General features: G+C 39.3%; 1 protein-coding gene across 1 annotated transcript; it reads right to left on the reverse strand.

Moving 5' to 3' along the window:
* Nucleotides 1–6,741: 6,741 nt before the first annotated feature.
* On the reverse strand, nucleotides 6,742–59,129 carry LOC128699231 (uncharacterized). The gene is made up of 13 exons (XM_070096526.1): nucleotides 58,784–59,129; nucleotides 58,059–58,257; nucleotides 57,455–57,647; nucleotides 37,595–37,981; nucleotides 30,784–30,985; nucleotides 28,359–28,455; nucleotides 23,231–23,360; nucleotides 21,710–21,802; nucleotides 19,905–20,084; nucleotides 16,593–16,731; nucleotides 16,223–16,338; nucleotides 10,072–10,097; nucleotides 6,742–6,877 (listed from the first exon to the last, which is right to left on the reverse strand). Exons 1-13 carry the CDS (start codon nucleotides 59,088–59,090, stop codon nucleotides 6,742–6,744), a joined length of 2,205 nt encoding a protein of 734 aa, XP_069952627.1. The 5' UTR covers nucleotides 59,091–59,129.
* Nucleotides 59,130–63,255: the final 4,126 nt, after the last annotated feature.

Consider the following 63,255-nt stretch of genomic DNA (forward strand, 5'->3'; position numbering starts at 1 on the left):
TGAACACAATAGTAGCGATGGTTGATTGGGGTTGCCTATACAACCTGGCCAGCTGGGAGACACGCACTACACTTTCATACTTAGCAATGATCTCTTTCTTCATCTCTATAGTAATTCTCACCCTTATTCCTGGGGTTGGCACTAGAAGCTTTCTTAGGGCCCATGGTCATATTTAGATAAAATCACCAAAAACACTGTAATAATACGATATGTTCAGGTGTATGCTTGGATATTTACGGAGGCTGGCTGGTAAACAATGCCACAGTAGGAACATGTGAGCTGGGTCAGGCAGCACATTAGACACGTCTCGGACGAATGGCCGTTGGCTGGTTTTTAGCGGTATGCGAGGAGCAAAATCTTAAGCGATAAAATGTATCGGTCATCACGGATTTAACGTTATGTGTTAACAGCGGTATCACGGTCCACTGTACATGCGGGGGTCCACTGGCAGTACCTCCTAACTCTCCATTTTAATATCTCCTCTCCTATTTGCTTAACTATCAAATTCATTTATTCTAGTCTTCCTCAACTTTTTAATCTCAAGCGTTTTAATTTTGAAACAAAAAATTTATTGATAACATCTCCACCCTCCTCATTGCTCTTTTACATTGCTTCACTACTATAACCTCTTTCTCTTCATTTACTTCTCCCTCCTTTACCTCTTTACTTTCTCTCCCTTACTACCTCTTTTGTACTAGAATTTCTAAATAAATAAAAATTCCACCAATTATCTTCTTCCTTCCCATGCACTTTCTGTAACCTGAAGCTTCTGCTGAACACACTAAACACATTTGTATATATATATCTTATTACTATCTATACTCTCACTAACCCATCTATCCTCCAATAGTTGTTTACATCTTACATAACTGCCCTCCTTTGGATTTATAAACCTTCATCTCTCATGTTGCACTCTTCTCATAAAAAGTGCTTTGTCATTACAGTAACACTGGTCAACAATTTTGAAAAATTGTATGCTTAAATGAGATTAGTTAATTCTTATGTATTTTCATATGCTTGAATCAAATTTCACAAAAATGCTTATTATTCTAGTTTAAAGATAAGAGACATGTAATATTTGACTACTTTATTATAACATACAATATGTCAGTATGTTTTAGAATTCTAATCTGTACCAACTCTCTGCTTTTTGCTTGACGCAGTAGGCTGAAGAATCATCTCTTGCCAGTGTCTGGCAATAATCTATAAGCATTCTTGTGCCCCATTGCCCTGGTACCATTTTTTCCATGGTTGAAATATCTTTTATAAACCTTTCACCTTGATCGTCACTAACCTTACAGTTCGCTGGAAGAAAGTCTAAATGCAAGTCAAAAGTGGATTTTAAGTGACATGTTACATCTCATGTTCTTCTAAGCGTGATGAGGTTTTCCACCAATTCTTCATAGCTACCTTCCCTTCTGTTTCCGAAAATCTCTTCACCACTAACTCAAGTGCTTCTCAAACAGCTCTCCTCCCCATGAAGGTCTGATTCAAAGTCACTATCTTTAAGAGCTCTCAAATCCTGAAGACGTTGAAACTCCTTCTCTTATCTTAGCGTTGCTCAGCGAGAAATTACGATGTTAAATACTTGAATCCTGACTGCATTGTCCATAGGTTTTACAAGTTTTCATGTTTAGTTTTAGTGGTGGGAGCAGAATTTTTGGCAGTTCCAATGAGAGGTGGATGTCGAACATTTTTCAACCTAGGCTCAACATTTAGTGGTGTGATCTCAGTACAAAAAATAAATTAATATATGCCTCACATGCTGAGCAAATATAAACTTACAGCACAACACTATGACTGCTGGAACAATAATGAAGGGACAGCGAGACCAGTGTGAGTAAGAAAAACACCTTCATAAGCCTGTGTTGGAACCTGTTGTTACACGTAGTGCAAAGTAGAGTAACAAAAATTTTAACCATGATATTCATTAGCAGTGACCTAAAATTATTTGGAAATTGCTACTCTGGTTTCTGAAACATTTTGGTTATTGACCAGTGAGTGTATTTCTATGCTAAATGCCTAATTATTATACTGTGATAAAGCACTTTAGCAAAGGAAGGCAACTTGGGCGAGTGATGGAAATTCATTTCCTCGCTTGGTCACGCAACGTGGAAAATGACTAACATGGAAAAAATAATATAGTATTTGCCATTACTCAAGGCAATACAAATTATACAATTTTGTTGAACAATGTTATGGTATATTTTATATCTTATCTTCACATATGACACTCAGACTCACTCTCTCTGATATTCTGTACTCTGAAAATAGTTTTTCCTCAGATATGGATAATTTACCAATACATACATCTTAGAAAAAATCTTTATTCTCAATTAAATAGGTATCTATAGCTTTCCATAGCATTATTAGAATAAAAAATACAAATGTTTCAGGTACATCTGGAGGTCTCAAATTTCTTGTGTTAAGGCATTTAAAGGTCAATGTGTGTGTGGAAAATTTGTTGTTTTCTAGCATTGTTCCATATGAAAGAAGCAAATATTCAGCAACATAAAGACTCAAAACACTTATTGAGGAAAATAGATACAATACAATAACTATGTATGTCAAGAGTATCTTAATGAAAATAGATCTCAGGAATTTTGAAATAGTATCTAAATTTACTTGTAACAAAAAATATGTACTAATTTGTAACTACGCCCAATGCACCTTGTTAATCCCTTGTAGGGCCTAGCTCTTAGGCATTTTTTGAGTATCATATATTCTTGTGCCCATTGCAAAGGATATTGGAGACACAAATAACAATTTGAGGAGCTGTCTATAAATTTAAATTGGGAAGGATGAAAATCTAGGCCTGCATGCTATAATTGTTACATAACTATGTACCCATTATTCTTCATACTAAAACTGTTCTGTAAGGAAAACTATTTAAGCACTGACAGTTAAAATATATGTAGTAAGCCACCCAGAAGTCAACTTATGAATAAGCCTCACATCAGGCGATTTTCCCTGAAAAAAATTAACAGTAAACTGGAATGATGAAAATTAAACTATTATCATGCAGGAACGCCCATTATTTAAATTTGTCCACTTTAAAAACTGATAAAATTCCAAGACATTAACTGATAATAGTTTGTCATCATTGCAATTATTTAAAGTAAAAACCTGGTACAGTATACTAAAGAAACTGGGCTCCCTTATACAGAGGAGTTTTATCACTGTATGCAGATACAACACAAAATTCACTAAATTTTGCTTAATATTTAATGAAATTAAGCTATAAAGAAAATACACATCTAAAATGATAAGGAACATAATCATAAAAACACTTAAGATAATTTTCTTATTAATTCAGAGTCACTACCTGACATTTTCTGCATTTTTGATAACTGCTTTGGTCCTGAGACTGGAAAACACAGCACAATCAAATAGACTTCAGAGAAGCGCATATAGGTGTGAATTATTGGTGGCATTACTTGCTGCATAGGGTGTTCAATTTCTTTCTCCATTTATTGTATAACCTGTAATTTCAACTTATATGATTCCCAACGAAAAAGCGCTTCTCGTTGTCTAAAGCACATACACCATACACTGTCCACAAGAGATAAGTGGCTTTGAAGCCAAATCTGGTGCTTCATGAACTCACCTCACTCAGATAAGATGTAACTGGTAAATTTAGGCCTACATATAGAGAAGGACTACCACTAGCACAATAGCTATGAGTTTGGTAGATTGGAACAATGGAATGGGCCAAAAATAGGGTGTAAAAATTAGGTGAAATCAGCAATGTGTAGATATGGCGTTGTATATTCTAACCTAACCACTCTGTAAACCAGCAAAATCACTAATCTGGCACCCTGCAGGTCCCAATGATGCTGGGTTAGTGATGGTCAACCTGTACTGTATTTAAAAAAATGGTTGAAAACATTTCTAAAGCTATGGCATGTGAAATTTCTTATTATTCTTGACTTCAAGATTCCACGTAGTCTGTGAACCTAACTTGCAATTTCCAGAATTCAATTGTATGCCCCAACTCTCTGGACAACTCTTATTGAACCTCAAGATTCTTCTTTTGTAATGCACTTACAGGAATTTCCTTCACTAATAAATATCCCAGCCTGTCAAGGAGTGTTTGGAGCATGGCACTCCATGATCTAAAAGAAGCCAATAAGCTAATCAGATCAAATGGCTATCCCATCAGGAATCCATGGTTTAACAGGATGATCTTGATTAATGGAAGGGAACCAAGTATACGAGCTGACTGTCACATCCACTTTGTAGAAGAATAAATGGAGATGCTGATGCATAGTACTATATCAAAAGACTTGTTTTATGTTTTTAATTTACAATACCTACATGTGTTTATTATATTCAAGTATTTACGGAAAAATTAAAATTTTTTGTTTCAGAGTATGTACCTAGATGCGATTGCTCAATGACAATCACACAGAGTATCATGTCTTAGCACTGCTTGGCCTTTCTGTTTTGTGACCATGTAAACAACATTTCCATTGAGTATATTACTTCTTACCTTACATTCATTTAAGTGTTTTATTATCTTTTAAGTGCAGAGGTTTTGGTGTTGTGCTTCAGTTCTAACAAGCTGATGAGTGCTGCAGGTCTTAATACCTGTCTAGAATTATCTAATTATAGCTAAAGGAGCGCATCCCAATATATACTAGGGTTATATCAAATGCCTTGAACATTGAAAAGAAATTTATATACAAAAAAAAAAGCTTCATTACCTTAAGAGATTTTCAGACTGATACCCCAGAACCAATTTACAAATCAGAGTTGCCCATCAAACATGTGTTACGTTTTGTTGCACTTTCGATCACTATATGGGTTTCTCAATTATTTGATGTGTCTCTGGCATATGTTTCTCTTGCATTCAAGGTGCTATATGTTCTTGTTGTGTTGAATTATTGAAAGAAAAGCACAAAATTAGAGGTTGGTCTACTTATTCAGTATAACCATTGTCAATAAAATATTTTAGTAAATTTTCTCCATGAAACAGATTCTTATCAGTTTATTGTTTAATCTCTTATTATTTTGCCTTTGTAGACAACTAAGTTTAACAGTCACATAACACTGACAACTTTATAATAAATGTCTTTTTAAGTGTCATATTATTTTAGACCAAGTCTCCCTTTGCTAGGCCAGACACTCATCAATAACCTATGACCAGTTTGTGGTGCTTTAACCCTTGTAGCCTGGCCTCAGGCCAGACTGCTGTAAGCCATGCTAGCTAACCCAAAAACATACTTTCTTTCTTTCAACAAATCGACCCATATCCCTCCGAGGCAGGGTGGCCCAAAAAAGAAAAACAAAGTAAATAAATACATACAGCATGCATTATATACACAGTATACAATAGCCCTAAGTTCACCATAACATTAAAATATGAAATCATATTTAGAGCCTTATCAGAATTTGGGGATTGAAAAGTTCCCATCTGAATCAAAATAAATCAGACCCAGAAAATTACTGGACTCTGCTGTAGAAGACCCTTAGGGTGCTATCCACTGTTATTAGTTGTCCTGGCACTCAAGACACTTAAAACAATAGGTGTAACTAGCAAGTCTCAAACCCTATGACTGAAGCTCACTATGGTGTGAACTAAAATGAACTTTATAGTACGTGCTTGGAATCTGGAGGTTCCTCTACCCATTGGGAATTAGGTAAAAGATGGATCAAAAGCTGTGGTGATCCTCAGTCCACCCAGAATCAAATAGTTTTCCAGTCTCATTCTTTTTATTAAATTCACGGGGAAGTGCTAAACCTGCAAGTCATACAGTGCCATGGAAGGGGAAGGAGTAGCACCAGTTCTGAATCCTTTACTGGCATCAATGTGGCAGTGGTCAGATGATGAGTCAATACCCTTCTACTGACATTTAAAATGATTAGTCTTGGATATTCAAAGGAAACAACTTCCAAATGTGGGCATTATTGCCCAGTTGTTCAAAAAACACATATGCACCAAGTCTAAATGTAAACCATAAGATATAAGTTTAGAGATATAAAGTGTGTCATGAATGGCTTTATGTATGTACTGTATACAAATACATACCAAAATGAGTATTTTTGGTACAGTACATGTACAGTCCAGGACATTGGCACAGTGTATGTCAATATACAGTATACTCTGATACATACATAATACTATGACAGACCTCGGGTGAACCCGTGTTGGAGCTCCTTTCATCATTTTATATCCTTGCTGAGTAACTCAGTCAACTTGGTTCAAGTTAATTGTGTATATAATAATCATGACTGCATTATAAAATAATCTTCACATCAAAACTCACTTTTGCTAATACAGCCATAAATATGAGGCGATTCTTATTGTATATATGATATGATTGGAAAAAATAAGACAAAGGAGTGGTAGTTTCTACTTTCTTCGAACAAGTGCAAGCTGAAAAAAAGTAAACATCACTCAAAGAGTTTATTCTTTAAACTGGTACGAACTTCCTGGATTAGCTTTCAAATACAGTAGAATCCCATTAAGCTAAAAATTCACTATAACAAAACTTTTGCCTGCTGCACAGGCAAAGTTTTAACAATAGCGAGTGCCGTTCTCGGCCCCAGAGTTTGTGATATGGGATTCAAATGTAACATTTACGAGCAAAGTTTAGGGCGTTAGGTGTGGAACACTAACATGTTTCTCCCCTTCATTACTTCCACCAAATAATTCTTTGCTTCACCACTGCAATAATTCGAATTAGTGCTGAAGAGTCAGGAACAATGCTGCCTCTTATGGATCTTTTCCAGATTCCATTACACTTTAAGGAGCTGCCACTGACTGTTGGCCCTGAAGGTAAATGGCTCTGCTTCTCTAAGTAGCTGTGCTTCCACTTCCAGCCTTTGCAAATCTTCGGACTGATGCCTGATTCTTTCATCTCCACTCATTGTTCTGTAAAAATGATACATATAGTCACTAACAAAATAGTTTACAGGTAACAACTAGTACCCCCTCCTCTGTACAAGTAATGAAGGCATACAATATGCAACTGGAAACCACAATATGAACACTAGGACATTTTATTGAGAAGGTTTCTTTGTATAAAAAGAGGTTTGCTTGTAAGTAATAGTTATTTTAAGAAAAGAGGATAAATAAGTACATGAGATATGATTTAGAATAAAAACAGTGGTATGTTAGACTATGTATTAGTATATAAAGATCACTGGTAGATTTGTGGATATGTATGTTTTTAGAGGGTATCAGATACATTAGATCATTATTTAGTTGTAGCTACAGTGAGAGTAAGAGGTCACACATGGGTTCAAGGAGAATGTCATCAATGAGTAAGAGAGAAGTGAAGAAGTTTATATATTTAAGGAGGAAGCAGGGGTAAGATATAAGCAACCATTGAGAGAAAAATGAGCTAGAGTATATGTAAATACAATGAATGTTCATATTACCTGGAACTCATCATTTCTTGCATTTCAGTAATGATTGAAGGTATTCATTAAAATCCATCACTAAGTACAGTTATGCCTGGATAGTACTCTGTATCATGGCTACTGAGGTTTTGTGGGACACAGATCACTTCCACCTACAACAAACAAAGCTTTATGAGCTTTCCAATACATTCTTTCACACTGAATAGAATGTCCACCCTATTACTGGAGGCCCAAGTCAGATGAAGTACATCAAAAGACATTAATGCTATGAACAGTTTTTACCACATAAGCCCTCTCCCACCAAGGTATGACCCACAAAATAAAACATTTACCATCATTCATTGGATAGCTGTCACAACGAAGTGCATGGACATCACAATTCAAAATAAGGTTCTGAAGTGTAACATTCCTTCCCATCATGAGTGTAGACACTGTAGCACCAGCTTCAACACTCACTGAATCATTAAATGCTACATTACTCCTTCTCCCAACAAAACATCAAATCTTCAAACCCACTTAAACTCTGACTTCATATATTTCAGCCTTTGTCAAAAATCTCTGAAACCTTTAGCTTTTCTTAGATCAAGGCTTAAATATAACTTCTTTCATTCATTCTGAATTATTAACATTTAGTTTTACTAGCAAGGGGCTAGTAACCCCTTCTCCTGTATAAATTACTAAATTTAAAGAAACTTTTGTTTTTCTTTTGGGCTACCCTGCCTACGATTGGGATACGACCGGTTTGTTGAAAGAAGAAGAAGAGTTTTAATTTTCTGTAAAATGCGATCAAAGCAATCACCCATCTTAAAGGTTTATACACCATGAGGTACACCATATCTCTCCCGACGTGTACAGTAAGCCCGCTTATGAAGAAACACATCAATGTGATTTTTATATATACACCTACCATCAGACTTACGACCTGCTCGACTTACGACCACTCGACTTACGACCGTGTTTTTTTATGCCAAATTTCTGGGAAATGAGCAACTATTTGTGCTGTACAGTGTTTATCCTAAACCTTACAGTATAAAATACAGTACTAACAACATAAAAAGTAAAGTAAAACATGAAATACTAAAATAAAACAATAAAATAAAGTCATTACAAAAATGTTTTGTTGATATTCAGTAGTAAAGTTCGACTTACGACCATTTTGACTTATGACCGGTTTCTCGGAACCGAACTCGGTCGTAAGTCGGATGGTAGGTGTATATATATATTTTTTTTTCAAAGCGTCGGCCATCTTCCACCTAGGCAGGGTGAAGACCCAAGAAAAGAAAAAAACACTTTTACCATCATTCACATGTAATCACTGTTTTTGCAGATATGCCCTGATATGACAGTTCAGATGTCAGTCCAAACAGCTAATATCCCCAACATCTCCTTTAAAGTGCAGGCATTGTACTTCCCACCTCCAGGATTCAACTCCAGCTAACCAGTTTCCATGAATCCCTTCACACAATATTACCCTGGTCACACTCCAACAGCTCATCAAGTCTCAAAAAAACCATTCGTATCCATTCACTATCTAACACGCGCACGTGCCTGCTGTATGTCCAAGCCCCTTGCACACAAACCTCTTTCACCCCCTCCCTCCATCCTTTTCTAGAATGACCCCTACCCCTCGTCCTCCTCCACTACAGATTTATACAACCTCCAAGTCATACTATTTTGCTCCATTCTCTCTAAATGACCAAACCACCTCAACAAACCCTTCTCAGCCATCTGAATAATACTTTTAGTAACTCCACACCTCCTCCTAATTTCCACACAATGAATTCTCTGAATAAAATTTGCACCATATGTTGCCCTCAGACACGACATTATTGCCTCCAGCCTCCTCCTTTCTACGGCATTTGCAACCCATGCTACACACACAAACACACACACACACACACACACACACACACACACACACACACACACACACACACACACACACACACACACACACACACACACACACACACACACACACACACACACACACAGTGCTGGTACCACTATACTCTCACACATACCCTTGTTTGCCTCCATGGGTAATGTACTTTGTCCCCACAGATATCTCAATCCACCATCCACCCTTTTTCCTTCATAAACCCATCTGCTGACAAGTCTAATCTCAAATATGTGAACACATTCACTCCAACCATACTCCCTCCCTCCAATGTGATATCCAGTTTTTTTCTTTACCTAACTTGTTTGATATCCTCATCATCTTACTATGTTCTCTTTCAGCTTTCTTCCTTTACACACCCTCCCATACTCTTCCACCAACCTTTGTAACCTCTCTTTAGCATCTTCCAAAAGCACAGTATCATCAGCAAAAAGTAACTATGTCAATCCCCATTTTGTATCTGATTCCCCATAATTTAATCCCACCCCTCTCCTACACACCCTAACCTGAGTCTCACTATCCTCATAAAAACTTTATAGCATTTAGTAACTTAGTACCTATTCCATATATTTACAACACATACCCTACCCATTTAAAGCCTCCTTGTTCATCTGCGATCATGCTCTCTGTCTTACCTCTAATTCTTTCAATAATAACCCTACCATACATTTTACCTGGTATACTCAGTAAACTTCTTTCAACAAACCGGTCGTATCCCACTGAGGCACGACAGCCCAAAAGGAAAAATGAAAGCTTTTCCTTTTGGTTACTAGGCCCTTGCTAGCAGAAGTAGCAAGACATACCTGCATCTTTGCATGTTTATGAGATCCTACCATTACGTAAAACAAGTTACAGGCTTTCGTTTTACACTCACTTGGCAGGATGGTAATACCTTCCTTGGCAGTTGCTGTCTACCAACCTGCTACCAAGGATCTTGCATGTTTACGAGACAAAAAAGACACCAGCAATCCTACCATCACATAAAACAACAATTGCAGGTTTTCGTTTTACACTTGCTTGGCAGGATGGTAGTACAGCAGGGCCTCGCTTTACGGCATTCCACTAATATGGACATTTCAAATTATGACCAAAACTCTCTATACGGCTCCCCCACTTGACTTTTTAATACAGTCACTGTGCACCACCTGGTTTGTTTACAATCTCTGTGAGCACAGTGTCTCTCCATTATGCTTGGAAATTACAAAATTTCAAGGGTTTTTAAGTTATGTCATGTATTATGTATTTTTTAATTAACACATCAGCCATTTCCCACCAAATCAGACAAAAAAAAAAAAAACTTTGATCATTAACCCTTTCAGGGTCCGTCCCGTAGATCTACGGCTTCACGTTGAGTGTCCAAACCGTAGATCTACGCCAAAATTCTAGCGCCGTCAAATTTAGCGCGAAAACGCTCATAGGCCTACATGTGAGAGAACGGGTCTGCGTGGTGGGTGTGCGCCATAAACAAAAAATCTAGGCGCCCGCATGGCATTGTGGGAACGCCGGCTCAGTTACCCTTGTTCACCATGCCTCGTCGCAAGTCAGCTCTCACTCCCCGGAAAATTGGGACTCTCCTCTTCCTATCTGATAGTTCTGACACTGATGGAAGTGGAAATGAAGACGAATTCTACGGCTTTGATCAGTTAGTGACCGAAAAGAATGACCAGGATATCGATAATAGTGCAGAAAACCCTGACGATCCTCAACCTTCTACCTCTGGTGTGGGCACTCGTGACTCACGGTCGGTTGTTCCTCAATGCAAGAGAAAACTAATATTTTCGCGTGGCCAGGCCTCTGACTTCAGTAATGATGATGATAGTGACGTGGATTGTGATTTTATTGCGCTCGACGATCATTCGAGTAGTGATAGTGAGGAATCATATTCACCAGTGAAGCGTCGGTATGTTTGCCGTCGCATGCGCTAGGGTAGTGTACCCTATGCTGTGCCCAGGGGACGGAGTACATCCCGGAGTACATCCCGTGGCCCAACACCAGTTTTAGGTAGTGATAGTGAGGATGATGTGGCTACACTTGGCATGGATAGACCACAGGCATCAGTGGATGGTGTTAGTGGTGATGGTAGTGGCACCGCCATGCGTGACTCACCAGGTCACGCTGGGACCCACGCTGCTGACTCGTCAGTTCAAAGACAAAGCGGAGCGCCAGCCACCAGCCCACCACAACCACAACCACCCACACAACCAGCCCATGATGTGCAGTATCCACCAGAAAACCGTATGTGGGATTGGCAGCAAAATCCCAATTTTGTTCCCAAGCCTCACCACTTTGATGACTCTCAAAGTGGAATTCTACCCACTTGTCCCCTTGGAACCACGGCCAATGAACTGGAATTCTTTGAATTATTCTTTGACCAGCCATTGATGGAAATTATTGTCAGGGAAAGTAATAAGTATTTTGAGTACACCATGGCAAATACGATCTTATCACCACAGTCAAAACTACACAGGTGGAAAGAGACGACTGTTGCAGAAATGTATTTGCTTTTTGCAACAATAATGCTTATGCCTCACGTCTATAAGCATAATATAAAAGCATACTGGTCCACAGATTGGCTAATTTCTACCCCGGTCTTCAGTGAAATCATACCAGTGAACAGGTTTATCTTACTCTTACGTATGTTGCACTTCTCTGACAAAACCAGGCCTGACAGAAGTGACAGGTTATACAAGATTAGAAATGTTTTCATGTATCTCAAACAAAAGTTCAGCATATACTTTTATCCATTCAAGAATCTTGTAATTGACGAGTCTTTGATTTTGTTCAAAGGTAGACTGCCATTCAAGCAGTATATACCGAGCAAGAGGAAACGCTTTGGTATAAAACTGTTTGTACTCTGTGATTGTGACAGTGGCCTGGTGTTGGATATTGTTGTATACACGGGTAGTAAAACATTGAAAGATACCAAGATGTTATTGGGTATCTCAGGTGACGTAGTGAGAAACATGATGGCACCTTATCTTGGTAAGGGGCATACATTATATACCGATAACTGGTACACAAGCCCATTACTCAGTGATTTCATGCGAGTGAACAAGACAGATGTGTGTGGCACAGTGCGTTCTAATCGTAAACATATGCCCAGGCTCAACGCAGGTGCTCATGGTGATGACGTGCAGGTGTTTACTGCCAATGACATCATGGCATTACGGTGGCATGACAAACGAGATGTCACATTGTTGACAACCATTCACCGTAATGAAATGCAAGACAGTGGCAAAGTTGATCGAGTGACTAATGAACGTATTCGAAAACCAGTGACAGTGATTGATTATACACAAAACATGCGCTTGGTTGACAAATTGGACATGCAGATTGGTTTTGTTGACTGTGTTAGTAAGAGTTACAAGTGGTACATGAAACTTTTCTTCCATCTCATGGACATGTCAATGCTCAATGCATATAATATGTACCAAATAAAGACTGGCAACAGACCACCGTATGGTGAATTTTGTTTGTCTGTTGTCAGACAAATCATAATGAAGTACCAGGTAAGAACACCTGCTATACAACACAACCTCGAATTCCTCAGGATATACCCAAGCGTTTGAGGAGGGAAGGTGATCATTTCATAATACAACTTCCTTCAACTCAGAAGAAATTTGCTCAGAAGAGATGCATCGTCTGTGCACAAACAAAACGACGGCAACAAAGACGCAAAGACACTCGGTTTATGTGTGAGGAATGTAAGGTGCCTCTGTGCATGGTGCCTTGTTTCAAGGAGTTCCACAAGCTCCAGCAGTTCTAAAACCATGTCCAGTGATTGTAAATATGTAAATATATGATAGAACATTAGTATTATACAAGATTTGTGCATGTTTATTGTAATAAACAACAGTGGTAAACAATAATATGATAATAACTTTAGTGCGGTTATTGTGTTCAATACAGTGAGTTTATATATATACATTATATACAGTATTGGTCTCTCAGGCCCCAAATGTTAGTAGGAATAGAAAAAAATTGGAAAAGAAAAGAGAAAACAATAAAAACCGCAAAATAATGTAATGCGCGTATGTGGAATTCGTCGATGTTGCCGCCACCACATCATTTTTGACAAACTTCTTGGCACTGTATCTCGGTAAGTACTGATCAGAATTTTTTTTTTTTGTCTTATTACCTTCACAATTTTTTTTTTTTTTTCAACAAGTCGGCCGTCTCCCACCGAGGCAGGGTGACCCAAAAAAGAAAGAAAATCCCCAAAAAGAAAATACTTTCATCATCATTCAACACTTTCACCACACTCGCACATTATCACTGTTTTTTGCAGAGGTGCTCAGAATACAACAGTCTAGAAGCATACACATATAAAGATACACAACATATCCCTCCAAACTGCCAATATGCTCTTTAATTCAGTAAGAAATTTTTTTTTTTTTTTTTCAAAATTTCTTGGACACTGGAGCACCAGTTCAGATTTTGGCCTTGGACCCTGAAGGGGTTAATCAACACTTTCACCATCATTCATACATAATCATTGTCTTTGCAGAGGCACCCAGATACGACAGGTCAGATGTCCCTCCAAACTGCCAATATAACAAACCCCTCCTTTAAAGTGCATGCACTGTACTTCCCATTTCCAGGACTCAAGTCTGGCTAACTGGTTTCCCTGAATCCCTTCACAAAATATTACCCTGCTCACACTCCAACAGCTCATCAGGTCCCAAAAACCATTCGTCTTCATTCACTCCTATCTAACATGCTCATGAATGCTGCTGGAAGTCCAAGCCCCTCACCCACAAAACCTCCTTAACCAACCCCTCCAACCTTTTCAGGGCCAACCCCTACCCTGCCTTCCTTCCTTCCCCTACAGATTTATATGCTCTCCAAGTCATTCTTTGTTCCATTCTCTCTAAATGACCAACCATCTCAACAACATCCCATCAGCGCTCTGATTAATACTTTTAGTAACTCCACACCTCCTCCTAATTTCCACACTGAATTCTCTGCATATTTATACCACACATTGCCCTTAGACAGAACATTTCCACTGCCTGCAGCCACATCCTTGCTGCTGCATTTACAACCCATGCTTCACACCCATACAAGAGTGTTGGTCCCACTATACTCTCATACATTCCCTTCTTTGCCTCCATGGATAACGTTTTTTTTTTTGTCTCCGCAGATATCACCTTTTTTCCCCTAATCAATTCTATGGTTAACCTCATCCTTCATAAATCCATCTACTGACAAGTCAACTCCCAAACATCTGAAAAAATTTGCTTCTTCCATACTCCCTCTCTCCAATGTGATATCCAATTTTTCTTTATCTAAATTGTTTGATGCCCTCATTACCTTACTCTTATCTATGTTCACTTTCAACTTTCTACCTTTACACACCCTCCCAAACTAATCCACTAACTTTAGAATCCCCCAAAAGCACAGTACTATCAGCAAAAAGTAATAGTGTCAACTCCAATATTGTATTTGATTCCCCATAATTTAATCTCATTCCTCTCCCCAACCCCCTAGCATTTACTTCTTTTACAACCCCATCTATAAATATGTTAAACAACGATGGTGACATTACACATCCCTGTCTATAATTATATTTATAATTATCCCAGTAGAATGAAAGGGGGTAAAGCAGCTGGAACCGACTGGATCATGACAGAAATGTTAAAAGCAGGGGAGGATATAGTGTTGGAGTGGTTGGTATTTTTGTTTAATAAATGTATGAAAGAGGGGAAGGTACCTAGGGATTAGCAGAGAGCATGTATAGTTCCTTTATATAAAGGAAGTGTGAGTGGGAGTTCGAGCAGGGTAATATTTAGTGAAGGGATTCAGGGAAACCAGTTGTTTTTATATACCTGGACTTGAGTACTGGAAATGGAAAGTACAATGCCTGCACTTTAAAGGAGGGGTTTGGGATATTGGCAGTTTGGATGGATATGTTATATATCTTTATACTATATGCTTCTAAATTGTTGTAACTGGGCACCTCTGCAAAAACAGTGATTATGTATGAGTGAGGTGAAAGTGTTGAATGATGATGAAAGTATTTTCTTTTTTGGGATTTTCTTTCTTTTTGGGTCACCCTGCCTTGGTGAGAGATGGCAGACTTGTTCAAAAAAAAAAAAAAAAAAAAAAAAAAAAAAAATTCAATAAGGAGGCACATTCAATATCGCACATTACTTTAATATAAACATTTTCATTAACCCATCTATGATATTTTTCAAAATTATATGATAAACATGCTACGTAACATATAAACACGATAAATACACCACAGTAGGATAAATTAACAAATATGAGATATTAGGTGTAGATGAACGTGTATGAACCAAAACCAGAGGCGTTCATCTGCTTCTTTGCATCCTCTGCGTGTCTCTAATCTCTCATTTACTCATTCTCTCTCTCTCATTTTAACTCGTTTACTCACATCTCACCCTAAATTAAGACTACAAATATTTTAAGGTAAGTAATGGGTGTACTGTATATGCATTTTATCACTCTGTTGCGCTCTAAATTTCGTAGTATATTACGTGTGGGTGGGCTGGCCTGGCTGGTTACCATACCGCCCCCACCTGACTTCCTACAAATAAATACTACTCGCCTCTCACTCTACATTAAGACCACAAATATTTTAAGGTAAGTAACGAGTGTACTGTACGTGTATTTTACTTTTTACTGTTTTTAATGCCTAGTTCTACTGCTAACTTAATATGTTAGTGTAAACTTGTTATCTGGCATTTATATGCATTTATAAGTGGAAAAAAATGGTGTTCTGCTCTCTGGGGGTAGCCTGGACTCTAATCTGCCATATAAGTGGGGCACTATACCTCCCTGGGTGGTTGCTGTCTACCAACCTACTATTTAGGATAGTGGAAATGTTAAAATATTTGTCTGTGTATTGTAACATCTACAGAATTAAGTACAACTGTCTGCCACATCTAAAATTACTTGCCAAAACTGAAGAAATTTTTTTTTTTTTACCTTTGGTGGCCGTATATCATGTTGAAGACATCCTGCTGGAGTGATGGTAACCTGAGTATTGGTTGTAGAGGTGACTAAGCAGATGTCTACTGGGCCACCTTCACTGCCCTCCTGAAATTAAGTTAAATGACATTAAACAATGGAAGAAAGCTAACTCTACTACTCCGTATAACTTGCTATTTATTTAATTAGGGAGGCATGAAGTCCAGTGGTTGCACTCTGAGGGATGGGTAAGTAAGCTGAATTTTGGATGATGACAAATTCTGTCTTGTGTGCACTTTTGGCTAGGCACCTACTGAATGAATGATGGTGACTGTTTCCTTCTCTGGGTCATTCTACCTTGGTGAGAGAAGGGTTGTGCTCTAGCAACTCAAATCTATTTGAGAATTGTTTGCCATTGAATTTCTCGGCGTTAATAATTTGCTGCTTGTGCACGGGGAGAAAGTAAGTGGGTCCAAGTCATCAGCTCCTGGTTCCTCTTTATCACTTGCTTCTATCTCCAAATCTGCCTGGGTTGAGGATGGTGGATCATCAAAGGCTAGGAGTCAGTGGTTTTTTTCACTGATGCCCCAAAAATATAGTACAAAAATATATTTTAAAATTAAATTCCAGATACCACCTGTACAGTACACAATAAGATATATGAATGCCTATTATTTGAATCCACTTATTCTTTGGATTTAGCCAAAAATATCCTATTTAGAATATTCACCTAGTAAATGCATTCAGAACTTCCAGTCAGAAGACAAATGGTATCCTATAAGAGAAACTATGACTGTACCTACTAAAAATTGCCATTAACATATTGAAGATTGCTGAAGTTATGTGCATTAAATTGTGACATCTCATTCAGAATACAGGTAGTAGGTTGGTAGACAGCAACCACCCAGGGAGGTACTACCAACCTGCCAAGCGAGTGTAAAACGAAAGCCTGTAATTGTTTTACATGATGGTAGGATTGCTGGTGTCCATTTTTCTGTCTCATAAACATGCAAGGTTTCAGGTATGTCTTACTACTTCTACTTACACTTAGGTCACACTACACATACATGTACAAGCATATATATACACACCCCTCTTGGTTTTCTTCTATTTTCTTACTAGTTCATGTTCTTGTTTATTTTATCTTATCTCCATGGGAAAGTGGAACAGAATTCTTCCTCTGTAAGCTATGCGTGTTGTAAGAGGCGACTAAAATGCCAGGAGAAAGGGGGTAGTAACCCCTTCTCCTGTATAAATTACTAAATTTAAAAAGAGAAATTTTTGTTTTTCTTTTTGGGCCACCCTGCCTCAGTGGGATACTGCTGGTTTGTTGAAAGAAAGATCTCATTCAAAAGATGCTGCTGGAAAGCATTTCATCAAATGCAAGTACTGGTCTTATAATGGTCATCCTAGATTGTTACATTTATCGAATGTTCTCATCTAGTTGGGTTTACAGAGAGCGAGTCAAGTCCTAACCCTCAACTGTCAATGGCAAGCCTTTCCAATTCTTAGTCTTCATTGTAGTAATATACCTACTCTTTAAACTGTATATGGTGTTTGCCTGCATCTCTTCACAAGTTCATTTCAATTACTACCCTCAATACTCAAGGAGGATTGTAGGCATTAGAATTTGCATTGCCTCAGCCTCTGCTAAATTTTTTCATACAGGAAGTACTGATTATAGTTTATTATTTTGTATTTCTTGTGAACCCTTCTATTATGCACGCAAGTCTGTTGTTGAACTGTGCCAAGTCCCACGGTCTTCTGATACCATGCTGTTTACTTCACATATTGTTTAATCGGTTAGTTTTATTTCTTATAAAAAGTGGAAAGGAAGATAAGGTGGGAGACGGCCGAATTTTTTAAAAAAAAAAAAAAAAAAAAAAATATTAATAACAATATTTTATAACTGAACTTGCTCCCACCTACTACAAATGACAATAAAATATCACCATAAACAATGACACTGAGATATCCTGTCTTAAAACTGCAGGTTAACAGAACAGTATCCTTGAATTTACAAAAAAATATAAATAAATTATTAATGGCTAATGAGTTTGTAGAAGACAATACTGCATTCTATTATACATTTAATGTATTGTTTCTTTTACTCGGACACAATTACTGGAAATATTACCAGATCCTAAAGGCTTTTGACTATGCCCATGTCCCGAGTTATATACCCGAGGACAACTGGTGGCAGGCATATACAACAGACGACTAATGGCAGGTTGATATGAAAGACAATAAAGTGAGATACAATATAGCAGTTGTAGTAAGGGTTTACTAAACTACATCACAGAAAGTTAATGTGGAGATTTATGTCCAGAATATGATGGAATAAGGAGTATATTCCTAGGTAGAAGGTTGGTAGACAGCAACCGCCCAGGGAGGTGCTACCGTCCTGCCAAGTGAGTGTAAAATGGAAGCCTGTAATTGTTTTACATGATGGTAGGACTGCTTGTGTCTTTTTTCTGTCTCAAAAACTTGCAAGATTTCAGGTACATGTACTTCTTACTACTGCTCCTTACACTGAGGTCACACTATACATACACGTACAAGTATATATGCACATACCCCTCTGGGTTTTTGTCTATCTTACTAGTTCTTGTTCATTTCCTCTTATCTCGATGGGGAAGTGGAACAGAATTCTTCCTCCCCAAGCCATGCGTGTCATAAGAGGTGACTAAAATGCCAGGAGCAAGGGGCTAGTAACCCCTTCTCCCGTATAAATTACTAAATTTAAAAAGAGAAACTTTCATTTTTCTTTTTGGGCCACCCCGCCTCAGTGGGATACGGCCGGTGTGTTGAAACAAAGTATATTATTATATTCACCAGCAGCACTAATCATTTAAGTCATATAGTGCCTAGGGAATGGGAGGTAACTGAGTTTGCTCCAAATTGGATGAAGAACCCTTTACCAACATTAAGACATCTGTCAAGGGAGCTAAGGAGTACAGAACAGAATTAAAGATCATATGTAGATAGGGTTGCCTGAAGCTTTGTTGTAGTGGCCAGTCCTTGGAGTGAGGCTCTGGGATAAACAAGGCATACACTTGGTACACAGCAAACCCTTACTATAGATGAAATTTTGCTTTGGGCAGATCAATATCAACCACCACCCAGAGTGAAACATCACCTATAATAAAAGTTTGCTTTGCACCACATGTCTTACTATTATACTTGTTCACAGTACCTTCCATCCAAACAGCCTGACTTATCAGGCCTGATCTTAGACAGCCATGGGAGGCAGTGACTCCTAAATCATTAAGTAGTGATTAGATGGTTTTGGTCATTTAAGCGTGTACTAATACAGAAAAAAAAGGGTACAGGTGTCATCTGATAGGCTGCTCCATATTTCCAATTCTAAAATACACTTTTAATAACAACTTTTACATTTATCTTTCAGCTTTTTATTTTATCTATCTCCTCTCACTTGTATGTATATGTTGGAAGTAATCTCAAATTCTTCTTAAACTTTGTTTCCCAGTGAACATTGCTCTTCTCTTGTATAAAACCAAACCAGTATGCAGAATTCTTTACCAAAGGCTTCAGGTACTCCTTCAAGCTTACATGAAGATATCCTAAATGTCTTGGGAAGATTCTACACTTGACCACTCTCTCAAGGATGGAGTTGCCAGAGATAGGACAACATCCAAGACTGATAAATACAGAATATAAAACAAGCAAGAAATCATACCTTCGACCTAAAATTTAATAAAAATTCCAACTCTCTGTCTTGTTCACGGTTCACTGCTTCAAAGTGATCCAAATATGTCAACAATTGCACATCTGTAAATTCAGTCAAATCTCGACGGTTACCTGGAGAGTGATCTAGAAGGTCGTAGCTGCTTTGCAATTTCTCCAGATATTGCTTCACCTGTGGAAAAAAAAAGTAACTAAATATATTGTGCTTTATGATTTTTTTGTTTAACACATCGGCTGTTTCCCACCTAGGCAGGGTGACCCCAAAAAAAAAAAGAAAAACCCAAAAAGAAAAACCCAAAAAAGAAAGAAAAAACTTTCATCATTCAACACTTTCACCATCATTCATACATAATCACTGTCTTTGCAGAGGCACTCAGATATGACAGTTTAGATGTCCCTCCAAACTACCAATATCCCAAACCCCTCCTTTAAAGTGCAGGCGCTGTACTTCCCACCTTCAGGAATCAAGTCCAGCAAACCAGTTTCCCCGAATCCCTTCACAAAATATTACCCTGCGCACACTCCGACAGTTCGTCAGGTCCCAAAAACCACTCGTTTCTATTCACTCCTAACATGCTCATGAACGCTTGCTGGAAGCCCAAGCCCCTCACCCACAAAACCTTCTTTACCCCCTCCTTCCAACCTTTCCTAGGACGACCCCTACCCCATCTTCATTCTTCTACAGATTAATATACTCTCTAAGTCATTCTACTTTGCTTCATCCTTTCTAAATGACCAAACCACCTCAACAATCCCTCTTCAGCCCTCTGACTAATACTTTTAGTAACTCCACACCTCCTCCTAATTTCCACACCATGAATTCTCTGCATAATATTTACACCACACATTGCCCTTAGACAAGACATCTCCACTGCTTCCAGCCTCCTTGCTGCAGCATTTACAACCCATGCTTCACATCCATATAAGAATGTTGGTACCACTATACCGCATTTACAACCCATGCTTCACATCCATTTAAGAATGTTGGTACCACTATACCCTTTGCCTCCATAGACAACGTTTTTTGTCACCACGGATACTTCACGGCACCACTCGCCTTTTTTCCTTCATCAATTCTATGGTTAACCTCATCCTTCATAAACCCATCTGCTGACAAGTCAACTCCCAAATATTTGAACACATTCACTTCTTCTACACTCCCTCCCTCCAATGTGATATCCAGTTTTTCTTTATCTAAATCATTTGATACTGTCATTACCTTACTCTTATCTATGCTCACTTTCAACTGTCTACCTTTACATACCCTCCCAAACTTGTCCACTAATCTTTGCAATTTTTCTATAGAATCTCCCAAAAAAGCACAGTATCATCAGCAAAAGGTAACTATGTCAACTCCCATTTTGTATTTGATTCCCCATAATTTAATCCCACCCCTCTTCCCAACACCCTAGCATTTACTTCCTTCACAACCCCATGTATAAATATGTTAAACAACCATGGTGACATTACACATCACTGTTTAAGGCCTACTTTTACTGGGAAGTAATCTCCCTCTATCCTATACACCCTAATCTGAGCCTCACTATCCTCATAAAAACTCTTTACAGCATTTAGTAACTTTACTACCTATTCTATACACTTGCAACATCTGTCCCATTGCTCAAATATCCACTATCATTTATTCACAGATTCTGAACCTAAGGATCATAAGCTATCAATACAGTAAATGGGGAGATGGGGAAGGGGTGGAAGGGAAGATAAAGCTTAAAATAGGTTATGATGACCAATGTGGTGATGGTGCCAATATATGAATGAAATATAAGTTTACACACTTACACAAGGAGCAGATCCCCATGCTTCAACTCCTAGTTTGAGGTATGTCTGCATGGCACTGCTGTGTAGTGTTTCACTGAAGCTCGTATTTTGATTCTAGAAGTAAAAATACTCCAATTATGTTTATAAGAAAAATGCATTAAAAACACAATTTTTCCATGCAAAATATATGCTGAAGAGAGAAGGTTCATGGTTAACAAGCCGACTCACAAAATCGTAATGACAGAAATGTCAGTCTGGAGTTTTATGACTAACTGTGGGCTCAAGCCCCGTCTGTGGTATGGTTTGACAAGCTGGTTAAAACAGATGCAAATGTGGAACAAATTTTGTATTGAGATGACATTTTGCCTGAGTAACACTTTTCAGTTCAATACACAATTCTGAGCAAAAAACACATTTGTGCAAGCTTAATTAAGTCAGTGAAAGCAGGAACAGTCAGTGAGTGGCCAGGAAGCACTGCAGGAGGCCTACTTTCAGCTCCTTGATTCTGCTAAATATTTTGTGTACAGATTAGAGTGCATTCCAGGCATGTGTATCATGTTCAGTCCCTTTCCTAGAACACTAGTCAAGCATTTTTCCAGGACATTAGGTGTGTGATTCTGAACACCAACCCTCTCTAGAAGTTACAAAGGAGTAACAACTATAACACCAAGCACCAATGAAGACCCTGTAATACACAAATCCAACTCCTTGAACCATGGAAATGAAGAGGCTAAACACTATACTATACAGGAACTGTAGCAAGTATTATACAGGCAAGACTTCTTGCAACCAGGATACAGGAACATCAGTACTCAAATAGAATTTAAAACACAAGCAATGCTTCAGTTTAAACAGGCATAAGGCCCAAAGTGTGCTGACATGACAATAAAAGTTACCCTTTACTCTGACATTTCCCCTCCCTCTTAGATAACCTCACTCTCAGGATAAAATATCTTAACTGCTTTTAGTAAACTACCGTATATTCCATACATTTTCCTCCTCACTCCTAATGATGTTATCCCTCTCTGCCCAATGTGTGAAATCACCACCTCTCCACAAAAATATCCTCTCCATCTTTCCAGCACCTCCACCTCTTCATCTAGCATCCCCTGCCTTCATTTTTAATTGCTAAGTCCATTTGTTAAGTAAAAGAACAAGTGCAACTAATGTGACATTTTATTGTCACAATAAAATGTCGTATCAGTTGTAGTTGTGTCCTTTTACTTAACATATTGTCAGTAATTCTCCTAACATTAATATAGGTCCATTTGTTTACCAGGCTTCTTCACCTTATTAATCTCTCCAAAACAGTTTCAAATGCTAAGCAAAATTTTTTGGTAAAACTGGCCCATTCTCTCTTTGGTTCTCCTTTTGCACTCCCTCATAATTTCTTTAACTTCCCGCTTGCCCTCCATAAACTCAGCTGTGTTTCATTTTTATATTGGTATATAAATAAAGCCATTAAACTATTGTACCACATATACTTCCTGAAGTGAGATGCCTGGTAATAATAAATCACTTAAATAATATTCCGAGCCATACCTTCGCAAAACTGGACACAAGAACAGCAAAGGATAATTGTAAATTGTTTCTCTGTGAGCAACGTAAGATACAATGACGTATCAGCAACTCATCATTTAGAAATCCAGAACGACCGCAGAGCTCACATGACCTGAAAGATTTTCACTACAATAATTGAGGATAACTACATATAACAGGAATTATTTTAAATTATTATAGATAATAATAATAATAATAGTTAATAAAAGCATTAGTCAGAGTGCAGAAGAGGGGTTGTTGAGGTGGTTTGGTCATTTAGAGAGAATGGATCAAAGAATGACATGGAAAGCATATAAATCTATAGGGAAAGGAAAGAGGGGTAGGGGTCATCCTCGAAAGGGTTGGAAAGAGGGGGTAAAGGAGGTTTTGTGGGCGAGGGGCTTGGACTTCCAGCAAGCGTGCATGAGCATGTTAGATAGGAGTGAATGGAGACGAATGATACTTGGGACCTGACAATCTGTTGGAGTGTGAGCAGGGTAATATTTAGTGAAGGGATTCAGGGAAACCGGTTATTTTCATATAGTCGGACTTGAGTCCTGGAAATGGGAAGTACAATGCCTGCACTTTAAAGGAGGGGTTTGGGATATTGGCAGTTTGGAGGGATATGTTGTGTATCTTTATACGTATATGCTTCTAAACTGTTGTATTCTGAGCACCTCTGCAAAAGCAGTGATAATGTGTGAGTGTGGTGAAAGTGTTGAATGATGATGAAAGTATTTTCTTTTTGGGGATTTTCTTTCTTTTTTGGGTCACCCTGCCTCGGTGGGAGATGACCGACTTGTTGAAAAAAAAAAAAAAAAAAAAAAAAATTGTTTTTAAATATGAATTATAGATATCTGCAAAAGGTACTAGGAACAAAACTAACACTTTTCACACCAATTACATACATGATGCCAAATGTTTAAATGTTAACTAACACTGATTCATTTACAAATCTGTACTAGTAATTCTTTCCACATTTTGTATTGCAACCAGATGACATCAATATCAGAAGATAAACTGTATCTTTCATACTCTGACAAGATAAACTGGAAGCTCTTTGTGACTTGTGTGTAACAGCAAACAATGTGGTCAGATAATTTGATTTTTAGTGTAGGAGTGTATCACTATACTGAAGAAGAATATGATGCACTGGTTTAAGAGCAAATAGTTTAGCTCAAAGTGCAAAGCCATTCATGTGTTGCAGTGTCTGACAAGTTGAACATCAAAATGGTATACAATACCAACAGGTTGTTAGGTAAGACACACATGCAACAGTTAGACAACTTTATTCCGAAACGTTTCGCCTACACAGTAGGCTTCTTCAGTCGAATACAGAAAGTAGGCAGGAACAGTAGAGATGTGAAGACGATGTAATCAGTCCATCACCCTTGAAGTCGTAGAATTTGAGGTTGTCAGTCCCTCAGCCTGGAGAAGTTCAGTTCCATAGTCAGGAACTATCTGAAGATCAAGCGACAGTGTGGAGACTTAAATACTGTCGGAAGGAGAGGTGCAGAGTAGTAGTAGTAGTAGTAGTAGTGAGAATGTAGCCACTGAGAGGTCATGTCCTTCTCAGATCCAACACTTCTCACTTGAAAAACTTGTCCAAGATGCCAAGTTTTTCAAGTGAGAAGTGTTGGATCTGAGAAGGACATGACCTCTCAGTGGCTACATTCTCACTACTACTACTACTACTCTGCACCTCTCCTTCCGACAGTATTTAAGTCTCCGCACTGTCGCTTGATCTTCAGATAGTTCCTGACTATGGAACTGAACTTCTCCAGGCTGAGGGACTGACAACCTCAAATTCTACGACTTCAAGGGTGATGGACTGATTACATCGTCTTCACATCTCTACTGTTCCTGCCTACATTCTGTATTCGACTGAAGAAGCCTACTGTGTAGGCGAAACGTTTCGGAATAAAGTTGTCTAACTGTTGCATGTGTGTCTTACCTAACAACCTGTCGGTATTGTATACCATTTTGATGTTCAAAGCCATTCGTAAATATTTGTTGATAAATTTACCAAATATTTCATAAGTAAAGTCATGTTGCATTGAGACGTAAATATCTAACTTCTAATCACTTTAATTTATAGGATTTGAGAACTGGAGGTGGGAAGTACAATGCCTGCACTTTAAAAGAGGGGTTTGGGATAGCTGCTGTTTGGATGGACATCTGAACTGTCAGATCTGCATGCATCTACAAAGAGAGTGATTATGTGTTATTTTTTATTATCTTATTATCACACTGGCCGATTCCCACCAAGGCAGGGTGGCCCGAAAAAGAAAAACTTTCACCATCATTCACTCCATTACTGTCTTGCCAGAAGGGTGCTTTACACTTCAGTTTTTAAACTGCAACATTAACACCCCTCCTTCAGAGTGCAGGCACTGTACTTCCCATCTCCAGGACTCAAGTCCGGCCTGCCGGTTTCCCTGAACCCCTTCATAAATGTTACTTTGCTCACACTCCAACAGCACGTCAAGTATTAAAAAGCATTCGTCTCCATTCACTCCTATCAAACACGCTCACGCACGCCTGCTGGAAGTCCAAGCCCCTCGCACACAAAACCTCCTTTACCCCCTCCCTCCAACCTTTCCTAGGCCGACCCCTACCCCGCCTTCCTTCCACTACAGACTGATACACTCTTGAAGTCATTCTGTTTCGCTCCATTCTCTCTACATGTCCGAACCACCTCAACAACCCTTCCTCAGCCCTCTGGACAACAGTTTCGGTAATCCCGCACCTCCTCCTAACTTCCAAACTACGAATTCTCTGCATTATATTCACACCACACATTGCCCTCAGACATGACATCTCCACTGCCTCCAGCCTTCTCCTCGCTGCAACATTCATCACCCATGCTTCACACCCATATAAGAGTGTTGGTAAAACTATACTCTCATACATTCCCCTCTTTGCCTCCAAGGACAAAGTTCTTTGTCTCCACAGACTCCTAAGTGCACCACTCACCCTTTTCCCCTCATCAATTCTATGATTCACCTCATCCTTCATAGACCCATCCGCTGACACGTCCACTCCCAAATATCTGAATACATTCACCTCCTCCATATGTGTTAATGATGGTGAAAGTGTTTCATTCTTTTTTGGGTCACCCTGCTTTGGTGGGAGGCAGCCAGCATGTTGAGTTAAAAGAAAAAAAAAATCATCATTCATTCATTCACTCTGCTTTGCTAGATGAATGCTGACATCACAGTTCAGATGGTCCATTGAATTACAACCTCACCACCCCTCCTTCAGAGTACAGGTGTATGTCCTTCCCACCTCCCAGATCCAAGTCTAGCTAACCAGCTTTCCTAATTCTCTTCATTAATGTTACCTTGTTCATATTCCAACAGAACATGAAGCCACATAAAATTATCATTATAATCGTAACTAAGTGCTAAACCCATAAGGAAGCCATACAAAAACCACTTGCTTCCACTCACTCTGATCTAACATGCACAAACAAGATTTTGGATGTTTAAACCCATAGCACTCAAAACCTCCTTTACCCCTTTCCTATAACCTTTCCTGGGATGACCCCTATCCCTCTTTCCTTCCACCTGAAAATTTATATGCCCTCCTAGTCATCCTATTTTGCACCACCCTCAATGTTCAATCCACTTCAACAACCCCTCCTAAGCCCTCTGAATTATACTTTTAGTAACCCCACAACTTCTAATTTCCAAACTCCAAATTCTCTGAATAATACAGTGGAACCTCGGCACTTGAACTTAATTTGTTCCAGATGGCTGTTCAAGTGCCGATCTGTCCGAGTACCAAACAAACTTTTCCCAGTCAATTTTCTTTTTGGTTGGCTGTTATCACTAACCCTCTTAGGCCCCATGGTGACAGACATAAAAGACAACAAAAAATGCAAGGAAACACGAAATAGTTTACAGTGAAGTTCTGGCAGGTCATGTTTATTTGGTCCAGTGCCAAGCAAACAGTCAACTACCGAGCCATTTCTTTACTGAACAAAGTGTTCAAATACCGAATTGTTTGAGTAAGGAGATGTTCAGTACCGAGATTTCACTGCATTCACGCTACATTGCCCTCAACCATTATATCTTCACTGCCTCTAACCTCTTCCTCAATGCAACATTTAAAACCCATTCTTCACACCCATACAAAATGCTTGTACTCCTATACCCCAGCACATTTCCCTTTTTCATTCATGGATAATTTATGTCTCCACAGATGCCTCATTGCACCACCTACCTTTTGTTTTTCTTTCCTTTTGCCTCATCAACTGAGTGGTTCTCCTAATGTTTCATTGACCCATCTGCTTACAAGTCCACTCCCAAATATATTAGCATATTTACATCCTCCATACTGTCCCTATAAACTGATTTCCACTCTTTCATTGCCTAGACTTTTTGCTACTCTCAATCACTTTTCTCTTTCCTATGTTTCACTTTTAATTCCTACTTTGACATAACCTTGCAAAATATTCAAGATAATATACAAAGGATTGCAAGATTATGACAACTGGTGAAGTAGAGTGGACCCTCGACTAATGATCAGCTCCCAACTCGACCAGTTATGTAAGTGTATTTTTGCAAAGTGCTTTTATGCGTGAATTTTTGGGGTCTGAAGCGGACTAATCTATTTCACAATATTCCTTATGGGAACAAATTCGATCGATGTAGCACCGAACAGACGTCTGAAATGAAATAATATCGTTAGTCAGGTCCACTGTATTTGGAAGAGGTAACTACAGTCCTTACTTACAAATGACTAAAAATCTATAGCTATAAACTTGCAAATCTGAGTAGTATATACTTAGCAATGTTATTATCCACAAAGAAAATCCTCCACATACTCATGAAAAAGATTTTTTTTTAAACAAGATGGCCGTCTCCCACCGAGCGGTGTTGTTAATGAAGGTAATACAGCAGGTAGATGATGCAGTGATTTATGGACAAAATAATATATAAATTGAAAATGTCAAAGTGATCACAATGAAGATTAAATTTTTTCATCATTTTAAGTACAATAAAATAAAAGTCAACTCATGAGTTAAACCTTAATGCTATAAAAATGACTGGGTTGGAATATTTACAAAGCAATATATGATAAATTTAAACTTGCAGTGTCACATTTTCCACTATAAAAATATTACCTTTGCATTGTATCTTCCTTGGGTTTTATTTCCTCCGCATTGGGTGAAGAGTTGTGATAAGAATATAGGTGAACAATGAGGGTATTCTTCTCAATAACTCAGCCATGCGTGCCCCACGTATGAGCGAGACTTTAAGTGGGAATATAAGTACGTTTAAATTCACTGTACACAAGCACGATCACATATTTCACACAAAATGGGTTTAAATTTGTTTGTTGTCGATGTGGATCTATTTTAGAATGTATATCCCCCCTGTAGGGTTTAAAAAGCATTCTAGAAAATCAATAATAAAAAATTACATCAGATCAAATATTCCTATGCAGTCATATGATTATATAATTTCAATTTAGTGTGGAATTAATGCTAGTTCCCCCTTTCCCCCAAACTCTTTAAATAGTGTGCAAAAATTACACAATTCAAATAGTGCAAATTCAAGTAATGTGACTACTTCAAGAATCAATTTTCTTTTAACACGTCGGCTTTTTCCCCACTGCACTATCTTATTCACTGTTTAATGAACTGCCTTTATAAAAACTCTCTCCTCAAGTATGGTCATGAATCAACAAAATCATTACATTACCCATAATATGTAAAAAAAAATTATTAAATATTATACATACAAATTTTCTACACCCCTTTTAACTGTATTTAAAAAAAAAAAAAAAAAAATCATGCAGTTAATAAGTATGTACAAGTTAAATCCCATCCAAAATATAATCATTTTCTTCCCAAGATCATCCATTAGTATTAAAACAGTAGGCTAATAGTAAATGATAAACAGTACAAGGTTTTGTTGCCTCTACATCATCTTATGCCAGCATCAATAGCATTCATCTAATCACAGTATATAAATTATTGTGAAATACCCCAATTGTATATCTTTGCATAACAATGGAACATGAGTCTGAAATGGTTTATATTATTATTAGTTACACAATCATGAAGAATTCATTAGAATAAGAAAATGGGAAAATTTCACAGAGAAGTGCTAACCCTTACAGGCCACACAGGGCCAGGTGAATGGGAGGAAATCAGGAAACACTTCAATTTTGGATCAAGGCATCCCCATTCTTTGATAAACTAACATTTTTTTTTTTTTTAACAAACCCCGGGCCCTATACTAGCCCCTTGCTCGTATTTTAGTTGCCTCTTACAACCACAGCTTATGGAGGTAGAATTTTGTTCCACTTCCCCATGGAGTTAACTTAACATACCCTTTTGAGATTGTTGTGCAAGTGGGGGAAAACTTAGAGGTACTGTGTTTCATCAAGTGGTTTTAGAGTTATTAATGGGAAATTGATACTACAAATCTGGAAAAAAAAAAAAAAAGTGATCAGAATAATTCTCCTTAGACCCCATCGATTTTCTCAATTTTTAAGCAGTGTAATCCAAACATCATCATTTTTACTAAGTAAACCCTCAATATAATGTCTTACAGGCAAAAACCACTGGGTATACTGTATTTTTAGCTCCTTTATTTTTAATTTTACTACGAACTACATGGGTATCATTAGAGTGCTTTGTGCATTTTATTGCTTTTACAACATTCTGATTTAAGGGACCCTTGGACAATCCCCGTTAGTCCATTATATCGAAGGTTTACTGCTGTAGTTATTTACAATCTTTGCACAAGGGACTGGAAACATTTGTCTCAAAGTCCTCTCCCCTCTCTCTCTTTCCTCCTCATAAAAACTACTGATTTTGCACAGTGGAACCTTGGTTTTGTGATAAATCCATTTGAAAGTCCAGCAAAAAAATTTTACAAAAACTGAAGCAATATTTCCCCTAGAAATAATGTAAATCCAATTAATTCATTCCAGACACCCAAAAATATTAACAAAAATACATTTTATAGAGAATAACTATAGTTTTTCATACAGAAAACAATGAGAAATAAATATAAATGAACATTTAACATCAATTTTACCTTTATTGAAGACTCCTGTTGGCGTATGGAAGATGGCAAGGAGGAGAGAGGAGGTTATTGTTTGGAAGAAATCCCCATCCATAAGGAATTCAGGTACTAAGGTCCTATCTGAGATTATTTCCCTTCTTTGTCTTTTACTGCCACTAGGACAAGCTTGGGTCACTGAACCCCTCTCACACAAAATATCTGTCAGAGAGGTCTGTTTCTGGCATCTCTAGATTTGCCTAAAATGGGACAAGGTATTGTCATTGAACATGTTGCAGACATGCTTGCAACAGCTTTGTTAGGTGATATTTCCCCACAAAACTTTGTAACTCATTCCACTTTCACTAATGTCTTAATCACTGAAGAAGGCACATTCTCCTCTCTCTTCTCCTCTTCTGCAGCAATTTCCTCAGTTGCAGTCTGTTGCTGCTCAGTTGAAGTCTTGCAGCTCTTCAGTGGTTAGCTCTTCGTGTGGTCATCCACCAACTTTCTATATCTTGGCCCTCATCCAACCCCATGGACTTCCAAAGACAACAGATTCCACAACAGGCACAGGGTCATCAGGGTCAGCCTCAAATCCTTCAAAATCACGACACATGGGATGCTTTGTGAGGGTGCTTGATTCTGGAAATGAGTGGCGAGTCATGTGGGTAGGCAGACAAGTTTGAGTCGGACCATTTTCAACTGTTTTGAAAACTGAGCTGATGTCTGAAAACTGGGACAAAATTTTGATGAAAAAGTGGCTAAAAGCAGATAAATGCGAAAACTAGGGCATATGAAACCGAGGTTCCACTGTAGTGTAATCTGTCACATTTCTCACAAGACCATATCATAGCCTTTTCTAAATCTATAAATGTTATATATGTATATATGCATTTTTCAACAAGTCGCCATCTCCACCAAGGCAGTGTGACCCAAAAGAAAAAATCCCCAAAAAAATACTTTCATTATCATTCAACATTTTCACCTCACTCATACATAATCACTGTTTTTGCAGTGCATTTTCAGATACTCAAGTCCAGCTATATAAAATAACGGTTTCCCTGAACCCCTTCACTAAATATTATCCTGCTCACACTCCAACAGCTCGTCAAGTCGTTTCCCAAACATTCACTTTTCTACATTTCTTATTTCATTCTACTACTCTATTGTACATACATTGCTAAGGACAGTTCTTTTTCATTCAACAGATTTTTTTATTGTGACTAGGCATGTAGTTTAGTAAAGTGTGCCTCGTAATTAGTGAACAGAGGATCAAACATACCATTTCTTGTACTGGATGACCCAAATGGGTTTAATACTTTCATAAATATTTATGAAGGGATTGGAACTGATTAGCTGGACTTGAGTGCTGGGTCGGAGTACAGTGCCTGCACTCTGAAGTAAGGTGGGAATGTTGCTGTTTGGAAGGTTATTAGAACTGTGATAGACCTTTTGGCAGAGACAATGATTGAATGAGTGACAGTGAAAGTGTTTTCTTCTTTGTTGGTCACCTAACTCACTGGGATACAAATAAGTGTTAAAGATAATAGATTATAATACTTTGTTTCTTGGAGAAAATAATTAGGAACTGCTTCAGTTTTATTTACTTTTATTGCCTCCTGCCAAGGCAGGGTAGCAAACAATGTAACCCAAACTAGCATGAAGTTAATGAAAAATGTTTCAAGTAACCTTTTGAATCTTTCAGAACATCTGAAGGTTTTATTTTTTTAACACATGCCCATTTCCCACGAGCAGGGTGACCCAAAAGAAAATACTTTCACCATCCAACACTTCACCCTCATTCAAATAATCACTGTCTTTGCAGTTTAGATGTCCCAAACAGCCAATATTAAACCCTTCCTTTAAAGTGCAGGCACTGTCTTCCCACCTCAGACTTAGTCTGGCTAACCAGTTTCCTGAATCCCTTCACAAAATATTACCCTGTTCACACTCAATAGCTCATCAGGCCTAAAACCATTTATCTCCATTCCTCCTATCTACCATGCTCACACATGCCTGCCGTCCAAGCCACTTGCACAAGCTTTTTACCTGCTCCCAAATATTCTAACAAACACCTTTATAAAATAAAGAATCCTCCTGAGACAAAACTACCAAAAATAGATTAACAAATCAAAAATATTGCACTAACAATTGCATAACTATTATGATACCAAAACATTTTTGAGGATGTATAACTGCTCAATCAATGTTTTCTCAGATATATAAATTTTTTTAACTAGTCATTAACTGGCTAATTTTTGACACTAACACAGCATGGAACAGAGGTGATACCCATTTGGTGCATTTGTGCATAGACAATATGCTGATAAAATTTGTGTTCTCGATTTACTAAGACACCACATCTGAAAACAAAGGAGGTTGATTAATATTGGAATGAGAAATTAAATTATCAAATTCTAAATTATGCTAATATACTGAAGTAAGTGATTATCATTATTTACAAGATAAATTAGCCTTTTCACCATCTCTTAAATAAGAAAAATGACTGAAATCTTTGCAAGATGACTAGGATATTGAGAAATGGGTAATGGATGGATGATGAAATTTAATGTTTATAAAAATCCTGTAATACAAATGGAGACAGTGAAATCAGCACATCAATATTTATAGAATGGTGACAAATTCTGCATTATACAGAAAGGGATCTAGAGTTATTATTAATAAAAATTTGTCCCAGATCATATAACTAAAATTGTGAGCAATGCATGTTTGCAGTGGCTAACTATAAATATTTATTTAAATACTATAAGGAATGGTGAAATGTGAATAAAACTGTTTCCACTGGAATATCAGCTGCTGTGTGATGTTCATGCCTTAAAAAAATATGGATCAGTGAGAAAAGGTGCAAAGAAGCTACAAAATAGATCAAGTAAGTAAATACAAGTAGCAATGAGTGAAAACTACTAAAAATGCCCAAGCTAGCTGACATAGGAAATGAGGAGATGATAACATGTAGGCTATGAAGAACATGGAAAAGAACAGACAAGGAATTTTTACCCCTTCATCAGGGATAACAATGATTATTAAAAAAAAAAAAGGGGACCTAAAATTTTTTTTAAATTGGAAAAATGGAATAAATTGAAAAAAAAGTATCATAAACCCTGAAAATTGCAAAAAAACAGTAATATATTTAAAGGCAACCATAATTTCCCGTAGTTGATTCGGGGAAAGAACCACCCAGCAAGTATTTGCCCTGAGTTCGAAAATATTGTTTAAATGATGGTAGGTTGCTGGTGTTTTTTTTCTTCTCAAAAACATGAAAGATTTCAGGTATGTTTGCTAGTTCTACTACTTGGTCACACTACCATGCATGTACCAGGTTTTTCCCTTAAACCATGTTGCAAAGAGTCATCTGTCGGGAAAAAAAGGGGTCCCTTCTCCCTTAAAATTTTCAAAGAAAGAAATTTTTGTTTTTTTTTTGGGCCATCCGCCTCAGTGGCATAGGGTTGTGTTGAAAAAAGAAAGGCACCAAAAAAAGTTTGCTTTGGTGGCTAAAATGGGGAATTTAAATAATATTATAAAATCATCTGGAAAACGTTTTTCTTTAAACCATTATGACTAAAAAAGAACATATAATAAAAAAAGGATTTGGAAAAATTGACAAGTTAACCGGGGAAAACTCACAGTGAACCCCCATATCAGGGTTTGGGGTTTCTGCTTTTCATTCCCACAGTTTTTGTAAAATCCTCTTGGGGGGTTTGCGTGGGGGCCGGTCTGAGTTTTGGGCCTTGGTCTTCTTCCCCCCAGGAACCTAATCCCCCCAATCTCCCCCCCCCTTCCCATCCTCCTTTTTCCTTTTCCTCCTCCCTCCCCCCCCTCCCTTTGCCCCCTTTTTGCCTTTTGGGATTTCTCCCACGGGGGCGCTGTTCGGTAAAAAAAGGGTCGGGGCCCATCCATTCGTTGAGGTTCTTGGGGTGGGTTTTTTGCCGTGGAATCTGGTGCCGGGGGATGTCGATCCTCTCGGTATCGGGTCTTTAGTGTTTTTGGGGGTGTATCTCTGAAAATTTATTCGGGGTGGTGGCTGGGGTTGTTTTTGCGGATACCCGGCCCCCTTTCCACCCGGTAGCTCGGCAGATGTGGTTGTTCCCGGACGTTTTTTACTGCAGTGGGTGGGGTATGGCGGGTTCATGCATCTGCACTTTTGCGGTGCTGAGTCCTCTTGGGGGGGATTTCGGCCTTTCATTTTCAGAATTTCCCCTCCTGCCCCCCTTTTTTTTATTCTTTTTTTTTTTTATTTTCTTTTCTTTTTTTTTTTTTTAAAAACAAAAGAAAATTCTCATACCCCTACCCAAAACCTCACCCGGGCCTTCTTGACCCCCCCTTCCCCCTGCCTCATTTTTGGACCCTCTTCAGACCCCCTCATGCCTCTGTACCTTTTGCGGTCTTTTTCCTCACCGCCGGTACTGGGGCCTGTACTCCGTTTTCCGGTTCGCCCCCCGCTATCTTCCCGGCCTCTCCCTCTACATGGGCTTTTTAAAATCCCGCCCCGTTCCGCCGGACCTCTGGTCCCCCCCCGCCCGAAAATTTTGCTGATGATCTTCCCACCCCGTTCTTCTCAGGCGATCGCCACCCTTCACTCCTTTGCTCGTTTCGACTGAACAAGGGACTTTTTTCCCTTTTCGACAGACTTCCTCTACTGCCTTTTTCCCAACACGTTTTGGGCGGGGTCCCCCATTTGGTAAAGATATTTCTTTTCATGCTCAAAGGCCATTCCCATACCCTTTTTGAATCTACGGGCTCGGGCCTCTCGTCTTTCCCATATCGATGTTCTTCCTCTTAAAAAACACCCTCCCTCAATTCTTGTAGTATCCGTCTTCTCCCCCATCCATGGTTCAAAAATTTCAGACATGGCCTGACTTTCTTACAGCTGGAACCCCAAGATCTCCCAATCCTAAAGGGTGACCTTACGTTTTTCCCTCCCCGGGGGGACGATACCCTAGCAGTGTGGCTGTTTAACTTTTGACAAAAACTCCTCCCCCAGTTTATGGGAATCGGTTAAAGCCCGAAAGGTATCCCCCCCCCGCAACAGTGAAATTCGGCGTTTGGCCCCCCCAGAAATTTCGATTTTCCGTCCCCGTCTTGGTGCGTGTTCCCCTTTATGCCAATCTATCCCCCCTCTTCCAACTGTCGGGCTACCCCCGTCCCCCGGGTTTAAAGGTTTTTTTAAACGGGGGGAAACCCTTACCTCAAAGGCAGGGGGCCCCCAAGGAGGCAGTTTCTCATCTCCGCCTCAAGGCTACGTGTTTCTTTTCCTGTTTCCGCCCCCCTTCTGGTACCCATTTTTACCCCCTCGTTTCCTCCCCCATAGTCCTCCTGTATCTAACCCTTTTCTGTCCTCGGCTCAGGCGTCCCTTTTAACGCCTCAGTCCCCCGTTTCTTTTTCTCTCAAAAGGCCTCAAGGGAAATCTCGTTGCACCTCCTCCCAATGTCCTCTCCAAAAAAAGTAAAAAAAGGCCCGTTACCCTCCTCCCATCTTCCCCTCTTTTTACCCCCCCTGTCTCTGTCCTGGTTCTCCCCTCTCCTGGCTTTTTCAAGTGTGGGGGTTCCCCCTCCTCCTCGTCCTGCCCTCCTGCCCCCCGTTTTTTCCCCTTCTGCCACCTCCCGGTTTTTGCCTCTTCTGTCCCTTCCCTTTTCCGTTCCCTCCCCTTTTTTCCCCCCGTAATCCCAAAACAGTTCCAATCACCATTCCCCCCCTTTTTTCCCAAAATTTTTTCCCCTCGTCTCTGAATTCCAAAACATTTAGCAATCTCTGAATATTTCAGGCCAAACCATTGGACCTGATCCCCCCTCTGTTCCTTCTCTCCTCTCCTCCATCATTTAAATCCCTTTTTTCCCCAGCGCCCCTTCCTTCGCTGTGACGTTTTCCCATATTGGACTTTCTCCCCCCTAGTCCTGGGGAAACCCTTCCTGCAGATTTCAAATATCTTTATCATTTTAATCTGGCCTTCAGTGGTTCCCCCTCGGGTAAGGAGGGCTTCAGATTTACTCTCCCTTTTCCTTTTGTTTGCAAGGAAACCAAATTTAAATCTGCTGTTATCTCTCCCATCTCAGGCATTTTATTGTATTCTTCAGATCCTTTTCCCGATGGGGCCTTTAATGAAAGTGCCCCTTTTTCCCCACCCCTGATATTCCTACCCTCAGCTATTTTTCATCCGCTGCATTACCAGCCCTATCCCCATAGGTGGTATTGCTCTGTTCTTTTTATTTTTCCTTTTGGGGATTATCTTTCGGATTTGCCTTTCTTGTTTTTTAAAACATTACCCCACGTTCTTTCTTGGTGATTTTAATGCCCACCATTTCCTCTGGGGTCTCCCGTGATTCCTGGTTAGGGCTTTTTTTGCCACCCCCCCCCTCCTGTTTTTAAATACGTTTTCCCATTTTGATCTCGGACTATACTCTCTTTGTCGATCTTAGTCTTTTTTCCCCATTAGACTTCGGTCTGTTCTCCCCGGTTACCAGCAGATCATTTTCCCCAAACATTCTTCTTCCCCCCATTCACCACCTCTTTCCATCCACGCCAATTTGTCGGGAAATTTGGGAAACCCTTTCTCACCTTTTTTAGAGGTTTTTCCCCTTCGTCCTCCATCGTGGGCTTTTACCCCTTCTCGTCCTCCCTTTTTCGGCTTCTCATTCTATAAAAAAAGGGCTTCTAAATGGTGCCTTGGTAAACTCCCTTTTTTTGCATCGTTTTAAGCGCTGCATGGGCGATCGGTTTAAAAGAAACGAATCCGATTTTCGAAAGCGTCATCCGCCCTGTCATCCGACAAACGCCTTCTGGCGAATTATGTCTCCACCCTCCCCCTCTTCCTCTATCGGGTCTGGAAAAAAATCGCTGGTGGAAAATTTTTCTGCCCGCTCCCGTTCTCGGGTCTAATAACAAACCCCCTGATGTTCCAATGATGGGAATCATCTATCCCCTTTCTAGGGGCTCCCCTTCATTTTTTTTCCCCAAAATCTGCCAGGTTCACCCCCGGGCTTTCTTCCTGAAAAAAACAGCGTGGGAAAACCCCATGGCATCCCTAGCGATTAATCCATCCCGGGTTTTAAATTTTCCCCCAACCGTTGCTCACGTTTTGTCGGCCCGTCATTGGCCCGGGCCGCTCACTTTCCCCCGGTGGCATTGTTTCCAGCCAGCCTCTTTTAAAATCAAAAAAAATCAGAATATTTGTTTTTTATGTTTTCGGTGCTTTTTTTAAAATGACCCTGGGAAAAATTCTGTCCAATCGCAATAAAGGGGGAAAAACAATGAGATGAAAAGTCTTTTATAATATGAAAGTGGGTCGTGTCTCCGGGGCTGGGGGGGGGTTAAAAACCCCCCTACCATAGCTACTTTGGTGGACAGCGCGCCGCCGCTCACACGGGGCGCTGTGCTTAACAAACGCGCTGGGGCCCCCTTTTTTGCGCGTGGGGCTGTTTCTGCTTCCCGTCCGCCGGGCTTCTGCTGCTGCTGTCCTCTTTGCTGCTGGCACGTCTGTGCTGCTGCCACCCTCATGCTGCCTCTGAGCCGTCTGCTGCTGCTGTGCCCTCTGCTGCTCTGTAGCATGTCTGCTGCTGCTGGCCCGTCTTTGCCCGGGCCGTCGGGGCCGCGCCAGCCGTCTCCCTGGGCCCTTTTGCTGTGCGGCATGTCTTTGCTGCTGTACCCGTCCTGCTCAAATTTGCACCGTTGTTGGTCTGGAGGCAACACTCTCAGCTTGTCGATCATCGGCAGCTGGGCCCGACGACACTCATATTCGTATGCTACAACATTTACATCAGTCAGCCCTTGCAGTCCTATTACGCCTTTACAATCTTATTTGGTCACAAGGAGTTCTTCCACAGCTGTGGAAATCCGCCATTGTTCTCCCTTTCCGCAAACCAGGCACTACGGGACATGAAACCTCCCACTATCGTCCCATTGCTCTTACCAGTGCAGTTTGCAAAGTAATGGAATGCCTAGTAAATAGACGTTTAGTGTGGTATTTAGAGACACATAACAGTCTCTCCACTCGTCAATATGGCTTTCGTAAGGGACATTCTACCATAGACCCCTTACTACGCTTGGATACGTATGTTCGTAATGCCTTTGCGAATAACCACTCAGTTATTGCCATATTTTTTGACCTTGAGAAAGCATATGACACAACTTGGAGGTATAATATTTTAGCCCAAGCCCACTCCTTAGGCCTTCGAGGCAATCTACCATCCTTCCTTAAGAACTTTTTAACTGACAGGCATTTCCGTGTTCGGGTTAATAATGTGCCCTCCCCGGACTTTATCCAAGCTGAAGGTGTCCCCCAGGGATGTGTTCTGAGCACAACACTTTTTCTCCTTGCTATTAATGATTTGGCCTCTAGTCTTCCATCAAATATTTGGTCATCACTCTACGTTGATGACTTCGCTATTGCCTGTGCAGGCGCTGACTGTCACCTCATTACAGTTTCTCTCCAACATGCAGTCGACCGTGTTTCCAATTGGGCCACCACACATGGGTTTAAATTTTTCAGCACTAAAACCCACCAAATTACTTTCACTAGACGCTCTGTCATCTCCGATCATCCTTTGTACCTCTATGGCTCCCGTATCCCTGAACGTGATACAGTCAAGTTTCTGGGCCTCCTCTTTGATCGTAGGTTATCCTGGAAACCTCACATTACCTCTCTGAAGGCAACTTGTCACAGCCGGCTGAACCTTCTTAAAACCCTTGCTCATCTTTCATGGGGAGCTGATCGTCGAACCCTCCTCCGCCTACATTCCACCCTTATTTTATCGAAACTTGATTATGGTGACCAGATCTATTCAGCGGCATCTCCTGCTACTCTCTCTAGCCTTAACCCCATTCATCACCAAGGATTACGTTTATGCCTTGGTGCTTTTCGCTCTTCCCCTGTCGAGAGCCTCTATACAGAAGCGAACGTTCCATCCTTATCCGATCGCTGTGATGCCCATTGCCTGCGCTACTATGTACGCTCTCATGATCTCCGCAATCCTTCCATTTATAGAATGGTCACTGATATTAGTAGACATTCTTTATTTGTTCGCCGCCCCTGTTTACTCCGTCCCTTCTCTCTTCACCTTCATTTGCTCTTGTCTTCTCTTCAACTACCACCTTTCTATGTACATGTAGCATCTCACTTTTCCCTACCCCCCTGGGAAGTTCCAGCTATTCGAGTCTGTTCTTTCTCCCTCCCTTGCTCGAAAGCCCAACTGTCTACGGTCGCTTCCCGCTCTCTTTTTCTTGACCACTTTCACTCTCATTCTCATGTCATTGCTGTGTACACAGATGGCTCTAAGTCTTCTGACGGCGTAGGATTCGCAGCAGTGTTTCCGGACAGCATCGTACAAGGGCATTTACTATCTTCGGCTAGTATTTTTACTGCTGAATTGTATGCCATCCTTACAGCACTTATCCGTATTGCATCTATGCCTGTGTCATCATTTGTGGTTGTCTCAGACTCCCTTAGTGCTTTACAGGCTATACAAAAATTTGATACACCTCACCCCTTAGTCCTCCGTATCCAACTTTGGCTACGCCGCATCTTTACCAAGCATAAAGATATTGTTTTTTGTTGGGTCCCTGGTCATGTTGACGTACAGGGCAATGAACAGGCAGACACTGCTGCGCGGTCAGCAGTACATGACCTACCAGTTTCTTATAGAGGTATTCCATTTACGGACTATTTTGCTGCAATATCTTCCCACCTTCACACCCGTTGGCAACAACGTTGGTCTACTATGCTCGGCAACAAACTTCAATCTATTAAACCGAGTATAGGTTACTGGCCGTCTTCTTATCACCAGTGTCGAGGTTGGGAGACTACTCTCTCCCGTCTTCGCATTGGCCATACTCGTCTTACTCATGGATATCTCATGGAGAGGCGTCCTGCTCCTCTCTGTGAGAATTGCCAAGCTCCATTATCAGTCAGCCACATTCTGTTGGACTGCCCACTTTATCAACGAGCACGCAGAATTTACCTCTGTTGTCGTCTTCGCTCCGCTACTCTCTCTTTACCTTCCCTTCTCGCTGATGGACCCACCTTTCATCCGGACTCTCTCATTGACTTTTTGACAACAACTGACTTACTTCACAAATTCTGATACCTTCAGCCCTTTCTACTTCAATCTCTTGCTACCCTCTACCCCTGTACTATCCCCTGCCCCGCTGTTTTCTGTAACCTGCTGATCATCCCTCCTCCCTTCTGCCATCCAATACCCTCACTTCCTTCCCTACCCTGCAGCGCTGTATAGCCCTTGTGGCTTAGCGCTTCTTTTTGATTATAATAATAATAATAATAATCCATGGTAATTTTAGAACACATCCCCAGCAGATATGGGGACACTACTGTATACCAAAAAATATTTTAGACTAATATGCAATGTTCATTAACTTTAACCCTTTGACTGTCGCGGCCGTATATATACGTTTGCGAGGTACCGTGTTTGACGTATATATACTCATAAATTCTAGCGGCTTCAAATCAGGCAGGAGAAAGCTAGTAGGCCCACATGTGAGAGAATGGGTCTGTGTGGTCAGTGTGCACCACATAAAAAAAATCCTGGAGCACGCAGTGCATAATGAGAAAAAAAAAACTCCGACCGTTTTTTTTAATTAAAATGCCAACTTTGTGGTCTATTTTCGTATAGTATTTGTGGTTGTATTCTCGTTTTCTTGGTCTCATTTGATAGAATGGAAACTATATTATAGAAATGGAGGTCATTTTGATTAATTTTACTATAAAAAGAACCTGGAAATGGAGCACAAAGTACAGGAAATGTTTGATTTTTGCCGATGTTCAAAAGTAAACAAATGATGTCATTGTCCAATAAATGTCCAAATAGCCATTCTAATACGCAGTCATGAATGGGTTGATGTAATTTTTACAATTATTACAGTATTGCAGTAGTCTGCATAACAGTAAATCTTCTATTTTTTGTTTGAATAAAATTTCAAAATAAAAAGCAAGAGTAATATCACAGGGGCCTGGAGACATGACTGATGAACAAAGAAAATGTTATTTTAGAGCCAGGAATGTCTGCATTGTTCATTCTGGACCTTAATTTGAAATTGTCATATTTTTTAATTTTCGTGAAATTGGCCAAATTGCAAATTTCTGACCATGTTATTGGGTAGTTCAAATCGGTAAATGAGCAGTTTCTTGTACTCAATCGATAGAAAAAATAGAGTTCTGAAGAAATAGTTATGAGTTTGGTTGACTGGAATAACGGAATTAGCCGAAAATAGGGCTCAAAGTGGGCGAAATTGCCGATTTTTAAATATCGCCGAAGTCGCTAACTTCGAGAGAGCGTAATTCCGTCAGTTTTCCATCAAATTTCGTTTTTTTGGTGTCTTTACAATCGGGAAAAGATTCTCTATCATTTCATAAGAAAAAATAATTTTTTTTTTTTTTAAATTTTGCGACACCAGGAGACACCTCAGGATTTGGGGTTGCGACAGTCAAAGGGTTAATATACTCTTCAAATATATACATAGAAACACGCTTTAGAAACTGTTCCAAAAATAAAAAACTACAGTGGAACCTCAGTTTTCATCTTTAATCTGTTCCAGAAGGTCGGCCGAAAACTGATTTGTATGAAAACTGAAGTGATATTTCCCATAAGAAATAATGTAAATCCAATTAATCCGTTCCACACCCAAAAATATTAACAAAAAATACATTTTTAAAGAGATAACTATAGTTTTTACATACAGAAAACAATGAGAAAAATATAAAGCACTAATGATATGGATAAATGAATATTTAAATCCCTTTTACCTTTATTGAAGACTCTGTTGGCATATGGAAGATGGCGAGGAGGGGAGAGGGAGGAGAGGTTACCTCTACTACCATCACTACCACCCTCTTCCACCATCACTACCACTACCACCCTCTTCCACCATCACTACCACTACCACCCTCTACCACCATCACTACCACCCTCTACCACCATCACTACCACCCTCTACCACCATCACTACCACCCTCTACCACCATCATTACCACCCTCTACCACCATCACTACCAACCTCTACCACCATCACTACCACCCTCTACCACCCTCTATGAGAAACAAAGGCAGACTGAATCACAAACGTATGAGTGGCCACGTCCCATGGGCAGGCAGACGCGTCTGGTACAGACAATTTCTGAGCGGATGTACGAAAACGGGGAAAATTTTGCCCAAAAATAGTCAAAAACTGAATTGTGCCCATATGACAACAGGAAAATGCAAACTCCCTTCCTGTAAACTTTTTCACCCTGAAATGTTTACCTCTTCAGTACAGGAAAGACTGTGCTATAACTTAAATTGTCAGGCACACCATCTAAAGGGAACAAAAAGATACAAAACATCCAGGCCATGGGAAAACCTGAGTAGCCACAGCCACTCAAGAGGGAGAGGTTTTTTAGTGCCAGGAAGGAAAAAAAAAACTGTCAGGAAATGGCAGAAATCGCACACCAAATCCAGTCATTCCTGGAGTGGAACCACACTCGATGGCCTCCACTCCAAACCAACAGATACAGATACTAATGCCGGAAAAAAAATCCCCCCCAAGTACCAACAATACCACCAGTCTGATGACATTCTTCTTTGCAAACATACAGGGTCTAAAGCCAGCAACAAACAACAAAATACCTTTCAACCGTGGACTGCTTGCAGAGGCAAAGGCAATGTTCGCGGCTTTCACTGAGACCCACACAAAGGATCACTTGGACAACGAAATATGGATCCCAGCTTACAACCTATACAGATGTGACAGAGTGAAAAGGCAAAAAGGGGGGAAGGGGGGGTTTGGCCTGTACATTGCAGAGCCACTTGTTTGCACAGAACTGCTTAATGCCTCAAATGATGTAGTGGAAGTTTTAGCAGTAAAGATCGAGAACCAAAACCTAGTCATTGTGGTAGTCTACAAGCCTCCAGATGCAACATCCCAGCAATTCCAGGAACAGCTGTTAAAAATTGACCACTGTCTGGAAAATCTGCCAGCTCCTGCACCCAACATCTTGCTCCTGGGGGATTTCTACTTAAGGCACCTAAAATGGAGGAATATAGCAAATAATACTGTTGCAGTAATAACACCAGGAGGCAGCTCTGATGAAAACTCACACTCGCACGAGCTTTTAAATCTCTGCACAAAATTCAATTTAATTTATTTATTTTTATTATCACACTGGCCGATTCCCACCAAGGCAGGGTGGCCCGAAAAAGAAAAACTTTCACCATCATTCACTCCATCACTGTCTTGCCAGAAGGGTGCTTTACACTACAGTTTTTAAACTGCAACATTAACACCCCTCCTTCAGAGTGCAGGCATTGTACTTCCCATATCCAGGACTCAAGTCCGGCCTGCCGGTTTCCCTGAATCCCTTCATAAATGTTACTTTGCTCACACTCCAACAGCACGTCAAGTATTAAAAACCATTTGTCTGCATTCACTCCTATCAAACACGCTCACGCATGCCTGCTGGAAGTCCAAGCCCCTCGCACACAAAACCTCCTTTACCCCCTCCCTCCAACCTTTCCTAGGCCGACCCCTACCCCGCCTTCCTTCCACTACAGACTGATACACTCTTGAAGTCATTCTGTTTCGCTCTATTCTCTCTGCATGTCCGAACCACCTCAACAACCCTTCCTCAGCCCTCTGGACAACAGTTTTGGTAATCCCACACCTCCTCCTAACTTCCAAACTACGAATTCTCTGCATTATATTCACACCACACACTGCCCTCAGACATGACATCTCCACTGCCTCCAGCCTTCTCCTCGCTGAAACATTCATCACCCATGCTTCACACCCATATAAGAGCGTTGGTAAAGCTATACTCTCATACATTCCCCTCTTTGCCTCCAAGGACAAAGTTCTTTGTCTCCACAGACTCCTAAGTGCACCACTCACCCTTTTCCCCTCATCAATTCTATGATTCACCTCATCTTTCATAGACCCATCCGCTGACATGTCCACTCCCAAATATATGAATACATTCACCTCCTCCATACTCTATCCCTCCAATCTGATATCCAATCTTTCATCACCTAATCTTTTTGTTATCCTCATAACCTTACTCTTTCCTGTATTCACTTTTAATTTTCTTCTTTTGCACACCCTACCAAATTCATCCACCAATCTCTGCAACTTCTCTTCAGAATCTCCCAAGAGCACAGTGTGATCAGCAAAGAGCAACTGTGACAACTCCCACTTTATGTGTGATTCTTTATCTTTTAACTTCACGCCTCTTGCCAAGACCCTCGCATTTACTTCTCTTACAACCCCATCTATAAATATATTAAACAACCACGGTGACATCACACATCCTTGTCTAAGGCCTACTTTTACTGGGAAATAATCTCTCTCTTTCCTACATACTCTAACTTGAGCCTCACTATCCTCGTAAAAACTCTTCACTGCTTTCAGTAACCTACCTCCTACACCATACACCTGCAACATCTGCCACATTGCCCCCCTATCCACCCTGTCATACGCCTTTTCCAAATCCATAAATGCCACAAAGACCTCTTTAGCCTTATCTAAATACTGTTCACTTATATGTTTCACTGTAAACACCTGGTCCACACACCCCCTACCTTTCCTAAAGCCTCCTTGTTCATCTGCTATCCTATTCTCCGTCTTACTCTTAATTCTTTCAATTATAACTCTACCATACACTTTACCAGGTACACTCAACAGACTTATCCCCCTATAATTTTTGCACTCTCTTTTATCCCCTTTGCCTTTATACAAAGGAACTATGCATGCTCTCTGCCAATCCCTAGGTACCTTACCCTCTTCCATACATTTATTAAATAATTGCACCAACCACTCCAAAACTATATCCCCACCTGCTTTTAACATTTCTATCTTTATCCCATCAATCCCGGCTGCCTTACCCCCTTTCATTTTACCTACTGCCTCACGAACTTCCCCCACACTCACAACTGGCTCTTCCTCACTCCTACAAGATGTTATTCCTCCTTGCCCTATACACGAAATCACAGCTTCCCTATCTTCATCAACATTTAACAATTCCTCAAAATATTCCTTCCATCTTCCCAATACCTCTAAATCTCCATTTAATAACTCTCCTCTCCTATTTTTAACTGACAAATCCATTTGTTCTCTAGGCTTTCTTAACTTGTTAATCTCACTCCAAAACTTTTTCTTATTTTCAACAAAATTTGTTGATAACATCTCACCCACTCTCTCATTTGCTCTCTTTTTACATTGCTTCACCACTCTCTTAACTTCTCTCTTTTTCTCCATATACTCTTCCCTCCTTGCATCACTTCTACTTTGTAAAAACTTCTCATATGCTAACTTTTTCTCCCTTACTACTCTCTTTACATCATCATTCCACCAATCGCTCCTCTTCCCTCCTGCACCCACTTTCCTGTAACCACAAACTTCTGCTGAACACTCTAACACTACATTTTTAAACCTACCCCATACCTCTTCGACCCCATTGCCTATGCTCTCATTAGCCCATCTATCCTCCAATAGCTGTTTATATCTTACCCTAACTGCCTCCTCTTTTAGTTTATAAACCTTCACCTCTCTCTTCCCTGATGCTTCTATTCTCCTTGTATCCCATCTACCTTTTACTCTCAGTGTAGCTACAACTAGAAAGTGATCTGATATATCTGTGGCCCCTCTATAAACATGTACATCCTGAAGTCTACTCAACAGTCTTTTATCTACCAATACATAATCCAACAAACTACTGTCATTTCGCCCTACATCATATCGTGTATACTTATTTATCCTCTTTTTCTTAAAATATGTATTACCTATAACTAAACCCCTTTCTATACAAAGTTCAATCAAAGGGCTCCCATTATCATTTACACCTGGCACCCCAAACTTACCTACCACACCCTCTCTGAAAGTTTCTCCTACTTTAGCATTCAAGTCCCCTACCACAATTACTCTCTCACTTGGTTCAAAGGCTCCTATACATTCACTTAACATCTCCCAAAATCTCTCTCTCTCCTCTGCATTCCTCTCTTCTCCAGGTGCATACACGCTTATTATGACCCACTTCTCGCATCCAACCTTTACTTTAATCCACATAATTCTTGAATTTACACATTCATATTCTCTTTTCTCCTTCCATAACTGATCATTTAACATTACTGCTACCCCTTCCTTTGCTCTAACTCTCTCAGATACTCCAGATTTAATCCCATTTATTTCCCCCCACTGAAACTCTCCTACCCCCTTCAGCTTTGTTTCGCTTAGGGCCAGGACATCCAACTTCTTTTCATTCATAACATCAGCAATCATCTGTTTCTTGTCATCCGCACTACATCCACGCACATTTAAGCAACCCAGTTTTATAAAGTTTTTCTTCTTCTCTTTTTTAGTAATTGTATACAGGAGAAGGGGTTACTAGCCCATTGCTCTAAATACTGTTCACTTATATGTTTCACTGTAAACACCTGGTCCACACACCCCCTACCTTTCCTAAAGCCTCCTTGTTCATCTGCTATCCTATTCTCAGTCTTACTTTTAATTCTTTCAATAATAACTCTACCATACACTTTACCCGGTATACTCAACAGACTTATCCCCCTATAATTTTTGCACTCTCTTTTGTCCCCTTTGCCTTTATACAAAGGAACTATGCATGCTCTCTGCCAATCCCTAGGTACCTTACCCTCTTCCATACATTTATTAAATAATTGCACCAACCACTCCAAAACTATATCCCCACCTGCTTTTAACATTTCTATCTTTATCCCATCAATCCCGGCTGCCTTACCCCCTTTCATTTTACCTACTGTCTCACGAACTTCCCCCACACTCACAACTGGCTCTTCCTCACTCCTACAAGATGTTATTCCTCCTTGCCCAATACACGAAATCACAGCTTCCCTATCTTCATCAACAATTAACAATTCCTCAAAATATTCCCTCCATCTTCCCAATACCTCTAACGCTCCATTTAATAACTCTCCTCTCCTATTTTTAACTGACAAACCCATTTGTTCTCTAGGCTTCCTTAACTTGTTAATCTCACTCCAAAACTTTTTCTTATTTTCAACAAAATTTGTTGATAACATCTCACCCACTCTCTCATTTGCTCTCTTTTTACATTGCTTCACCACTCTCTCACTCTCTTAACCTCTCTCTTTTTCTCCATATACTCTTCCCTCCTTGCATCACTTCTACTTTGTAAAAACTTCTCATATGCTAACTTTTTCTCCCTTACTACTCTCTTTACATCATCATTCCACCAATCGCTCCTCTTCCCTCCCGCACCCACTTTCCTGTAACCACAAACTTCTGCTGAACACTCTAACACTACATTTTTAAACCTACCCCATACCTCTTCGACCCTATTGCCTATGCTCTCATTAGCCCATCTATCCTCCAATAGCTGTTTATATCTTACCCTAACTGCCTCCTCTTTTAGTTTATAAACCTTCACCTCTCTCTTCCCTGATGCTTCTATTCTCCTTGTATCCCATCTACCTTTTACTCTCAGTGTAGCTACAACTAGAAAGTGATCTGATATATCTGTGGCCCCTCTATAAATATGTACATCCTGAAGTCTACTCAACAGTCTTTTATCTACCAATATGTAAATTAAAAGGACACAAATGCAACTAATGTGACATTTTTATTGTGGCAACATTTTGCTCCTGGAGAGCGAAATGTTGCCACAATAAAAATGTCACATTAGTTGCACTTGTGTCCTTTTACTTTACATATTGTCGGTAATTCTACCAACTTTATTACAATCTACCAATACATAATCCAACAAACTACTGTCATTTCGCCCTACATCATATCTTGTATACTTATTTATCCTCTTTTTCTTAAAATATGTATTACCTATAACTAAACCCCTTTCTATACAAAGTTCAATCAAAGGGCTCCCATTATCATTTACACCTGGCACCCCAAACTTACCTACCACACCCTCTCTAAAAGTTTCTCCTACTTTAGCATTCAGGTCCCCTACCACAATTACTCTCTCACTTGGTTCAAAGGCTCCTATACATTCACTTAATATCTCCCAAAATCTCTCTCTCTCTCCTCTGCATTCCTCTCTTCTCCAGGTGCATACACGCTTATCATGACCCACTTCTCGCATCCAACCTTTACTTTAATCCACATAATTCTTGAATTTACACACATTCATATTCTCTTTTCTCCTTCCATAACTGATCATTCAACATTACTGCTACCCCTTCCTTTGCTCTAACTCTCTCAGATACTCCAGATTTAATCCCATTTATTTCCCCCCACCAAAACTCCCCTACCCCCTTCAGCTTTGTTTCGCTTAGGGCCAGGACATCCAACTTCTTTTCATTCATAGCATCAGCAATCACCTGTTTCTTGTCATCCGCACTACATCCACGCACATTCAAGCATCCCAGTTTTATAAAGTTTTTCTTCTTCTCTTTTTTAGTAAATGTCTACAGGAGAAGGGGTTACTAGCCCATTGCTCCCGGCATTTTAGTCGCCTCATACGACACGCATGGCTTACGGAGGAAAGATTCTTTTCCACTTCCCCATGGACAATAGAAGAAATAAAGAAGAACAAGAGCTATTTAGAAAAAGGAGAAAAACCTAGATGTATGTATATATATATATGCATGTGCGTGTCTGTGAAGTGTGACCAAAGTGTTAGTAGGAGTAGGAAGATATCCCTGTTATCTAGCATGTTTATGAGACAGAAAAAGAAACCAGCAATCCTACCATCATGCAAAACAGTTACAGGTTTCTGTTTCACAGTCATCTGGCAGGACAGTAGTACTTCCCTGGGTGGTTGCTGTCTACCAACCTACTACCTACAATTTAAACCAGCAAATAATAGAGCCTACTAGAATGGAGAATACACTAGACCTCATCTTCACTAACAATGATGATCTGATACGAAATGTCACCATATCAAAAACAATATACTCAGATCACAACATAATTGAGGTTCAGACATGTATGCACGGAGCCCCAGACCGACATAATGAGATTAGTCACGAGGGAGCATTCACCAAATTCAACTTCAATAACAAAAACATAAAGTGGGACCAAGTAAACCAAGTCCTAACCGATATAAGCTGGGAAGATATACTAAGCAACACAGACCCCAACTTATGCCTAGAACAGATTAACTCGGTGGCACTTGATGTATTCACAAGGCTTATTCCTCTAAGAAAAAGGAGGAGTAGATGTAAAATAGAAAGAGACAGGTGCTCCCTTTACAGGCGACGGAAAAGAATAACAGAGCGGCTAAAAGAGGTCAAAATATCTGAAATGCATAGGGAGACACTGGTCAGAGAAATAGCAAGCATCAAACTTAAGCTAAAGGAATCTTATAGGAGTCAGGAATCGCGGGAAGAACTAAAAGCCATAAATGAAATCGAAAGAAACCCAAAGTATTTCTTCTCCTATGCCAAATCAAAATCGAGAACAACGTCCAGTATTGGGCCCCTACTTAAACAAGATGGGTCCTACACAGATGACAGCAAGGAAATGAGTGAGCTACTCAAGTCCCAATATGACTCAGTTTTTAGCAAGCCGCTAACCAGACTGAGAGTCGAAGATCAAAATTAATTTTTTATGAGAGAGCCACAGCATTTGGTTAACACAAGCCTATCTGATGTTATCCTGATGCCAAATGACTTCGAACAGGCGATAAATGACATGCCCATGCACTCTGCCCCAGGGCCAGACTCATGGAACTCCGTGTTCATCAAGAACTGCAAGAAGCCCCTATCACGAGCTTTTACCATCCTATGGAGAGGGAGCATGGACACGGGGGTCGTCCCACAGTTACTAAAAACAACAGACATAGCCCCACTCCACAAAGGGGGCAGTAAAGCAATAGCAAAGAACTACAGACCGATAGCACTAACATCCCATATCATAAAAATCTTTGAAAGGGTCCTAAGAAGCAAGATCACCACCCATCTAGAAACCCATAAATTACACAACCCAGGGCAACATGGGTTTAGAACAGGTCGCTCCTGTCTGTCTCAACTATTGGATCACTACGACAAGGTCCTAGATGCACTAGAAGACAAAAAGAATGCAGATGTAATATATACAGACTTTGCAAAAGCCTTCGACAAGTGTGACCATGGCGTAATAGCGCACAAAATGCGTGCTAAAGGAATAACAGGAAAAGTCGGTCGATGGATCTATAATTTCCTCACTAACAGAACACAGAGTAGTAGTCAACAGAGTAAAGTCCGAAGGAGCTACGGTGAAAAGCTCTGTTCCATAAGGCACAGTACTCGCTCCCATCTTGTTCCTCATCCTCATATCTGACATAGACAAGGATGTCAGCCACAGCACCGTGTCTTCCTTTGCAGATGACACCCGAATCTGCATAACAGTGTCTTTCATTGCAGACACTGCAAGTCTCCAGGCGGACATCAACCGAATCTTTCAGTGGGCTGCAGAAAACAATATGCAGTTCAACGATGAGAAATTTCAATTACTCAGATATGGTAAACATGAGGAAATTAAATCTTCATCAGAGTACAAAACAAATTCTGGCCACAAAATAGAGCGAAACACCAACGTCAAAGACCTGGGAGTGATCATGTCGGAGGATCTCACCTTCAAGGACCATAACATTGTATCAATCGCATCTGCTAGAAAAATGACAGGATGGGTAATGAGAACCTTCAAAACTAGGGATGCCAAGCCCATGATGACACTCTTCAGGTCACTTGTTTTATCTAGGCTGGAATATTGCTGCACACTAACAGCACCTTTCAAGGCAGGTGAAATTGCTGACCTAGAAAATGTACAGAGAACCTTCACGGCGCGCATAACGGAGATAAAACACCTAAATTACTGGGAGTGCTTGAGGTTCCTGAATCTGTATTCCCTGGAATGCAGGCGGGAGAGATACATGATTATATACACCTGGAAAATCCTAGAGGGACTAGTACCGAGCTTGCACACGAAAATCACTCACTACGAAAGCAAAAGACTTGGCAGACGATGCAACATCCCCCCAATGAAAAGCAGGGGTGTCACTAGCACGTTAAGAGACCATACAATAAGTGTCAGGGGCCCGAGACTGTTCAACTGCCTCCCAGCACACATAAGGGGGATTACCAACAGACCCCTGGCAGTCTTCAAGCTGGCACTGGACAAGCACCTTAAGTCAGTTCCTGATCAGCCGGGCTGTGGCTCGTACGTTGGTTTGCGTGCAGCCAGCAGCAACAGCCTTGTTGATCAGGCTCTGATCCACCAGGAGGCCTGGTCACAGACCGGGCCGCGGGGGCGTTGACCCCCGGAACTCTCTCCAGGCAAACTCCAGGTACGATAACCGGATCGGATGAAAACCGGGGTTCCACTGTATATATGTGCATCAACCTGTAATTGTTTTACATGATGGTAGGAATGCTGGTGTGTCTTTTCTCTTTCAAACATGCAGGATAACAGGCATATCTTACAACTCCTACTTACACTTATGTCACACTACACATGCATGTACACTGCATATATATTTACACATCCATCTGGATTTTCTTAATATTTCTTATTCTTCTTTATTTCCTCTTATCTCCGTGGGGAAGTGGAAAAGAATTCTTCCTCCATAAGCCAAGTGTGTCCTAAGAAGTGACTAAGACGCTGGGAGCAAGGGGCTGGTAACCCCTCCTGTATAAATTACTAAATTCAAAAAAAAAATAAAAAAAAGGAGAAACTTAGTTTTTCTTTTTAAGTCACCCTGCCTCGGTGGGATATGGCTAGCATGTTAAAAAAAAAAATGCATCAATATGAAAACAGAATTAAACACAAAGAATAATATAGCAGAATAAAAAAAAAATTGAAATGCAAAAACTATAATTACTAAATTTGCATTTATTGGCAAACAGTTGTAAGAGTTGTCATGTTAACCACTTATAAGTTCATAAAAGAATATAGGAAAAGGATGAGGTAAGCTTCTTAAAACTAATAGGGCATCAAGAAGATAAACTTTAAAAATACAGAAAAAACAGTATAAAAAGAATGACAAAGTAGATTTTACAGGAAGTAGGATGACCAGAATAGGCTTTGAGAAAGATGGGACACTATGAACATACTTGTAGCTCTTCCTCTATAATTGTAATACATCTACATCTGTAAGTGTTGTACCTACAAATACATAAAAGCAAGACTTGCAGTTAGATGCTGGATTCGACCGCTGGTGTCCTTACTTTGTGGAGTTAATAAAAGTACAGTGGACCCCCGGTTAACGATATTTTTTCACTCCAGAAGTATGTTCAGGTGCCAGTACTGACCGAATTTGTTCCCATAAGGAATATTGTGAAGCAGATTAGTCCATTTCAGACCCCCAAACATACATGTACAAACGCACTTACATAATTACACTTACATAATTGGTCGCATTCGGAGGTAATCGTTATGCGGGGGTCCACTGTACAGTGGTCCCTCGTTTTTCATAATTAATCCATTCCTGGAGGAGCTACTATAAACGAAATTTACGATTTGCGAATCAATTTTCCCCATAAGAAATAATGTAAATACAATTAATCCGTTCCTGACACCCAGAAGTATTAAAACAAAAATTTTTTTTACATGAAATATACATGTAGTACATAAACAATACAATGGGAAATGATGAATGAAACATTAACAGCATAACACTTACCTTTATTGGAGATTCTTCTTAGTGTATGGGAGACTGGAGGAGGAGAGAGAGAGTGGATTGTTTATAGTTTGGAAGGGGAATCCCCTTCCAGCAACACCTCAGGTACCAATTGCTTTTCTGGGGTTGCTTCTCTTCTCTGTTTCTTAATGCCACTAGGACCACCTTGAGAGTCACTGGAGTCCTGTCTTGCAAAATAACTGTCCAGAGAGCTCTGTTTCTGGCATCTCTAACACTTCCCTAAAATGGTCCAAGACTTTGTCACTGTACATGTTGCCAACATGGCTTGCAACAACCTTGTTAGGGTGATGTTTCTCCATAAATCTTTCCATCTTACCCCACATTGCAAAAATCTCCTTAATTTCTGAAGAAGGCACCTTCTTCCATCTCTCTTCCTCCTCCTCTGCAGCAAAATTCTGAGCTGCGATCTGTTGCTCTTCCTGCTGAAGCTCTTGCAGCTCCTCAGTGGTGAGCTCTTCGTTGTGGTCTTCCACCAATTCTTCCACATCCTCCAAACTCGCATCCAACCCCATGGAACTCCCCAGTGCCATAATTGATTTTCCTTCCCCTAAGGGAAACATTCATTGAACCACTATAAAAATTTTCCCCGTGACCCATCCTTTTTATTAATTTCCAAAACACACAATTTACTCTTTAACATTGTTTTTTCCCGAACACTCGGGGTTTTTAGAATGGTACATAGTAATGGCTTCACTTGAAATCCCCACTAATTAGCACAGAACATTAGCGCCCGCCTTCTTTCATAGGGTTTGGGGCCCCATTTTCCTTTCCTCTTTTGTAATGAAGGTCCTCGGCATTTTCTTCCAAAAAAAAGGGGCCCGTTTCCAAATTGAACACTTGTTCAGGTTTCAGTCCTTCAGCCCTATGTACTCCGGAATTAATGCACATATAAAATTTTCACCGCCTTGTGGTCCAATGGTAGCCTCACCATGCCACGACACTGTATGCAGTAATGTTCTTAAATCTCCAACCAGCCTTTCTGGCCTTTAAAATTTATAATCACCTGTTGCAGGCAATTTTTTCCCAAAACCCTCAACTGCCCCTTTTCACAAAAATCAAAGTCTAAATTCTCCCGTAATTGTTTCTCTTTATCCACCCAATAATAACTTTCAACCTCTTTGGTTGGTGATCTATTTTTGTCAGATAGTTGTGGTTTGGGGACGAACCACCCAGGAGGTACCATCCCGCCCAAATGAGTAAAATAAAGCCTGTGATTTTTTTTACATGATTGGATTTGATTCTTTGTCTGTCTCAAAAATGCAAAATTACAGGGATGTCTGCTCCTTCTTCCTTAGGGCACACTAAAATACATGTAAAATTTTTTTATAAAACCATCTAGTTTTTTTTATTTTATCTTAGTTCTTGGGCTTTTATTTTCCTTTTATATCCCTGGGGGAAATGGAAAAATCTTCCTCCTAAACCCTTTTTGTTGTAAAAGTAAATAAAATGGGGAACAATGGGGTTGTAATTTTTTTGTAAAAATTACTAAAAAGAAAAAAAGAAGAAAATTGTCAAAGGGAAGTGTGAATGCGGGATGTTTTGCAGATGATAAGAAAGAGATGTTGTGGATGAGAATGAAAGAAGTGGATGTCCGGTTTTAAGTGAAACAAAGCTGGGGGGTGGGAGAGTTTCAGGGGAAGGGGAAAAAAGGGGGATTGGGTCAGGGTTTCAAATAGAGTTAGTGCAAAAAGAAAATTGAATGTTTAAGGAAAAGCTATCGGAAAGGGGGACCATAAATGTATTAATTCAAGTTATGGAGAAAAAAAAGTGGAGGGAAAAGTGGTTATAAAAAACGTTGATGGAAAAGAGAAAGTGTAGGGGAGAGAGAAATTTTGGAAATGTTGGGAATTGGGGGGTTTTTGAATCAAGGGGAGGGGAATGGTGGGGGGGATTTAATGAAAAGTGGGTAAAAATGTTAGGGGGGAGTATGGTAAATTTTGCCAGGGTAAATGAAAGGGGGGCCCTTTAATTGAGCTATTTTAGAAAAAATTTGGTAATAATAATACATTTTTTTATGAAAAAGGGGATAAATAAATACAAGGTATGATGTAGACGAATGAAAGTAGTTTATTAGTTTTGTATTGGGGGAAAAAGGTTTTGGGGTGGGCCCAGGATGTAATTTTTTGGGGGAAACTTTTTGGGATCTTTTGTTTTAGCTAATTAGAGTGGGGTAGATGGAAAGAGGAAGGTGGCAAAAAAAATAAGGGGGAGGGGGAATTTATAAACTAAGGAGGAGGAAGTTCGGGGAGATGGACTTTAGAAGGTGGGCTGGAAAGATGAGGGGGGATTAAGAGGGTTGGAATGTTTAAAATGCATTAGAATGTGGGGCAAAAGTTTGTGGTTATGGAGGGTGGGGAGGGGGAAAGAGGAGGATTTGGAATGATGAAGAAAGGGTTGAAAAAAAGAAAAAGGTAGCTTTAGAGGTTTATAAAAGTTTATAAAAAGCAATATGGGGGGAAAAGAAAAGGAAAAAGTGGTGAAGAGTAAAAAAACAATGAGAGGGGAGGCATTCAAAAAAATTTTTTTGAAAAAAAAAAATTTTGGGTGATTAAAAAGTTAAAAAGCCTGGGGAAAATGGTTTGCGTTAAAACAGAGTGGGGGAGTTAGTAGATGGGAGAGGGGTAAAAAGGTAGATGGGAAAATTTTTGGGGAACTTTAAAGTTGGAAGAAGAGGGCGTAATTTCATGCTGGTCGGGGGTTCCATCTTCTGGGTGAAAAAAGGGAAATTTAAGTGGGGAGTGATGAGGATTAAAAAATGAAATAAAGAGCTGGAATGATGGGATCGCAAAATGTTAAAACAGGGGATATGTGTTGGAGTGGTTGGTACTTTTGTTTAATAAATGTATGGGGAAGGTACCTGGGGATTTGAGAAGTTTATAGTCCCTTTATAAAAGGAAAAGGGACAAAAAAATAAAAAATTATGGGGAATAAGTTTATAGATCCCGGGAAAATGGTGGGTTAAAATTGAAAGTTGGGGAAAGACAGTGTATTGCGGATGAGCAAGGGGGTTTCAAATTGGTGGGGGATGTAATCAAGTTTTCTTTAAAACATATATATAAACGTTTTAGAAAAAGGGGGGAAGTTTTATTGCATTTTGGTTTAAAAGGCATAGATGAGTGGATAGAAAAAACAGTGTTGCAAGTATATTGGAATAGGTGGTAATTTTAAATGCTGTAAGATTTTTAGAGGATAGAAAAGGTCAGGTTGGGGTGTGAAAAGGGGGAGACTACTTTGGTAAAAAAGGGTCTTAGGCAGGTGTAATGTCACCATGGTTGTTTAATATATTTCAGATGGGGGTTTAAAGGAAAAATGCTAGGGTTTGGGAAAGGGGGGGATTAAAATTTTGGGGGTCAAAAAATAAAATTATTTGCTTATGATACTGTGTATAAATTCTAAAAAAAAAACAAAGTTGTGGATAGTTTGGGGAAATTTTTAAAAGGGAAAGTTTAAATAAAAAAAAATGGTGATGGGGTCAAATGATTTTGATAAAAAAATTGGGTATCAAATTGGGGGGGAGGAGTAGGAAAAAAAGTGAAAGTTTTTAGATTTGGAGTTAGTGTCCCCGGGTGGTTTGAAGGATGAGGTTAATCATGAAGTCAAAAATTATCTATGGAGGCAAAGAAGGAATGTTGAAATATGTATACCAACCTCTTTATGGGGGGGCGGTGGAAATGCACAGCGAGGATTTGGGGGCAGTGGGGATGCTGGGGTTTGGTAAATTTGAGAAAATTGGGGGTGGAAATTAGGAAAAAAAGGGGTGGGTTAAAAAGTATTGGGCAGAGGGCAGAGGGTTTTGAGGGGGTTTTTTCATTTGAAGAAGGATCAAATAGAATACATGGAAAACTTAAATCTAAGGGGGAAAGGAACGGGGGAGGGTCGTCCCCAAAAGGTTTTGGAGAGAGGGGAAAAAGGTTTGTGGGGGAAGGGGGTTGGGCTTCCAAATCAAAGGGGTTAGATAGGGGGGTTGTTGAGGTGGTTTGGTCATTTACAGAGAATGGATCAAAGTAGAATGACATGGAGAGCGTATAAATGTATAGGGAAAGGAAGGCAGGGTAGGGGTCGTCCTCAAAAAGGTTGGAGGGAGGGGTAAAGGAGGTTTTGTGGGCGAGGGGCTTGGACTTCCAGCAAGCGTGCGTGAGCGTGTTAAAGAGGAGTGAATGGAGACGAATGGTATTTGGGACCTGACGGGCTGTTGGAGTGAGAGCAGGGTAATATTTAGTGAAGGGATTCAGGGAAACCGGTTATTTTTATATAGCCGGACTCGAGTCCTGGAAATGGGAAGTACAATGCCTGCACTTTAAAGGAGGGGTTTGGGATATTGGCAGTTTGGAGAGATATGTTGTGCATCTTAATACGTATATGCTTGTAAACTGTTGTATTCTGAGCACCTCTGCAAAAATAGTGATTATGTGTGAGTGAGGTGAAAGTGTTGAATGATTATGAAAGTATTTTATCTTTGGGGATTTTCTTTTTGGGTCACCCTGCCTCGGTGGGAGATGGCCGACTTGTTAAAAAAAAAAAAAATTACAGATGCATGCAGGCATACACACATGTACAAGCATACACTAAGTAACTGAACTCACTTGGCACTTAAAGCTAATAATATCCATGTCAAGATGTTCTTGAAATTCTTCATTATCTTTGAAATTCTTGCTACAAAAAGGGCAGCATTTTGCATCTTTTCGGTTTATATAATGCTCAGTGTAAGCATGATATGCCAACACTTCTCTGTTTTGACAAATTCGCTGGCAAACTTGGCAATTTAACCTAGAATACAAGAAAACACAATTAAAATTTTCAACCCACCAAGTGCTTCATTTAAATTCTGGAAAAAATGCTTTTAACATTTCAAATACTGTATATAGAGACTATAGCATTTGCAAAAAGCCCCCAAATAAGTCGTATTGTTCTGAATGCAGAATCCTACTGGCTACGTTCTAAATGAACATTCTCATGTATCCCTTAAATGACTAACAGCTACTTAATTTTTTTTTAATGCAGTTACAGAACAGAACAGTCTCTATTGAAATCCTGAACACAGTGAACACAGAGGAAAAAATAAAAATGACATGAATAAAAGAAGTTATGTACACTGTATAAGGTTTACTTTAGTATTTACATACATTTCACAGCTAAGCATCAGAAACTGGTTAGTGTCAAGAATGTATATGTTATTACCTTTTGGTCAAGGGCGTCAGCACATTTCCATAATTGCATTGTGGAACATATGAAAGACGGTGAAATCTAAGATGGCTATGAGTAGAAGGCCAATCCCGTAACTGAATTCCACATATGGTACAGTCTCCGATCATTTCTCCATTATTTTTTTCTTGAGTGGTAGACCACTGCTTCTCTTTTTTATCTTGAACTCCAACACCTAAAAAATATTATTGAAATACAATTTAGCATCAGAAAGCAAGCTTAACATAACCATAAGCCATATTCATTTTCCCCACAAATTTGTAAATGTAAAATTTTTCCATAATTCATCGAAGAACATTTACCAAGGAGAAATCTTTAATTAATTAATGATATCAAATTTGGAAATTAAAATTTATTACCAAGTAATGCCATTATTTAATTTTCTGAAATGAATGAAGCACTTTGAAGAGTGGGTGGAGGAAGAAGAGAGTGTAGTACAAGGATAAAAAAAAAAGAATCACCATGGACTTATGACTGAATTCTGAAAATTAAAATTGTCAATTTTATTACATTTAAGCCATTTTAAAATAAGTTTCAAGTTTACATTATAGTATGTGAACATTTTATAAATGCTCAATTATACAGTAAAGCAATGAGTGTATTTTTCAATCTGAAAAATGACTAATTGCAAATGTTTGACCATTAGAAATATAAATGTTTAAAACACCAATCAATCTGTTTGTATTCAACAAAAGCCTTACTGAGCTCATCTTCAGAAATCTCTTCTTTAATTAACTCCTTATCTGTTTGAAATTCTTCACTTTCATCTTTCTGAATGACAATCTGTAAATGGCCTTCTTCATCTGTGGTGTCATTATCATCATCGTCCTCCTCATCCTGACCACCGTCTGGAGATTTTTCTGAAGAATCTCCATCATTGCTGGCACATTTCATACGGGCTTTTTCTTCTTTCACTAGTTCCTTCTCAATAGTTGCTAGTTGTTCTTCATCGGCAACATAGTCTTCCCATTTCTGTGGTTTGCGAGACTTTCTTCTCCCTCCTGACATGCCTCACAATTTTATTCTGAAATACGTAAAAGTTTATTTGCTGTATTCATAACATTTACACTTAAAATATGCAATACGGTAACTTTATAGTAAATCAATATTCATGGCAAAATATATAACAACTTATTCACTATTTAAAGTCATAAATAAGAGAATTCTACCAATGATAAAATGTATGAGATAGGACAGATAAAACTTAGAATGTAATGAATGAATTTCTTTTCACATAGTTTTTGTACTTTTTTTTTTGTTACCCAACAGTAGTTACAAAGTAAATTGTATATTCAACAATGTATAATGAATACACCACACAGTATCAACTGCACACTATGTACCATGAATACACCACATAGTATCAACTGTGTGGGAATATTTGCAGTTTGAAGTGGTATCTGAACTGTAGCATCAGTGCACCTCTGGCAAGACAATAATGGGGTTAATAATGATGGTGAAAGTGTTTCTTTTTCTGGGTCACCCTACCTCGATGGGAGACGTCCAGTGTTAAAAAACTGTATGTGCACGCATGCAAAACAAGCCATGGAAGGAAGGAAATATTCAGCTCAAGACCTGTCACACTATACTGTGCTTCACCAGGAGCTATGCAATGTTGCAATACCTGCAACTGGTATATTGAGAGAGTTTACTCAGAGGAAAGGTAGCATGAAGACACTGGCCTACTCTGCCTGTTTTGAGGTGGAAAAGGCCAGCATCTACACGCTACTTTTCCTCAAATTCCCTCAATCTACCTGTTCAGGTTTTTGGGTTTATAACTCCCCGAACCAAAATATGTAAAAGATCCTATAAAATTTCCATTCCCCCTGGTTTTCTTCTAAATTCCAAATTGCAATTTTTTAAAAAATTTATATACATACACACACAAAAAATCTCCTCCTTAACCTTAAATGGTGCAATTATATTTTCAATCTGAAAATATGTAAAAAAATGTGAAAGATCTTTTGTTTTCATTTGAAAATGTGTAAAAAAAAATTTTTCTTTTTTTTTATTTAAAAATTGTAAAAAAAGATCTACTTTTTACTTTGAATTTGACGTCGATCTTTTGGACCTTTAAAGGGGAAAAATTTTTATTTGGACTTCGGGTTTTTTTTTTACCCAAAAATTTAGCGTTTCCCTATTCTTTTTTTAAATTTTTTATGTATAAAAATTTTTTCCGGTAATAGGCTTAAAAAATTATTGGTTACAAAGTTTTTTGCCGATTAAACCCTGTTTGGGGGGCCCGTAAGTGGCCCCCCAAAATTTTAGCCCCTGGAAATTTTTTCGATTTGGCTTTCCACTCCTAAAAATTTGTTTTTTCATTTTGGGTTTTCTGGAAAAAAAAAATTTTGGGAAAAAATTTTGGGAAACCTTCCCAATAATTTATTTATTAAAAAGAAAAATTTATAAGTAGAAGTATCTTTGTATAAAATTTTTAAAAAATAAATAGCCTTGTTTAAAAAAAAAATATTCTAAAATTTTTTTTAAACAAAAAATTAGGAGGAAATTTAAAAATCTTTTTTGGAAAAAAAAACATAGACTTTCAAATATATGTAAAAACAGGAAAATTGGGTTTATAAAAATTTTCCATTGAGATTGGGGGTTTGGGGAAAGGTTGGGTTTTGGGGAAAAAAAAACTTTATGGCTGGGGAGGCCATTGGGGCCCGGGGTTTTTTAAAAATTCAATTTAAAATATAAACAAAAAAACCTACAATTTTAATTTATGGGAAAAAACCCGTTTTGGGAAAAGGCCCCGGCTTTTCAAGGGAAAGGGTTAGGAATCCTGTAAAAAAGTTTCCTTCCAGTTTTCCCCTTCTTGTTTTCCGTAATTTTTTTTTAAAAATTAAAAACCCCGCGTTCGGCAGGTTTAAGGTTTTTGGGGTTGGAGCAAACAAAAAAGGCTGGAAGGGTTTTCTTAAATTTTTTGGCCCCAAGGGCCAACGAAAAAGAATTAATTCGTGTTAACTGCCCCCCATCTGGGTTTTTAAATGGGAAAAAGCTTATTGGAAGTTTTAAACTTTCAAATGGAAAAAATTTTTTTTTCAAATTACCAAAAGTTTTTGGGGCTTTTAAACCCAAAATTCTCTAAAATTTTAAGATGCTAATACCAATTACCTTTTAAAAAAACTTAAGAATATAAGGCAAAAACCCCAAAAAAAATTTTAGAAATTTAAAACCCAAAATTAAAAGTTTAGGCAAAAAGAATTTGCCATTTAGAATCCCGGGCAGGGTCCTTGGGGGTTAGTTGTAGATTAAATTTAAACCCCAAAAAACTCCCTTGGGTTAATAAAAGAGCAAAGAAAGGGGGGGTTTGGGGGGGGAGAAAATTGAAAATTTTTACTTTAAAAAAAAAAGTTAAAACGACTTATTTCCCCGAGATCTATGTTTTAATCCTGTACAGGGTTTTTTCTTTTAAAAGAATATAAAAATAACCCTGTCCCTCCCCTTGTGATGTTAATGGAATAAACAGAAAAATTGGGGCAATCAATTAGTTAAAGAGGTTGCTCAGTTTCTTGGACCAAGGCATCCCAGGAAGCCACAAAATCAAGGGGTATACTTTAAATTCTGTTGATTATACTTTTTTTCTAACTTATTTCAAAAAACTGGTAAAAAAAGTTTACATTGGAAGTTTTAAATGGTCTTATTTGGATTAAGGGAAATGTCCTTAGCAAGGTTATTCTAATAATTTCCCCCGTTTTTTGTAAGATAAAAACCCCCCAAAAATAAGTAACTGCAAAAAAACTTATTTAAAAAAAGTTCCTGGGGGGGTAAGCAAAGGTTCCCTTCAACCACACACACTCCCTTCAAAATTATAATGGAAAAAAAAACTACAAAAGTTTCAAATTAAAAGGACAATTAACCCCGTCACATGGGAAAAGGGGGTAAGGAAAGGGTTTAAAGAGGTTAGGATGATCACCGGGGTGGCCCTCTGGTTTTTTTTCTCCTCACTGCCTAAATTATAACCCCTCCAAAAAAATTTTTTCTTCTATTTTAAAATTGGGTTTTTTATATATAATTTAACTTTTTTTATATATTTATATATTTTTGATCTGTATATCCATCTGATCTTTAATTTATTTAAATATGAAATAATGACTGTGTTGTATCTAACAAAAAAAAAAAAAAAAAGGGGCAGCAAATTTTGATTTTGGGGGTAGGACTTTTAGTAGGTTTTTATAGTGATTGGTTGTGGACGCTATTTTGCCCTTGTCTTGGCATTGATTTTTTCTTCCCGTTTTTTTTTCTGGAAATTTATCCCCACCCCACAGTCCCCCGCTGGCCAGCTTAGGCCATCATACATTACCTCTCGTTGGTAAAACCGGGGTTTTTTCCCCAGGTGGGCAACTGGGAATCATTTCGGTTCAGGGGTTAATAAATTTTCTTGGTTTTTAACTCCAGGGTTAGCCACCAGGTGCCCAAAAATCAGTTCTGGGATGTCTCTTATTTCCATTGGGGGCCTTAATCTTTTCCCCCGGGTGCCCCACCAGTCGCCCCCCAGGGACCTATTTCTGCTGGTGAACAGGACGGGTTGAAAACCGTCGAAATTTTTCCCCCCGCCAAAAAATCAACGGGCCTTCAGGGGTGAAACAGGCCTTTGCCACCAGGTCAGTTTTAGCTCTGGAATCTCCACTGGCCGCTCTGGATTTCCCGCCTTTTAACCTATCTACCTAATAAGTTCTTTGAATATATATATATGGGTCCCTCTCTCTCTCTCTCTCTATGTACCTCTGTAAATTTTTACTACCGCCCACAGGATGGGTAGGGGGGCTAAAAAACATATTTAAAAAACCCCTCTCTCTCTGCCGGGTTTAGGCAAGGGGGGCTCGCCTGGCCTGTTGGGGAAATTTTTTTTTCGTTTTTTCTTTCCGGAGAAACTTTTTTTTCCCCACAAATTTCCCGTTCAAAATTTGGGAAAAATTGTTTCCCCCCGGGCTCCATGGAAAAAAAGGCTCAATAAGGCATAAGTTTTGGGGGTTTTCAACAACAAAATTATTAATTCTAGTTAGTCTTTATTTAAAATAAGATTTTGAAATAAAATTTATTTTTGAAAGGTTTATATATATCTAATGTAGAAATTAGTCTAAGATATGTTCGATAAAGTTCAAAGTGTACTCACCCAATTGTGGTTGCAGGGGTCGAGACTCAGCTCCCGGCCCCCCCTTCCCTTCCACCC

Source organism: Cherax quadricarinatus, chromosome 54 (assembly GCF_038502225.1).
Source record: "Cherax quadricarinatus isolate ZL_2023a chromosome 54, ASM3850222v1, whole genome shotgun sequence".
NCBI lineage: Eukaryota > Metazoa > Arthropoda > Malacostraca > Decapoda > Parastacidae > Cherax > Cherax quadricarinatus.

What these genes read in the sequence shown, in the direction of transcription:
- LOC128699231 (XM_070096526.1), bottom strand. Translation starts at nt 59,090, where the DNA reads ATGTCAGGAGGGAGAAGAAAGTCTCGCAAACCACAGAAATGGGAAGAC. An exon ending in CTGACGCCCTTGACCAAAAG is followed by an intron (nt 57,648 to 58,058) that starts GTAATAACATAT and finishes CTTGTATTCTAG; the next exon opens with GTTAAATTGCCAAGTTTGCC. An exon ending in TGTCTTTGGAAGTCCATGGG is followed by an intron (nt 28,456 to 30,783) that starts GTTGGATGAGGG and finishes CGCATGGCTGAG; the next exon opens with TTATTGAGAAGAATACCCTC.